The 68,116-nt window shown below is 52.5% G+C and overlaps 7 protein-coding genes across 7 annotated transcripts in view; all 7 read left to right on the top strand.

The window, feature by feature from the left end:
* Nucleotides 1–1,563, top strand: part of CTU1 (cytosolic thiouridylase subunit 1) — a 2,515-nt gene extending 952 nt beyond the window's left edge. The window contains 2 exon segments of the mRNA XM_065899527.1: nt 1,020–1,498; nt 1,501–1,563. Of these exon segments, the coding sequence (XP_065755599.1) occupies nt 1,020–1,498; nt 1,501–1,563 (542 nt within the window).
* Nucleotides 1,564–12,192: 10,629 nt separating this feature from the next.
* Nucleotides 12,193–16,673, top strand: KLK14 (kallikrein related peptidase 14). The gene is made up of 5 exons (XM_065899103.1): nt 12,193–12,232; nt 13,030–13,195; nt 14,737–14,990; nt 15,779–15,915; nt 16,518–16,673. The coding sequence occupies exons 1-5, from the start codon at nt 12,193–12,195 to the stop codon at nt 16,671–16,673; spliced, it is 753 nt and encodes a 250-aa protein (XP_065755175.1).
* A 12,920-nt stretch (nt 16,674–29,593) lies between these two features.
* On the top strand, nt 29,594–35,176 carry LOC136140370 (kallikrein-12-like). Its single transcript, XM_065898444.1, has 5 exons — nt 29,594–29,630; nt 30,117–30,276; nt 32,853–33,112; nt 33,979–34,112; nt 35,021–35,176. The coding sequence occupies exons 1-5, from the start codon at nt 29,594–29,596 to the stop codon at nt 35,174–35,176; spliced, it is 747 nt and encodes a 248-aa protein (XP_065754516.1).
* A 3,072-nt stretch (nt 35,177–38,248) lies between these two features.
* Nucleotides 38,249–40,787, top strand: KLK11 (kallikrein related peptidase 11). Its single transcript, XM_065898443.1, is given in 6 exon segments — nt 38,249–38,285; nt 38,725–38,884; nt 39,259–39,443; nt 39,446–39,523; nt 40,081–40,217; nt 40,635–40,787. Coding segments are annotated over 6 exon segments (750 nt in total).
* A 2,696-nt stretch (nt 40,788–43,483) lies between these two features.
* LOC136140667 (kallikrein-10-like) lies at nt 43,484–46,381 on the top strand. The gene is made up of 5 exons (XM_065898839.1): nt 43,484–43,574; nt 44,280–44,463; nt 45,104–45,375; nt 45,563–45,696; nt 46,229–46,381. The coding sequence occupies exons 1-5, from the start codon at nt 43,484–43,486 to the stop codon at nt 46,379–46,381; spliced, it is 834 nt and encodes a 277-aa protein (XP_065754911.1).
* A 4,757-nt stretch (nt 46,382–51,138) lies between these two features.
* On the top strand, nt 51,139–56,044 carry LOC136141557 (kallikrein-9-like). The gene is made up of 5 exons (XM_065899758.1): nt 51,139–51,181; nt 51,368–51,524; nt 53,991–54,256; nt 55,342–55,478; nt 55,892–56,044. The coding sequence occupies exons 1-5, from the start codon at nt 51,139–51,141 to the stop codon at nt 56,042–56,044; spliced, it is 756 nt and encodes a 251-aa protein (XP_065755830.1).
* An 11,966-nt stretch (nt 56,045–68,010) lies between these two features.
* The window catches only part of LOC136140976 (kallikrein-7-like), a 3,506-nt gene continuing 3,400 nt past the window's right edge, over nt 68,011–68,116 (top strand). The window contains exon 1 of the mRNA XM_065899104.1: nt 68,011–68,083. Coding sequence (XP_065755176.1) covers nt 68,011–68,083 — 73 coding nt within the window. The remainder of the gene's footprint in view (nt 68,084–68,116) is intronic.

Here is a 68,116-nt window from a genome sequence, read left to right on the forward strand (position 1 = left end):
TTGTACCAAATTGGTAATTACCAAATACCAATTATTTGTACCAAACAAATAATTGTTGGCCATTTATTGTGTGCCAGATGCAGCTATATGGCCTAGAACAAACTACCTAACCTTGGTTCCCTCTTTTATATAATGGGGATATTAATACTATCTAGGTCCTAGAGTTACTGGGAATTAGATGAATTATGGGAATTACGTACGAAGCACTTAGACAAGACACTAAGAAACAGTAAACATATAAATGTTTGCCGTTATCATGATGCACAAGACAGTCTCTGCTCCTGTCCGTTTCTCACATATGTAATTATAACCTGATTATAATTATTTCCTGTGCCACTAAGGAAAGTGACACAGGAGGACCTAGTGAAGGGAGAAACGTGGGGATTAAGGAAGTGTTTCCTGAGTGAGCGGAGACCTGAAGCCGAGTGGGTAACTAGGTGAAGGACAAAACGGGGGTGGGAGAGGTTCTGAGCAGAGGAAACAGCTTATGCAAAGGCCCTGAGGAGGCAAAGTATGGCCGCCTTGAGAAGCCCTAAGACCAGTGTTTTACTATAGACTCAAGTATAAGATGACAAGTTGCAGAATAAGTAGAGATTGAGCTTCAACTTTATGGTGACTGTTGTGTAACTATGCACTTACTTTCTCCCTGGTCCTTCTAAATACCATAATCTGCATTCCCAGAGGCACTTGTGTCAACAGCCCACTTGAGCATCTCCATCAAATGCCATTTTGATGTCTGTGCGGTCTGAAGTACACTTCACTAGACTGAAATTATATCTGTAGCCTAAAGCAGTGTTACTACCTGAAAGGGCACCGAGCACAGAGCCTGGTTTGCAATAAGAGGGGGGCAAATGAGGGCATCCCAAGTTGCTCCACGGGAGCCTGGTGTGTTCCCCTCTCCTTTCTCACGGGGTCCACCCGCAGCCTCCCGCTGACCGCCCCACGGTACCGCGGGGTCTCCTCCCGCGGACCCGCCGGCCCCAGCGCCCCCTCCTCACCGGCTCGCGTCTCTCCCCCAGGACACAACGCCGACGACATGGCGGAGACGGTGCTCATGAACTTCCTGCGGGGCGACGCGGGCCGGCTGGCGCGCGGCGGGGGCCTGGGCTCTCCGGGCGAGGGGGGCGCCCTGCCGCGCTGCCGCCCGCTGCAGCTGGCCTCGCAGAAGGAGGTGGTGCTGTACGCGCACTTCCGCCGCCTGGACTACTTCTCGGAGGAGTGCGTGTACGCGCCCGAGGCCTTCCGCGGCCACGCGCGCGACCTGCTCAAGCTGCTGGAGGCGGCGCGGCCGTCGGCGGTGCTGGACCTCGTGCACTCGGCCGAGCGCCTGGCGCTGGCCCCGGCCGCGCGGCCCCCGCCCCCCGGCGCCTGCTCCCGCTGCGGGGCGCTGGCCAGCCGCGCGCTCTGCCAGGCCTGCGCCCTCCTGGAGGGCCTGAACCGCGGCCGGCCCCGCCTGGCCATCGGCAAGGGCCGCCGGGGGCTGGACGAGGAGGGGCCGCCGGGTCGCCGCGGGAGCCATAGCCGTCCGGACCCCCGACTTCGGAGCCCATCCCCGGCTTCTAGAGACTCCAGTTCTCCGCTGGGATCCGACGACGACGTGGGAGTGCGGGGCCGCCTGTAAATGACACTGTGAAGGAACCCGAGTTACCTTAGCCCGGGCTTCGGTGTGAGGTTGGGAAGGGGTCGGAACCCCTTACCTGTGGTCCTGCAGAAGCTGGGGCTCTGGGCTCCTGGGGCTGCGGAGGACTCCTGGGTGTCTGGGGGACCCCTGCGCCTCAGAGAGGAGAGAACTGTACAACTTTCCATTCCTGAGCGAGTGGGAATTAGGGGGCCGCTTGCCTGTACCTCTGTGGGGCTCTGGGCGTGCTCAGATAGTCCTAACCCTTCTTGAGCGCCTACTGTGTGCCTGATGTTTCATGTTTGCCTGCAGTGGGATAAGCAAAACCATGTAACTTGATGGGCACGTCAGTTGCAGCAATCGTGATGCTTCTGTGTGAGCGCTGTGTACAGGGCAGGCGCTGGATCATCTCATTTCATCCTCACCACGATCTCATTGGCCGTAGCCTGAGCCCCATAACTGGCCTGAGGTCGCCTCGCTGGAGCCCCAACTGGGGGCTCACACCCAGGTCTGCCTGGTGCTCCTCAAGACGGTGTATTTAGCCCTTACCCCCCCTCTCCCCGCCCACCACCACCTGAATCTCTGTGTGATGGGTGGGGAGCCGCTGGGTGAGCTGCCCAGACCTCAGATTTCCGGAGGCAGAGCTCGGTGAACCTGGGTCAGTGGCTTAACCTCTCTGGTCTTCCATTTCCTCCTCTGAGAATGGAATCAAAGCCTCCTAGCAAAGCACTGTTGTGAGTATTTGATAAAGCACTCAATAAGTGGTGTCCAACTTCGTTGTTCACATTAAAGTTCGGCCCCCCGGGGGGCTCTGGGTTGCAGGGTTGCCTCCCTGCCGGTCCAGACAGGTGTGAGGCTCAGAAACTTCCTGCCTGACCCCTGGGGAGACTTGGTGTCCTCAGTCCCACCTCCAAGCTGTGCTGGGCTGGTTCCTTGTCAGGAGTGCCCTCCTTTCCCATCTTCCAGCTCACATCCTCCAGGGGCCTCCTGGAAGCATCCCTGATTCTCTCCTCCCACCCTGCCCAGCCCAGGACATTAGGACTCTCCCAAACCCCAGCCCTTGGGTCCTGTCCTCCAGCCATCCACACTCTTTGGGGCTCGCTTTTCCTAATTAGATTGGGCTGGAAGGCAGGGACCAGAGGCCCCACCTCCTCCGTGAGTTAATTGAGCATCAGGATAATTATTCATTCGACAAACGTTTATTGAGCACCTCTTCTGTGGCCCATGTGCCAAGTTCTAGGAATACTGCAGTGAGCAGAAGACAAAAAGCCCCTGCCCCCGTGAAGTTCACAATCTGGGAGAAACAGACAATAAGTCAATAAAAATAAAATGTCAGATAGTGATTAATGCAACAAAAATAAAGCAGGATAAAGAGGGAGGGAGACAGCAAGAGCCAGTGTCCATAGGGGTCAGGGCAAGGCCTCTCTGAGGAGGTGGCATTTGAGCCGAGACCAGAATAAAGCAAAGGAGTGAATTATAAAGCCATCTTGGGGGAGAGCTTTCCAGGCAGAGGGAACTGCCGATGCAAAAGCCCAGAGGTGGGAATAAAGTTGGTAAGTCCAGGGAACAGCAAGGAAGTGTGGTCAGGGCGTAGTGGGCAGGGAGAAGAAGAGCAAGAGTTGAGATCAGGTGGTAGCCAGGGCTGGTCCTGCACCATCTCGCAGAGGCAGGAGCCCATCTCCGTTTTCTAAAAATCCCTGCAGCTGCGGTGGAGAGAACGGGCTCTAGGGGGCGCAAGATGATCACGGTCAATTGGAATGATTCTAGCGCACCAGGCACCGCGGAACGCTCCTTCCTTGCGTTTTGATCCCCAATTTTACAAAGGGTAAATTTTTGACTCAGAGGGGTGAAGTGACTTTCCCAAGGCCACACAGCAGCAAGTCAGTGAAGGAGCTAGGGCTCTTGAACCTTTTTGCTATGCCGCCTGCTGGAAGCAAGAGGACCTGGGCCCTTGTTGCAGGTCGGCCACTGATTCACCCTGTGGTTTTGGGCAAGGGACTTTTCTGTAACCGAGTTTCTCCCGTCACACCTTCACACCAGGAGGTGGGTGGTTGGTTAGATTTCTGTTGTGGTTTAGAGTAGCACTATCCAATAGGAATATAATGCGAGCCATATGTGTAATTTCAAAATTACGAGTAGCCATATTTTTAAGGGGGGGAGGGGAAAATTTAATAATGTATTTTATTTGACCCACTATATCCAAAATATTACTATTTTAACATGTAATCAATATTTCAAAACCTTGAGGATGGGACTTCCTGGTGGCTCAGTGGTTAAGAATCCGCCTGCCAAGGCAGGGGACATGGTTTTAGCATCCCTGGTGGGAAGATCCCACGTGCCGCGGAGCAACTAAGTCTGTGTGCCACAACTACTGAGCCTGCGCTCTAGAGCCTCCGAACTACAGCTACTGAAGCCCACGCGCCTAGAACCGGTGCTCCGCAACAAGAGAAGCCACAGAAATGAGAAGCCCGCGTACCACAAGGCAGAGTAGACCAGAGAAAGCCCGCGCCTAGCAACGAAGACCCAGCACAGCCAAAAATAAATTAATTAATTAAAACCCCGAGGGTGTTTTACCTTTTTCTGGTACTAAGTTTTCAAAATCCGGTGTGTATGTTACACTTACAACCCGTCTCTATTCAGATTCAACCACGGTTCTGTGGCAAATGTGACAAGAGGGCCTCGAGTGGGAGCTGGGGAAAATGCTGTTCTCAGCTCCAACCACAAGGGGGTCACTGTGACCACACCTTGCATTGGGTGGCCATTGACGGAAGAGCAAAGTCTTTCCTTCCGCTGCCTGGCTGGGGAACTTTGCTCTCTCCTCCCACCTCCCCACCGGTCCCCCTGGCCTGAGCCAGCCTCCAAGGGCGAGAGACACAGTCTGGCAGAAACCTGAAGGTCCCCTGTGAACACTGGAAACCTTCCATGACCTCAAGATCCATGTGTACATTCATTCATTCATTCATTCTGCAACTATTTATCGAGCACCCAATTTGTGACAGCAATGAACAAAACAAAAACCTGCCCTCATGGGAGAGGCCAGAAAAGGAGGAAAATAAGTCGAGTATGTAGTGTGTCAGATGGTGATAAACTGATTAATCGGGGGATGGGAAGCATGCCACACATGTATGTAGGGTGGATACGGCAGACCTCGAGGAGAAGATGACATTTGAGCAGAGACCCACACAAGGTGAGGCAGTGGGCTCTGCAGATTTGCGGGAAGGGCGATGCTGGCCAGGGTACAGCACGTGCACATGCCAAGGGAGGCAGGCGAGTGGTGGAGCAGGTAACTGGAGGAGAGAGGTAAGAGGGGCCAGACTGCACGGGCACAGCTGTGATTTTGAGGCGGAAGCCACGGAGATTTTGGAGCAGAGGAGTGATAAAGGATCAGCCCTTTATTCACGAAGCCAACATTTGCTGGCATCTCCCAGGAGCCAGGCCCTGCATGGGGCACTGGGGAAACAGAGCTGGATGAGCCCCAGTCCCTGCCCGCAGTGGGCTCTCTGTCGGATGGGGGAGGTGGCACGGACCGACACTGGCAAATCAAGACCCAAAGGGATACGTGTCACGGCGGGGGTTAGTAAGGGCACAGGGGAGCCCAGAGGTGGGGCGACCAACTTAGCGTGGGGCGTCACAGAACGCTTTCTGAAGGAGGTAGTATTTAAACCAGGCCCGAGAAGATGAGTAAGAATGAGCACAGGGAAAAGGGTGGAGGAGGACGAGTGCACCTGCGGCCCAGAGAACAGCAGGTGGAAAGCCTGCAGGGAAGGACACACCGTGAACCGGGCGGAATGGCTGCTTCTGGTGCAGGTCGCCTGGGTAGGGGCTGGTGAGGGCGGCCAGCGTCCCCCCCCCCCACCCCCAAGAGGGTCAGAATGCCATTGCACAAGGCAGATTTCCCGCTGGGGTGACGGGGCACCAGGAACGGTTTAGAGCAGACAGGCCTCGCCCCGGGTGTCAGGAAGAGCCTTCTGGGTCTGTGTCTAGGAGGACTGTGGGGTGGGGCTGGGCGAGGGGGACTTAAAGGCCAAGAGGCTGGGGAGAAGCCAAAACCATTAGGGGGTGGGAATGGTGGGAACAGAGATGAGGGCTATTTAAGAAGTCTGGAAATCCTACTAAACTCTAGGGTGTGCTTTGTAAGTATTAAGAGCTCCTGCCTAATCCCCAAAACTGTAGATACAAGAGAAACCTCTCCTAAACAGGCTGACCAAAAATAAAGATGTTTGCCACTTAGGCGGATGGCCGTGGTGAACATGGCCGAGTCTTTCTGAGGGAGAAAGTCATGGTAAACAAGGAGGGTGGGGCACGGGTGTTGCCCAGGCAAGAAGCCTAGTCATCATGGAGCAGGGCTTTGGCTGAGGCGGAGGTCAGGAGATTTTGGGGCAGAGGAGGGATAAAGGATCATCCCTTTATTCACGAAGCCAACATTTGCTGGCACCTCCCAGGAGCCAGGCCCTGCACGGGGCACTGGGGGAACAGAGCTGGGTGAGCCCCTGTCCCTGCCCTCAGTGGTCTCTCTGTCTGGGAGCCCATGGGCCCTGGTGAATGCAGCCCTTACCTAAACACAAGGGGTCCTTTATACTTATCGAATGTCTGTGAAAGGACCAGGACTTATGAGGCTCCCCACGCCTTAAGGTACCATCCCCGGGAGTCAGAAGCACTCTTCCCTGCAAGGATTTAGAGCCCAATCTCAGAAAGATGGGCTTCCCCATCTTCCCCCTGTGTGTGCTCTCCCAGGGCTGGGTAATTAGAGATTCCTGTCAGGTCTGAAGATGTAGAGGCATTGGGTGCAGAGATTCTGGGGAGAGGAAGGCTCTCAATAACTACTCTTATTCAGCCTGTTTTCATAGAGCCCCTGCACATGCCAGGTACCAGAGTGGGCTCCAGGGATTCAGCAGTGAACACCTTAGACAATGTCCCTGCCCTCATGAAGTCTCAGTCTGAGTGAGAGAAATGTTTCTTCATTCCATAAATGTTCGCTGAGCACCTACTATGTGCCAGGGAACAGAAGCCAAGAAAGCAGGCAAAACCCCCTGCCCTGTCAGAGATGGCACTCAAGTTGTGGGAGATAGACTACACAGAAAAGGAGATAAATAAAACACGAGGGACATCCAATGGTGATAAATGCCATAGAGAAAAAACAACAACAACAATAAAAAAGGAAGCAAACACATAAAGCAATTATAGATTGAAGTGAGGCATAGGAAGGAAACCAACAAGGGGCTGAGATAGAAACTAGAAGGGAATGTCTACTCTAGAGAAGGTGATCGTGGGCAGAGGGATGGGACGCGTGTCCCGGGCAGAGGGAACAGCAAAGACAGGCCCTGAGGTGGGAAGGCACCTACCATGTCAAGAAAGTCAAGGAAGTCCAGGGGCTCTGAGGCACAGTGCGTGACGGAATGGTGAGGCTGGAGAGGAGGACATAAAGCCAGACACAGAGTGCCTTGGAGGTGTTTAGGTTTTATTACAATTGCAGTGGGAAATCACAGATGGGCTTTAAGCAGGGTTTAATATGATCCTTTTTTATATTTTAAGAACACATTGGCTGCCAAGTGGAGAATGAACTTAGTGTGGGGTAGGAGTGGGGGGAGGTGGGAACGTGAATGTGGAAGCAGGGAGACTAGCTTGGACGCTCTCGCACCTGTCCAGGTGAGATATAAGGGTAGCTTGGACAAGGGTGAGTGAGAGGAAGTAACTGGGTGGATTCAGTGTCTCTTTTGACACTAAGGTGAGGTGGATTGCCAAAGTAGGAAGTGGGCGTGAGGGAGGGATCAAGGACCACTCCCAGCTTTTGACAGAAGCAACTGGGGAGAGGACAGTGTCACCACCAACAAAGGGAAATAAGTGATTGATGATGGAGATGGAGGGAGGTGGGGCAGAGATGTTCGTTGGCTGTTGACGGGGCATTAGGGACACGCAGGTGTGTATGCAGAGGCTGCCTGGCATATAGCAGATTCAGGTGCTGACTCAAAGCCATCTAAGAGGCTACCCAGAGAGTTTGGGTGACCAAAGGGACACAGGAAATCAGCAGCAGAAGAGCATGGAGTCAGATGGACTGCGGTTCCAATCCCAGCTCCACCACTTGCTTGTTGGGCAACTGACCTCATTTCTCTCAGTTTCCGCATCTGTAGAATGGGTGTGATTGTGTGCCCCTCACAGGGCCAATGGGGGAATTAAGCAAGACGTGACACTTAGGAGGTACTAGAGAAATTGCCAACCAAGAGCTGATGGGGGACAGAAGACAAAGGTGAGGGTCCTTTTTTGTTTGTTTGTTTTGTTTTGTTTTGTTTTGGCAGCCTGTGGGATCTTAGTTCCCTGACCAGGGATCGAACCCATGCCCCCTGCAGTGGAAGGGTGGCGTCCTAGCCACTGGACCACCAGGAAATTCCCAAGGTGAGGGTCCATTTGCATATACCAGAAACACTCTTTGCGCGAACTCTCAGACGCTGGGGCTGTTCCAGGACACGAGGATCCAGCAGAGAACTCCCCGCCCTCGATGGCATGGAGACAGATTTGGAGACAGAATAGCATGGCATTTAACAGCCAGATGACCCAGCTTCCAATCCCGGCTAATGCCATTTGCACAAGTGACTTCTGCCTGAGACCCAGTTTCCTCATCTCTAACGCGGTACTAACTAGGTACTAACTAGGTACTAACTAACTAACTAACCCTAACCCTAACCTCATAAAGCTCTTGTGAGGATTAAGTGTGATAATGTATGGAAAGTCCTTGACAACCTGCCAGATTTGTATTATAAATGGAGATAGAGACAGACATTTGCTGACAGGGAGTCAGGAGCCCCCAGGAGAGAGGACCCCCTGGCTTCACAGTCCCTCAGCCTCCAGGTGGCCGGAGACCACCTCCCCCATCACCCATTCCCACAGGTACACCCTGGCTGCTACCTCCATCAGAAGAGCTCCACCTCTAAAACCACAAAACCCCACGTCCCACTCCCTGACCACAGCCTCCCATGCTTCCAGAGCTCTGCCATACCTGTTCTTCCACCGCAAAGACACCCTGACCCTCTCTGTGCATCCCTCCCTCTACCAAGGCCCTTCTTTCTGCACTCTGTTTACCCCTACATTCTGCCCCTTTACCACACCCCCTCCCACTGTCCTTTGCTGGAGGAAAACAAAACAAAATCATCCAGCTGCTCAGAGGGCGCCTCTTTAAATTCCTCATCACCACCCTCACCTGGGAACCTCCTAGCCGTCCTCCCCTCCCCAACCAGGTGCCCGCTGAGATGAGTTGGCCCGGGCCTCCTCGCCTCCCTGGCCCAGCCCTCCCTCCACGCCTGGCCACCCGACCCACACCCCACCTGCAAACTCCCCCTTCTTCCTTCCTGAGCAAGGGAAGACGCGTCTCTCCTTTGGTCTGGGGCTAATCCCACCACTCGGCTGGGCGGTTGCACCATCCACGCCTTTGTTTTCGGGCATCCCTGAGGTTGCTAAGAGCTCTTTGTCTGGGTTTGTGTCGTGGTGCCACCACTCAGCTTTGTGTAACCTTGGATGGGCGTCTCCGTTTCTCCTTCTGCACGTGGAGAATAATAAGTGGACCTTTCTCACCAGACCCTGGGAAGGGTTGGATGAGTTAACTGACGAAAAATGCGTTAAGACGGTGTTGGACACACAAATTAGCGCTCGGATGGAACTGAGGCTCAGATCACCTCGGGAGACCAGAGGGAGGATTCAGAGAGTCCAGGAGTTTGTATGCTTCCTCCTGCGCTTACCAGCTGGATAACCTTGGACAAGCCACTTCCCCCTTCCCGCAGCCTCCGTTTCTCAGACTGTAAAATGGGCCCAAGACAGTCCCTAGCCCACGGAGCCCGGACTTTCCACGACCTCACCGCCCTCCTTTACTTCTGTTTTCTCCCCTAGCTCATGCCGCGCCAGCCACACTGGCCTCCTCACTGGTCCCCAGACACATCAGACCTCCTTCCACCTCAGGGCCTTTGCACATGCTGCTCTCTGTCTGGAACAGTCTTCCCCCAGTATCCCTGACAACCTGCAGGTCTCTGCTCAAAGATCCCCTCAGTCAGGCCTTCCCCGGACACTGACCTCCTCCTTAGCACTTAGCACTCATAACTGGTCATAGTATACATTGTGTTTATTTAACTTTCTTTTGCTTGGTTGCCTTTCCTTCCACAATGGAAGCATCAGGAGGGTAGGGATCTCCGTCTATAAGGCAGTTAACTGAGCCCTATTTGTGGTTGCATCCCCAGCATTTTTCTTGCGATCCCTGGGGTTTGCCGGGGCCTTGTGCTCAAGCTAGTGTTCTTTCTAGGAAGAGGGAGATCTCAGGTTTACCTAAGCCTTCTAGCTCAGCAGAGGGTCCCCACGAGTCCCCCAGATCACAGCCTTCTGCTCAGATGGAGGGGGGGCAGGGCTTGCGCTTACCAGGAATTTGTTTTGTTGTTAATTCTTTATTTTGAAATAATGATAGACTCCCAGGAAGCTGCACAGAGAGTACAGAGTCCCGATACCCTTTCCCCGGCTTCCCCCAGGCCTGACAGCTCAGATAACTGCAGTCCAAACTCAGAGTCGGGAAATCGACGAGGGAACCACGCTATTGGCGGGACTACAGGTCTCATTCGGTGCTCATTGTCTACGTGCATCTAGTTGCCCGTGCACCTATGTGCACGTGTGTTTCTGTGTAATTTTATCCCAAGTGTAGATCCGTGTAACCACACTGGCATCAAGATGCGGACCTGAACGCTCACCGAGCAGCTGCCCGTGCCACCCCACGCCTTCAGAGGGGTTTCTGCTTGTGCATCTCGCCCTTCTGGTTTACCAGGGCCTGAGCCAAGACCTTCAGTTCAAAGCAGCGAGGCCCCTCAGCAGAGCCAGTTCACGGGAAACAGACACGCACAGGGGGCTAGGTGGGCATGTGGATTCAGAGGCACACAGGGACTCCCTAGGGGCAGAGACCAGCCCAGGGGGAAAGGGGAGGAAAGTGGTTTGGGAGCAAGCCCCGGGGTTGGTGAGGGAGGGAGGGTGCAGAGACGTGGCCTCTTGAGTCGCTGCGTGGTGGTCCGGATGGGCTGCCCAAGCCCAGAGACAGACGCAGCCATTAGGGAATTTAAGAGGCTGGGGGAGGGGCTGAGGCCAGCTAGCCCTGCCCAAAGTTAGGATGAGTCCCCCAAACCCAGGCCCTCCTCTGTCTGCCTGGAACCATTCCCCACCTGTCCCCCTCTCTCTGGGTCTCTGTTCCCCTCTCTCTGGATCCCTGTCCCCCTTCTCTGGGTCTCTGTCCCCCTCTCTCTGGGTCCCTGTATCCCACTCTCCCCTGACCTCTCTGCAGAGCCTGAGTTGGGGGGCACAAGTTCTGCCCTGAGCCCCCGCCCTCACTCCCTGCCGGGGCCCTTGCTCCCCCACCCTTCAGGACTGTGTGGCCCACAAAGTGAGAAAGCCTAGGAGACAGGACTACCTGGTACCAGTTGCCTCCAGCACCTCCAGTCTCCTGCCGGCTCCCCACCCTCACCCCCTTCTCTCTTCCCCTGCGGCTGTGTGTCCTCTGCGTCCCGCTCTCCCTCCGTCTCCCCACTGTCCCCTGCCTGGGCCTGCATCTCCGCCTCACTGTTCCTCTATCACCACTTCTTTATCTGTCATCTCTTGGCCTCCTTTCATCATCACTGCTATTATTCTGTATGAGTGTGTTTGGAGTTGGGGTACCTCTGCCTCTTTTCTCTCTCTTCATTTTTTTCTCTTTCTCTGTGCCTGTTTCTATTCTGCCTCCCCCTTCTTCCCTCTGTTTTTCTGTTTCTGTCTCTCACTTTTCCACACTCACCTCTCCATGAGTGTCTGTCCCTGTGCCCTGTCCCCATCTGTTTTGTCTCTTTCTATCTGCCTCCCTTCCGCATCTATATTCATCTGCTCTTTGTCCGTCTCCCTAAATTCTCTCTGCCTCTGACTCTTCTCTCTCTGGCCTATATTTCTCTTACTCTTTCTCTGCCTCTCCACCTTCATATGCTACTTCTCTCACATTTCCTAGATTCTCTCTCCTCCCATGGCAGCCCTTCTCTCTGTCTCTGTCCCTCCCTCTCGGACTCTCTCCCACCCCCACCCCGTCCACCCTGCCCTGGGGTCCCCCTCCCTGGATTCCTTCCAGATTGCAACACCTTCACCTACCAGGCAGGCGGGTTCTCATTAACAGTTGGGACTACTTCTCTGGTGAGAGAGGAGAGAGAAGAGATGGGGCAGCCTATCCTGGAATGGGAAGTAGGCAATAAAAAAAAAAAAAAGTCAGAAGGGTGGAGGAGAAGCACCAGCTACTCAGACCAGAGATAAAAGGCCTCCATGAGTGACAAGGAAGTAAGACATCTTCCTCACTCCTCCAGACAGGAGACATCAGGGCAGGACCTGAACCCATCTCAGCATCCTCTCTCCAGCCACCAAGGAGCCCCCAGACCCTGCCCTCCTGGTTTCTGGCCTCTATTCTGTCCCTCATCCATGTCTCTAAGGTCTTAGTCTCTGTCTAAGACGCTCTGTCTCTGACCTATAACTTCTGGGTCTCTCGCAGCCTCCTTAACCCTCACTTTCTCTCTACATCTGCCAGAATCCAACCCCCAGCCCTCAGAATGTTCTTCCTGCTGACAGCACTTCAGATCTTGGCTGTAGGTAAGACGGCAGTGGGGCCTGGACTCTGAGAAGAGATGGGGAAGTGTCCTGGGGACCCGATGTGCTCACAGATGACCTGATGAGAAGGGGCAGGGAGCAGTTTGGGGATCATGGCTGAGGAGCACGCTGGAGGGGGTGCCTAAGTTCTAAGTTGTGGAGGTATTAGGAGGTTGCAGGGTCCAGGGGGTTGTAGGAGACGGGGAGAAATAAAAGAGGAATTGAGAAAAACTATCAGGTCTTGACTGGGTCTTATTAGAAAGGACAGCAGGACACTTCTTGATTGTGTTAGGGAAGAACTAATACGGGAAAGACAACGTGTTGCCAGAAATGATGGTGGGAATGATGATGGGATGCTGAGCTCCCGGCAGGGAGAGTGGGTGTGGGGAGAGATAGTGGATCCTGGGGGGTCACATTGAGTGAGGAGTTTGGGGAAGGGACAGGGAGCTCCCTGAAGGCGTTGGAGGATTACTGGGTGGAACTGTGCTGTACTGTGAGAAGTGATGACAGAAAGTATTCATGGAAAAGCAGAGTCAAGCGTAATAGCTGTATCAGGACCCTGGATGAGGTGGCCCTGGAGGTGGGGGGGTGTCAGAAAATTCCCTGGTTATGTTGGGACAATAATGGGGGCAGTGTTGGGCATATCTCATGTAGGGTGGGGTAGATAAAGGTGGGTGGTTTAAGGATTAGGCAGAAAAGGGGGGATTTGTGGATTCCAGATATCCTAGAGAGTTGGGGGTAGATGGAGAGCATTTGTTCATCTACCTTCCCCACTCCACCTCACCCTTGCCTTCTCCTAGCCATGGCACAGAACCAAGGGGACAAGATAATCGGTGGCTCCAGTTGCATCCGGAACTCCCAACCATGGCAGGCAGCCCTACTGGCAGGTCCCCACCGTAGTTTTCTCTGTGGAGGGTCCCTGCTGTCTGACGAATGGGTCATCACTGCTGCTCACTGCGCCCATCCGTGAGTGAATCCCTCTTTATTCTCCTGCCAAGTGAATTCCAGAGTCTAGCCCTGTGTAGAACCCAGTGTAGTAGCTGGACCCTGGTTTGGGGTCTAGATAAGAGCTTAGAACAAGAGACCCGGCTCAGAACGTGGAATCCAGTCATAAATCTTGAACTCAGTTTAGATTCTAAAAGCAGATCAACCGTTTAGAACCCATACACAAGCTTAGAGTCCCACACAGAATCTAGAATCTAACACATAACCTGAGATCCATCCAGAGGCCAAGCTCTACATAGAGACTAAGATTAGGAGTCTGTTCCAGAGGAGTGGTTGAATTCTGCACACAGTCTACCTTCAGAAACTCAGGACTCCCCTCAGAACACTGCCTGGAATCTAGAGTCAGGTTCAGAACCCACAGTCCAGCCATAAGTCCAGAAACCTGCGTACAGCTCAGAGCATAAGATAAAGACAGAACCTGAAGCTTGTTCTAGATCCAACATTTAATCCAGAGTCTAGTCTACAGCTCCTCTCTGAGCAGCCTAGAACCCAGACCTCAACCCACCATCTACATCCCAGAATGGAGACCATAATCCAAAGCTTCATATTGAACCCAGAGCCCTTCTCATATTCTAGACTGAAACCTGGACCTCAGACCCCAGACTAGAAGTCAAAGTCCAGGTAAAAGCTCACCCAGTGCCCATAAACCAGATATAATGTCATAAACTAAAGTTCAGTGTAGAACCTAGGGCCCAGACCCTAGAATGGGAGCCAACATCTGGAACCTGGGATCCTGACCATAACCTGGAGCTCCATCTAGAACCCAGAGCCTGGCCTGAGGTCAAGGGCTCAGACCAGAGTCTAGAACCAAGAGCCCAGACTATCACCTGTAATTTGATCCAAGACAGAACCCAACCTAGAATCAAGAATGCAGACCAGCGTTTAGAGCCCTGAGCCCAACTGGAGCACAGAGCTCAAACCGTTGTCTACAACCCAGGTCATAAACTAGAGCTTAATCAAGAACCCAGAACTCAACCTAGAAACTGGAGCTCACACCAGTATCTAGAAAGTGTGCTATGGTCCAGATTCAATCTAGAACCCAGCTCCTGGCTTAGAGTCAAAAGTTCCGGATGTGTGGAGTCCAAAGGCCAGGCTAGAACTGGAATGGAGCCTCCCTGAAGCAATGGAGTAACTGGAACGGACACTCCAGAATATCAATTCTGATCTAGAGCCACAGCCCAGAGTCTCACTTAGAACTCAGAGTATTGATCCAGGTGCAGACCCTAGGACAGAGACAAGACCACTCAACCATCACCTGGTACCCAAGTGAGAAGGCAAAGTGCGGTCCACAGGGGGAAGGGGAGAATGGTAGGATCAGGTCCAGAGAGAAAGCCGAGGCTGGGGGAAAGTGTACAGGATGCCAGGAGGCACTCAGCCTGCAGTTAGAGGGAGGGTTAGACTGGAGGCAAACTCATCACCAGGGAAGGGAGCATCGCTGGAGGGTGGGGAGAGGCCTCCAGGTCAGATCCTGAGCGGCACTACTCTTGGGGGTCATGGGCCAGGAACCTTCGAGTTGCCCTGGGAAAGCACAACCTGAGGATTTGGGAGGTAACACAGCAGGTGCTGCGTGTGGTCCGCCAGGTGCCACACCCCCAGTACAACCCCTGGACCATCGAAAACGACCTGATGCTGCTACAGCTGGAGCGGCCCGCTCGGCTGCGGAAGGCAGTGAGGCCCATCGCCTTGGCCAGCTCCTGTGCCAGCGCAGGGACTTCCTGCCTCGTGTCGGGCTGGGGCACAATATCCAGTCCCAACGGTGAGAGTCCTGCGTCAGGAAAGAGGGGCGGGAGTCTGCGTCCTGGGGCTGAGGGGGGAGGGGCCGGGGGCCTGGATCCTGGGTCTGAGTGGGGAGGGGCTGGGGGTCTGGACTCCTGGGTCTGAGGGAGGAGGGGCTGGGGGTCTGGACTCTGGGTTTGAGGGAGGAGGGGTTGGGGGCGGGGACCCCTGGGTCTGAGGGAAGAGGGATTAGGGGCGGGGACTCCTGGGTCTGAGGGAGGAGGGGCTGGGGGCCTGGACTCTGGGTTTGAGGGAGGAGGGGTTGGGGGCTGGACATCCGGGTCCCAGGGAGGAGGGGCTGGGGGCCTGGACCCCTGGGTCTGAGGGAGGAGGGATTAGGGGCGGGGACTCCTGGGTCTGAGGGAGGAGGGGCCGGGGGTCTGGACTCCTGGGTCTGAGGGAGGAGGGGCTGGGGGTCTGGAACCCTGGGTCTGAGGGAGGAGGGGCTGAGGGCCTGTATCCTGGGTCTGAGGTGGGAGGGGCTGGGGGTCTGGACTCCTGGGTCTGAGGGAGGATGGGCCTGGGACCTGGAACCCTGGGTCTGAGGGGGGAGGGGCCGGGGGCCTGGATCCTGGGTCTGAGGGGGGAGGGGCCGGGGGTCTGGACTCCTGGGTCTGAGGGAGGAGGGGCCGGGGGTCTGGATCCTGGGTCTGAGGGGGGAGGGGCCGGGGGCCTGGATCCTGGGTCTGAGGGGGGAGGGGCTCAGGCCCTGACTCCTGGGTCTCGGTGGAGGGTAGACTCCATTGTAACCCCTCGGTGTCCCTGCAGCCAGGTTCCCCAAGTTTCTGCAATGCGTGAACATCAACATCTCCTCGGGCCAGGATTGTCAGTGGGCCTATCCTGGAGCCATCACCGCTGGCATGATCTGTGCAGGGGTCCCCCAAGGTGGGAAGAACTCTTGTCAGGTGAGGCCCAGCGAGAGCATGGACAGCGGGATTGTCTGGAGCAGGGACTTAGGTACCAAAGGACCGCAGGAACATGACGATCGGGGAGCCCACACCCCCCCAACTCCACACACACAGAGAACGAGAGAGGTTGTAATAGCCGGGCTGCCTCCACACCGTTCGCCCTTGGGTACCGGACCTCAATTTCCTCATCTGTCCCGTGGGGGTAGCAGGTCTTAGTCGGTGGAATGAGATGAGCTAGTCCATGGAGAGAGCACAGAGCTCTGATCACCACTGTCATTGCCATCATCACATACAGGTACCTGGAAAGCCGGGCTCAGGTCCTCTAGAGATCTTAATCCATCCCTGAGCAATGGCTCCAGAGACAGGGGATGCGGAAACACACACATAGTTTTCTAGAGACAGAGCTAAGATGAAGAGGGGCCCAAGGGACAGAGACAGAGTGGGAACCAGCGACCCCAACGCCCAGGGGCTGAGATCTCTAGAGCCCCTGCCCAGGGGTCTCAGCCCACCCCCATCCCATCTTTGCCTCTCGGGTTCTCCATGCCCACGGCTCTGGTCATCTGTCTGTGGATGTCTCCATCTCTGTCTCTCCCCCTCAGGGTGACTCCGGGGGGCCCTTGGTGTGCAGAGGAGAGCTCCAGGGCCTCGTGTCCTGGGGGATGGAGAACTGTGCCCAGCCTGGTTACCCCAGCGTCTATACCAACCTGTGCAAGTACCAAACCTGGATCCAGGAGACCATACAGAGCAGATCTTAGCTGGTGTTACGGAATATCACCTGCCCACATGCTCCCCAAGACCCTGCTCTTCTTTCCCAGAGCAGTTCCTTCAGGGGTTCTCTCTGCACCCCACCACATCCCCGTCATTATTCAAGGTGCCCCTGAGACACACAGAGCAGGAGTGTGAAGGCAAAGGCACTGCACTGGCGCCATATTCCGAAGAAGACAATTTTCAAAATTCTTAGTGTCTGTAAAAACCAGGGAAATACTACTAATAAAACTTTAACAATCCTAAATTCCATTCTCCATTCATTTAATCCACCCGACAGATATGCACACACAGGTCCAATCGTGCCCAGCCAGGAGCCATGTTCCAAGAGTGCGTGGTGTCCCCTGGGGGTCTGCCCCCTCACCATCCACTGTACTTGGTGTGGCAGAAGGGAGCGCCCCAGCCTTGCGCTGCGACCCTGAGCAGGGACTGCTGAGGTCCCGGACTGGGAGGGCAAAGACCTAGCTTGTTTCCTGGAAAACACTATGGAAGTGAAGAGATCCTTGTTTCCCTAATCAGATCTCAGGTGAGGAGACAGTTGAGTTAATCACACTCAGGTCCTGAGAGCTCTGCTCTCGTTTTATTTATTTCCATTTGTCATCCCCGGCTCTGGTTCCCCTCCCTCCCCAAAGGCATCAACACGGATGGCCTTGAATACCCTGCATCCTTGGAACACATGCATTGTCACATTGTGTTGCTTCTAATTTACACAAAACCATTGTGTTATGAATCTCATTCTCTTTCTTATTTTCATTCAAGAACGATTATTTATCAGACACCTACTGCGTGCAAGGCATTGGTCTACTTATTGGGCACCTACTATGCACCAGGCATTGGTCTATTTACTGGGTACCTACTATGCGCCAGGCACGGTTCTAGGTACTGGAAGTAGGGCTGAGAACGAGCCAGATAAATCTAAATGTTTCTCGTCACAGAGCTTGCATTCTAGCAGGTCACAGACAAGAAACAGTAAACATAATTTAAAAGCAAAGTAGAGGGCTTCCCCGGTGGCGCAGTGGTTGAGAGTCCGCCTGCCGATGCAGGGGACACGGGTTCGTGCCCCGGTCCGGGAAGATCCCACATGAAAGATTGCTGGGGTGAATATAGCCAATATTTTATAAAACTATAAATGGAGCATAACCTTTAAAAATTGTGAATCACTATATTGTATACCTGGAAATGATATAATATTTTACAGCAACTATACTTCAATTAAGAAAAAGAAAAAAGAGGGGAAAACACGATTGCTGGGGGGACTTCCCTGATGGCACAGTGGTTAAAAATCTGCCTGCCAATGCAGGGGACATGGGTTCGATGCCTGTTCCGGGAAGATCCTACATGCCGCAGAGCAACGAAGCCCCAGGGCCACAACTACTGAGCCTGCGCTCTAGAGCCACGATCTACAACTATCGAAGCCCACATGCCTAGAGCCCGTACTCCGCAGCAAGAGAAGCCACCGCAATGAGAAGCCCGCGCACCGCAACGAAGAGTAGCCCCCGCTCGCCGCAACTAGAGAAAGCCCGAGCGCAGCAACAAAGACACAATGCAGCATTAAAAAAACAAAAAGAAGATTGCTGGGAAGTGGGGACTGCACCTTCTGTCATGGTGATACAGACACACCTTGGCTGTCATGTGTGGCAACCACCCAAGCTCTGCGGAGGAAAGGAGTTGAAAGCAGCTGTGTACTTGAGTAGCTCTGAGCCCCCAGAGAGATGAAGACACGGACCACCCTATAATTCTTGGCCTGCATCCTACTATAAAGCTAAGTAAAAATAGTTTAGATTAAAGTAATCTTTAATCTGATTTCCAACTCATATTCCCAGCTGTGATGGTTACGTACCCTATGTTATTGCTTCTTAGATGCATATCCGTTTCCCGTTTTTACAACCTCCGTAAGCGGGAGGCATCTTATAATTAGCTGAGTGTTATGTCTTAGCATTACGCCCTCATTTCATCGATGGCTCCTTTTTCTTTCTCAGTGGTATACAAAATAATAGTGCCAATACAACGGAGGCATTTCAGATTGATGCAATAGGGTGTGAAGGCAGGTGGGTGTGGGTGAGGAGTCAGGTTTCAGTATTAAATAGGCGACCTTATTCCACCAAAGGTGATGTGACGTTATTTCACGCCAAAATACTGTGTTAACAGCCTATCCATGTTGCTGTCTGCCCATCTGGTTTATTACTGCTCACTGCCACGGTGTTGGTGTTTTCTCAACCTGTGTTGTCCAAGATGGTAGCCGCTAGCCACATGTGGTCATTTAATTTTTAAACTAAAATTATCTAGATTGAATATGCATTACAATTCCATTCCTCGGTCGAACTCGCCACATTTCTGACGCTCTATAACCGTATGTGGCTGGTGGCTGCCATATTGGACAGCACAGATAAATAGATTTCCATCATGGCAGAAAGTTCTGTTGGACAGGACTGCTTGAGTCTATACCCTTGCTCCTAGTGTGGTCCAGGGGACAGCAGTAACAGAATTATCTGGGGCTTATTAGAAGTCAGAGTCTTGGACCCCACCCCAGACCAACTGAATTTTAACAAGACCCCCAGGGGTCTCAATGCTTATTAGAGTTTGAGAAATACCACTCCGTGGTATACATCCACCATGTTTAACGACCCAGTCCGCCAGTGATGGACACCTAGTTTCCTTCTACTACCCAAGCAATACTGCACTGACCATTTGGGGGCAGGCCCCTTATATAACTAGAGAAGACTTCTCTGGAATACCATAGAAGCAGAACCACTGGGCCAAAAAGCCGTACTTTTAATCAATTTCACCAAGTACTGGCAAGTTTCTGCCCGGATAAGAAGGATTCATATCTCTCCACACCCTCAAAAATGCCTGTCGCTCATTCATTCATTCAGCAAATGTTTACTGAATCCTGTTAGGTGCCAGTTACTGCTCTAGGAACAAGGCAGATAATATTGTTGCCCTCGGGGAACTCACTTCTGGAGGTGAGGCAAACAAGGGACAAGTAAATGAGTAAAACATGAAATATTGGGAATTCCCTGGCAGTCCAGTGGTTAGGGCCCAGCACTTTCACTGCCATGGCCCAGGTTCGATCCCTGGTCGGGGAACTAAGATCCTGCAAGCCTCATGGCACTGCCAAAAAAAACCATTAAATGTTACAGATGGGAGCAAGTGCTTTGGAGAAAAGTAAAGCAGAGTAAGGGGATAGAGAATGTCAGAGGAAGGTTATAATTTTTTTTTTTTTTTTTTTTTGTGGTACGCGGGCCTCTCACTGTTGTGGCCTCTCCCGTTGTGGAGCACAGGCTCCGGACGCGCAGGCTCAGCGGCCATGGCTCACGGGCCCAGCCGCTCCGCGGCATGTGGGATCTTCCCGGACCGGGGCACGAACCCGTGTCCCCTGCATCGGCAGGCGGACTCTCAACCACCGCGCCACCAGGGAAGCCCGGAAGGTTATAATTTTAAGTGGGTTATGCAGTGTGTGGTTAACTCAGCAGGGCTATGTTGTCCAAACCCTGCATATTACAGAAAAAAGTTAGGCCCTTGCCTAGCATCTGGGAGATAACCTCTAAGCCTTTGTAATATTCTACCTAATAACAGTGTCTTTCTGTACCTGGGGGCCTTGGGCCGTGCCAGATAGTCTATCCTAATAGGATGATTTGTGATGGAGGTCTTGGGGCATATTTGACCTGAGAAGGAGCTGGACACTAAGGTCAGCCATGCAGGCAGACAGCCATGTGCCTATGTGGCTGACCCCCAATAAAAAACATAGACACCAAGGCTCAGGTGGACTTTCCTGGTGGGCAATCCTCTGTACGTGTTGTCGCACGTTGTTGCTGGGCAAAGTAAGTGCTGTCTATACGACTCCTCTGGGAGAGGTCAACTGGATGTTCGTGCCTGGTCTCTCCTGGACTTGGCCCCATGTGTCTTTTTATTTTGCTGTAATAAACCAAAATCATGAGTGCAGGAGTTTTCCGAGTTCTGTGAGTCCTTCTAGTAATTCCCTGAACCCACCTCAGGGATCTCCAACTACAGTGGTCAAGGAAGTCTTCATGGAGAGGATGACAAGAATGGAAGAAACCAGGCAGACATCTGGTTTGGAAGAGGGGTCCAGGAGTGGGAATCAAAGTACTAAAGTTCTGAGACGGGATTGTGCCTGACATGAGAGGGGCAGGAGAAGAGGAAGCGGTAGGTGACATCAGAGGACCACTGGGGCCAGATGGTCTGGAGCCTTGTTGGCCACCATAAGGAAACCTGACTTTCACTCTGAGGGAGGTGGGAGGCACTGTGGGCTTTCCAGAAGAGGCGTGGCCTGCCCTGACTTACATTTTATAATAAAACGTCACTCTGGCAGCTCTGTGTAAACAGTGTAGGCGGACAAGGACAAAAAGAGGGAGACCAGATAAGAAGCTTGCGATAATCCAGATAAGAGATCATGGCGGCTGGGAGGGACCAGGGTGGCGAGGATGGAAGATGTTGAGAAATGGTCCGATTCTGGATCTATCTTGAAGGCAGCGCTGGCAGGGTTCGGTAACACAATGGATGTGTGGTGTGTGAGAAAAGGAATTCAAGGGCGAGACTGAGGTTTGGGCTGAGGAATGAAAGGACGAAGAAACTATTTACTGAGACGATCAAGACTGTAGGAGGAGCCCATTTGGAACATGAGAGGGGTGAAGGACAAGAGTCTGGTTTTGAACGTGAATCTATTGAGTAGGAGGTTGGATGTCAAGGTGAGAGTTTAAGAGCAAGGTCTGGCTGGAGACATAACATCTGGGAGCCATCAGCACGTAGATGGTATCTAAAGCCACAGGAGCAGATGAGATCACCGAGGGAGTGAGCATAGACAGAGCAAAAGACCAAGTCTGATTTCTCCCCAGGCGTCTCTCTTTCTACCTCTTCCATCGTCTTGCCTTTGTCTCTCCCTGCATTTCCTCTGCTCTCTCCCATCCACCTTGTTTTTCTCTCTCTGTGTATTTATCCCTTTGGGTCTCTCTTAGCCTCCCCATCCCTTCGCGTTTGCATCAGGGCCTCTGCTCTGGGCATGGGTGTAGGGCCAACTTTCTCATCCCAGCCAGCACTTCCAACCGGAACTTCCAGTTCCTGCTTGACAAAGAACCTCATCTTGAAGCCAAGCTATAGGGTGGGGGCCCCCGGGAACCTCAGGCTGCCTCCATCTCCAGCTTTACTTATTTAACAAGCATGTTTGTGGCCTCTGGTTTGTGTCAAACTCTTCTCTAAGCACCTTCAAATATGAACTCATTTAACCCTGCTCTGTGAGGCAGGTGCTATGGTTAGTGCCATTTTACGGAGGCACAGAGTGGCCGTGTCACTTGAACTCAGCTCTGAACCACTAGGAACACTGTCTCTTTTTCTAGTCCTTTTTCTTTCTTGCTCTAGCCCTTCTCTCTGAGGGCGACAGACCCTGATCTATGCGACAGTACCCCTGGATTTGGTCTAACTGGCATGTGACTTTCAGCTACTCACTGAACTCCGTGGGCTCCAGTTGCCTTATTGATCAAGTGAGGGGCTAGAATACCCCCAACTCTTGGTGGGTCCATGACCTCACTTCAACAAGAGCCAGCCAATCATTAGCCCTACTGTCAGTGTTGACCTGGTACTCACCCCTCAACAAATACCCAAGACAGCCACCCCACTGCAAGTTCCAGCCGTTCCCAAGGGAGAAAGGCTTTTTCTGGAAGTGTGGACCTAGGCCACAAAGGAGCACAGGTTCCCCGACTTCCCACACAAACCTGTCACCTCACTTAACCCGCATCCTCCCTCCTGCCACTCAGCCTGAACCCAACTCAACTCAGAAAGAGTGAACTCGGTCCCTACTCTGGGTCCAGTCCTGGGAAGTGGGGTAATTCCAAGGTGGGGAAGGACAGTGGCCTTTCTGTCACCTTGAGAGGCACTCACAGCTATGACCCAGCACACTCCTACCAAAACCCTACCCTGACGCAGATACCGGACCTCACATCTAGCGCTCATTAACAATGTCAACGTACAACACCAACTCAACTGTATTTCAACACCTCCCCACCCAAATACTCAATCTTGGCCTCATCTCCAGCCCCAACCCAACTGGACTCTGTCAACAACATTATCCCCAGATCCCTCCCATCTACAGCTTAATTCTATCCCCAAAACCAACTCCAACCCCATCCTCACCCCAGGTCCATTCTCTTCCCCAAACTCACCTGCGTTCCCAGTGTAGTCATCAGAGCCCCTCCCCCCACACCAACCACCATCTTAAACCCGACCACAAACTTTTCTTCCTAGTGTAGGGAAAAACTGTGAAAGACTTTAAGATGGACCCAACAGATGTCATCAATGGAAAACGAGGTGGGTTATCTGATTCTATGGGGTCTCAGCTTCTTTTACCGTCTTTGAGCTACTTCACAACTCTGTAAATGATAAATAGTGGATAGTAGGGCAAATAATTCTCGTCCATAACCGTGCAAGTGAGTTTTGTCAGGTGGGAGTACAATTCTCTCCCCTCCATACAGAATAAGCCCGTTTAGTTCATTTTAGCGCTTCTTATGGCCCGCGCACCGCAATGAAGAGCAGCCCCCGCTCACCGCAACTAGAGAAAGCCCGCGCGCGGCAACAAAGACCCAGGGCAGCCAAAAATAAATAATTAAAGAAAAAAAAAGAAGGGCCTTGTGCTAATGATAAGGTGCCAGCAACGAATTCGGTTCCCTCCATCTGAGGATTAAGGAGTCTCTCAGTAAATGAATAAACTTAAACAAAATAGAACCTACTTCAGCGGGTTCTTGGGAGGACTGAGTTAGTATGTGAGAGCGCTCACTAAGGAGAACGCCCGGTACTGAGCGAACGCTTGCTAAGTGGTTGCTCTCATTAGTATTATTGCTGTTCTTATTATTGATGTCACTGCTATGCTTCCTTCCAAGGCCCCAGTGCCGGAGCAAGACACCTTGGGTGGCAGCTGTGTATTTGAGAGAATGAGAGGTAGCCGCCCAAATCCTTCCTGTGGAACAGGAAATAATGACATAACTGAGATGGAGATTCTGACTGCCAACAAGACCTTAATTCAAGAAGGCCAGCCAGGTGGCAGGCTTCTCAGACCACCCTCCTCCCTGCCGTCTCCAGGGACTTTGCAGCCACACGTCCTCTCCTCCCTGTTTTTACCCAGGGGAGTTTTAAAATCCTGGGCAGGAAGGAATTTGGAGGCTGGTGGAGGGAGAGAGGAGGTGAAAAGACTGGGGAAGAGAACAAAGCAGAGAGAGGAGAGTCAAAGAGATAACAATACTTCCTGTCTTTGGTCCAGCAGATAAAGCCCTTTCATGTCATTTCCCCAAGGCCCCGGTTGGGGAAATGTCGGCTCCCCATTTTACAGAAGCGTAGACCTAGACTAAGGAAAATCCACCAGTGAGTTGAATCCATCCAGGCTGACGGAGACACATTCCTGCATTTCTCTTCTGAGACCCTCCTCAGGGGCATCCCCCTCAAGTCTGGAAGGAGGGTCCAGACCATGCTGAGCCACTGCCCGATTTGGGAGGCCTTGTTTAAGGGACGAGGCTGGACTTACCAGGCAAACGGGAACGATATGCATGTAAGCCCGCAGTTCCATTCTAACAAATTCAATGCTAAGATGAAAGAAGCAGACAGGCTGTGAGAGGGTTGGAGAGGCCGGAGACCCAGGTCAGGTTTTTTTGGAGGAAGGGATAATGAAGGATAATGTAGCCATCCCACAGAAATAGGATGGACTCCGCCATCCAAGAATTGGTTCAGATGTCATGATTCGTGATACCCCACATGGGGACTCCCCTGGCGGTCCAGTAGTCGGGACTCCATGCTTTCACTGCAGGAGGGTGCAGGTTTGATCCCTGATCAGGGAATCAAGATCTCACATGCTGCACGGTGCGTGCCCCCCGGCCCCCCACCCAAAAGAATCAAACAAAATAACGCCACAGCTGCAGCAAAGGGTCCTTTCTGTCCCTGTGGGGTGACCACAGTTGGCACTGTGAGTGGGGGTCTAGATGGGACCACCACCTTGTCCACTGAATAAAAAACGCACAACCTAAAAGGTGGGAATTATGTTTTATTCAGCAGACATGCTGAGGACTTAAGCCCGGGAGAGAGCTCTGAGGGACAGCTTCAAAGATAAGGGAGGAACCAGGATATATACTGGAGCTTTAGCAACAAAAGCCAGATAGTCGGGAACATCAAGAGATTACCGTTCATTAAAGAAAGTCAACAAACAAGCATCTCCAGTGAATGAATTTCATGCTTTTCTATGTATGGGAAGATGCCAGAGTCTGGACTCATTGAAATCATTCCTTTGATGTACACCTCAGCTGTGCAGGGCCGGTATCCTGTTTTTCTCCATCCTGAATCCCGGCAGGGCGCACAGTCCTCGGTGGCTGAAGTGGCTGTCGATGGCTCGATGGCTGCAACGTCCTTTGTTTACTGGTATGGCAGGTGACACTTTTTGCCCACGACCTCCGAGGTCTTTCTCATCTTGCTGTCCGGCTCACTGGCCCCGCGGCCATGCATTTTGACCTGTGCTGCCTGCTGCTATATTTGCTGAGACCTAAGGAGACTCTGTTGTAGATTTAACAGACCTAAGTCAGAAGTTTCCATAGTTGGTGTTCAGGAACGGGGTATGGGGCCCTCCTTCAAGTGGCCCTGGGTTGTGCATCTCCAGCCGGGACCTTTGTGCCTCTCTCCTGCCCTGAGGTCGGAAGGTGGGACTCTGAGTTCCAACCCCTCCAATCAATTGGTTGGTTCCCCTACCAGCCAGCCCCCATTTCCTCCCCCATCCTGTCACTTCATTAACATAAACTCACATAGGGTTACTGGGATTTATTATGAAAAGCAAAAGAGGCTCATCTTTCCCCTACCACTTGGGAAATTCCAAGAGTTGGGTTTTTTAAAATAAATTAATTTATTTTATTTTTGGCTGTGTTGGGTCTTCGTTGCTACGCGTGGGCTTTCTCTAGTTGCGGTGAGCGGGGGCGGGCTTCTCACTGCGTTGGCTTCTCTTGTTGTGGAGTACAGGCTCTAGGCACGCAGGCTTCAGTAGTTGTGGCACGTGGGCTCAGTAGTTGTGGCACGTGGGCTCAGTAGTTGTGGCGCACGGGCGTAGTTTCTCCGCGGCATGTGAGATCTTCCCAGATCAGGGATCGAACCCGTGTCCCCTGCATTGGCAGGCAGATTCTTAACCACTGCACCGCCAGGGAAGCCCCCAAGAGTTCTTTTTGTTTTGTTTTGTTTTGTTTTGCAGTACGCGGGCCTCTTACTGCTGTGGCCTCTCCCGTTGCGGAGCACAGCCTCCGGAGGCACAGGCTCAGTGGCCATGGCTCACTGGCCCAGCTGCTCTGCGGCATGTGGGATCCTCCCGGACCAGGGCACGAACCCACGTCCCCTGCATCGGCAGGCAGACTCTCAACCACTGCGCCACAAGGGAAGGCACCCCAAGAGTTTTTAAAAGCTCTGTGACCAGGACAGGTTGGTGGGGACAGATGGTGAGGTAGGTTTATATTGTCCAGGAGGCTGTTGGATGCACAGGAATGAAGCTGGGGAGAGACCTGAGAACCAACCTGCCCCAGATGACAGGAGAAACTGTCAGGGGTATACAATCAGTGCAGAGGACAAGGCTTAGGACAGAGCCCTGGGAACACCCTTGTTTGTACAGACACCAATGGAGGGGAAGAAAAAAAAAGGCCTATTAATGAAGGAGACTGGGAAGGAGAGTCAGGAGAAGGAGGAAAACCAGAAATGCATGGTGTCCCAGAAGGAAACCCAGAGAAGGGGGGCCGGCCATGTTGAGTGCTGCCCAAAGGTTGAGTAAGACGGAGACAGGCAGGTGACTGTTGGATTGTTCAACATGGAAGTCTCTGGAGACCCAAAAAGACTGTGGCGTGGCTATGGGGTGCAAGCAGTGAGTAGATCTCCAGGGAGAAGTGTTGCTGGGAAGGATGGTAGGAAAACAAGGCAGTAACTGAGAGGGGGTGTGGACTGTGGGTTGTGATTCAATTCTGTGGCCCCAGCATCTCCCGGCAGATTATCAGGCCCACACAGCAAAATGTTTGCAGAGTGAATGAATGAATGAATGAATGAAACAGAAATAGAGTGAGAGAGAGGTGTAAAGGTAAACTGAAGACTACAGAAAAAAAGATTCTGTCATCCAAGTCAGCTTTGATAATTCCTTCTTTTTTTTTTCTGCAGTACGCGGGTCTCTCATTGTTGTGGCCTCTCCCGTTGTGGAGCACAGGCTCCGGACACGTAACCTCAGCGGCCATGGCTCACGGGCCCAGCCGCTCCGCGGCATGTGGGATCTTCCCAGACCGGGGCACGAACACGCGTCCCCTGCATCGGCAGGAGGACTCTCAACCACTGCGCCACCAGGGAAGTCCCCCATCCATCTTTTGTTGCCTTGTTCGAGGACCCCAAGAGGAAGTGGTAGGTAGACATTTAGCTTCCTCCCAGCCCCACTTTTTAAAACATTTATTTTATTTATTTATTTTTGTCTGTGTTGGGTCTTCTTCGCTGTGCGCGGGCTTTCTCTAGTTGCGGTGAGCGGGGGCTACTCTTGGTTACGGTGCCCAGGCTTCTCATTGCGGTAGCTTCTCTTGTTGTGGAGCACGGGCTCTAGGCGTGTGGGCTTCATTAGTTGTGGCACGTGGGCTCAGTAGTTGTGGCACGTGGGCTCAGTAGTTGTGGCGCACGGGCTTAGTTGCTCCGCAGCACGTGGGATCTTCCCGGACCAGGGCTCGAACCCGTGTCTCCTGCATTGGCAGGCGGATTCTTAACCACTGTGCTGCCAGGGAAGCCCTCAGTTAGTCATTCTTTTGCTCATTCACATATTTGGATAATGATTAACAATACAAGTCCTGGAGCCAGTCTGCCTCAGTTCAAACTCCAGTTCTGCCTCTTACCAGCTGTGTGACTTTGGGCAAGTGGCTCCATCTAGCTGTGTCTCAGTTTCCACACCTATGATGGTATCCATGCCCTGAGACATCACCCCATGTGTTGGGATGCCTGAGTTGTCTTTAGGGAATGGGCTTCATGGTGACGCCCAAGAGGAAAGCATGAGATACAGGGACTTGAGCGCTCCAGGGGCTCCCTGGATGAGGTGGCAAAGGTGCTCAGAGCTTTTTCGGAAAGCAGGAGGTCTGTCCTCTTTGAGTCTCCAGCTACAAAAAGGGATTGACTTTATCCAGAAGCCACAAGCCGCAAGTCTGTGTGTCAAAAGAGAACCGCTATCCCTGCCGCCCCGGGCAACCACTAACCTGCTTTCTGTCTCCACCAAGTGGCCTTTTCCGGATATTTCATATAAATGGGATCATACGGTTTGTGGGCCTTTATGACGGGCTTCTTTCACTCCACATAGTGTTCTCAAGGTTCGTCCACGTGTAGCACACATCAGTACTTTGTTCTTTTTGTAGCTGAATAATACTCCATAGCATGGACAGACCACCTTTTATTTGTCCATCCATCATCTGATACACATCAGTTTAAAGGCTATGGGGTCTCCTTTGGGGGTGACGAACGTGGTCTGGAATTAGTCGGTGGTGATGGTAGCATACCACTGTGAGTGCAGTGGAACTCACGGCGTTGTAGACTTTAAAATGGTTCGAAGGCTGGATTTTATGTTATGTAAATTTTACTTCCAAAAAAAAAAATAAAAAGATAAGAGGAGAAAGAGAGGGATTCTGTCCTGAGTCTCTTTCACTCTCCCTCTCTCTGTTTCCTGTCCCCTGTCTCTCTTTCTCAGTGGATGTCCCTATGCAAAAAACTTTCATGGAGTTAGATAAATCGACCTCCTAAGACCTGTGCTCTGAATTTCAAAACTTCAATTAGAACCAAGCTTCCTTGGATCCCAGTTTGGAAACTCCTCTGTCTCCCCTATTTTGTTTTTGGTTTTTTATTTTGTGGTGCACAGGCCGCTCACCGTTGTGGCCTCTCCCGTTGCGGAGCACAGGCTCCGGACGCGCAGGCTCAGCGGCCATGGCTCACGGGCCCAGCTGCTCCGCGGCATGTGGGATCCTCCCGGACCGGGGCACGAACCCACGCCCCCTGCATCGGCAGGCGGACTCTCAACCACTGCGCCACCAGGGCAGCCCTGTCTCCCCTATTTTGAAACCTCTTCCCTTTCCTCCTCTTCTGTCTTAGTCTCTCTGCCCTTGGTTTCCTTGACTCTCACTTCCACCCTGTTGCCCCTTCCATGAAACACTCAGGGAGGAGTCCAGGTATCTACCTGCCCCACTCTCCCTGAGGCTTCATTACAGGAGTTGGAAAGATCCCAGATCACCTTGCGTCATTGGCCTCAGGGCTGCTGGCTAGTTTGCAGAGGAGGGGAGAAGGAGAGGGCCTGGGTCTTCCCTCCAGAGCCATACTGAGGCCCCTGCCCCCCTCCATTTAACTGTAAATCTCACTAATTGTCATTAGCCAAGAAGAGTTTCTACCTGATTAGAGGGTGTCCCGCCCCATGTCTACCTTGTCTCCTTCCCTCAACCCGTAAATCGCACGAGCTGGGACAGAGTTAAAAGCTGTATCAGCTGCTGGTCTGGGACAGACAGACGGAAGGAAGAAGACGGGTGGTGCAGCGTGACAGGTGGCTGAGAGGCCAGGTGAACAGAGCTGCCTGACAGGCTGGCAGATGAGAACACAAGCAGGCAGGTGGCCAGACAGATAGCAGAGAGACCGACAGGCTGAGATCGCAACAGTCACATGGAGGAACCGGCAGGCGGAGAAGCAAGGTGAGCAGGGCGCAGGCCAACACCAGTGAGGGGGGTAACGCTCGGGGGATGGGTAGAGAGAGGAATGAGCCTGTGGACCATCCCCTCCTCGTGGAATTGCTGGTGGAAGGGGAGGAGAAAGGGAGGGTCCACTTGACAGGGAAAAGGAGGGTCCAGTTGCCATCTCTGAGATGCCTCACCTTTTCCCCAGAACCTGGAAGTGGACCACCATGGTGTCCAGCACCTTTTTTCTCCTGTGTTTGATTGGTGAGTTCCCCAGAAGGCAAGGAACCCTCGTGAGGATGCCTGGCACTAAGGAGGGGAGGGAGGCTGGCTGACTCTATGCCTCCATTCACCTCCATCTCCAGGGGTCCTATGCACCTCACTCTCCCTGTATCTTCCGATCCATCTCCCCTCTGTCTCTCTCTGTCACTATGTTTCTGTCCTTTCTCTCTCTGAATCTCTGTTTTGCTTATCTTTAAGCATCTCTCTCTCTTCCTCTTTGTGTCCTTTGGGTATTTCACTGTATCTTTATATATCACTGGGTCTGTGTCTCCCTGCCTGTGACTCACTCTCTCTCTCTCTCTCTCTCTCTCTCTCTCTCTCTCTCTCTCTCGCTCGCTCTCTCTCTCTCCCCCTCTCTTGGTTTCTTTCTCTTGCCTCTTTCTTGTTCTTTCTGTATCTCTCTTTCTATCTGATCCACAGTCTCTAGGTTCCTGACTCTGTCTCTCTGGCCCATGCCATTGTCCTCAGGGCTCAGCCACGAGGGCACACAGAAGGTTTTTAAAGGCACGGAGTGTATCCCTCACTCCCAGCCTTGGCAGGTGGGGCTGTTTGAAGGTACACAGCTGCGCTGTGGGGGAGTCCTCATCGACCGCCGGTGGGTTCTCACAGCTGCTCACTGCAGCAACAGGTAAGCCCCCCACTTGGGTCCCTGCCTACTCAGGGTGGGAAGGGAGGGTGATGGGGAGGCTAGCGCTGGGGGGAGGGGGCTCACAGGAGTAAGGAGATGGTCCTGCAACAAGAAGGTCTGAGGTTAGACAAGAAATAGGACTTCTTCACAATGGGCCTGGGGTAGACCTGGGTGGGGATCGGTGGGGTGGAGGTCAAGGGAGGGTCCTGGAATCTGTCTACCCACCCCCAAAGTTCCCTCATGTCCCCCTTCCTTCCCATATGGAGTCATCAGTTCAGCATCTCCTGACCCAGTCTGAGCTGGGGACCCATGTCTGACCCAAACTCTTTGTGCAGCTTCAGAGGTTACCTCTGGCGCCTCTCCGGGCCTCAGTGGTCCCATCTGTAAAATGAGGTCAGAGGTTACCTCTGGCGCCTCTCTGGGCCTCAGTGGTCCCATCTGTAAAATGAGGTCAGAGGTTACCTCTGGCGCCTCTCCGGGCCTCAGTGGTCCCATCTGTAAAATGAGGTCAGAGGTTACATCTGGTACCTCTCCGGGCCTCAGTGGTCCCATCTGTAAAATGAGGTCAGAGGTTACCTCTGGCGCCTCTCCGGGCCTCAGTGGTCCCATCTGTAAAATGAGGTCAGAGGTTACATCTGGTGCCTCTCCGGGCCTCAGTGGTCCCATCTGTAAAATGAGGTCAGAGGTTACCTCTGGCGCCTCTCTGGGCCTCAGTGGTCCCATCTGTAAAATGAGGTCAGAGGTTACCTCTGGCGCCTCTCCGGGCCTCAGTGGTCCCATCTGTAAAATGAGGTCAGAGGTTACATCTGGTGCCTCTCCGGGCCTCAGTGGTCCCATCTGTAAAATGAGGTCAGAGGTTACCTCTGGCGCCTCTCCGGGCCTCAGTGGTCCCATCTGTAAAATGAGGTCAGAGGTTACCTCTGGCGCCTCTCCGGGCCTCAGTGGTCCCATCTGTAAAATGAGGTCAGAGGTTACCTCTGGCGCCTCTCCGGGCCTCAGTGGTCCCATCTGTAAAATGAGGTCAGAGGTTACCTCTGGCGCCTCTCCGGGCCTCAGTGGTCCCATCTGTAAAATGAGGTCAGAGGTTACATCTGGTACCTCTCCGGGCCTCAGTGGTCCCATCTGTAAAATGAGGTCAGAGGTTACCTCTGGCGCCTCTCCGGGCCTCAGTGGTCCCATCTGTAAAATGAGGTCAGAGGTTACCTCTGGCGCCTCTCCGGGCCTCAGTGGTCCCATCTGTAAAATGAGGTCAGAGGTTACCTCTGGCGCCTCTCCGGGCCTCAGTGGTCCCATCTGTAAAATGAGGTCAGAGGTTACCTCTGGCGCCTCTCCGGGCCTCAGTGGTCCCATCTGTAAAATGAGGTCAGAGGTTACCTCTGGCGCCTCTCCGGGCCTCAGTGGTCCCATCTGTAAAATGAGGTCAGAGGTTACCTCTGGCGCCTCTCCGGGCCTCAGTGGTCCCATCTGTAAAATGAGGTCAGAGGTTACCTCTGGCGCCTCTCCGGGCCTCAGTGGTCCCATCTGTAAAATGAGGTCAGAGGTTACCTCTGGCGCCTCTCCGGGCCTCAGTGGTCCCATCTGTAAAATGAGGTCAGAGGTTACCTCTGGCGCCTCTCCGGGCCTCAGTGGTCCCATCTGTAAAATGAGGTCAGAGGTTACCTCTGGCGCCTCTCCGGGCCTCAGTGGTCCCATCTGTAAAATGAGGTCAGAGGTTACCTCTGGCGCCTCTCCGGGCCTCAGTGGTCCCATCTGTAAAATGAGGTCAGAGGTTACCTCTGGCGCCTCTCCGGGCCTCAGTGGTCCCATCTGTAAAATGAGGTCAGAGGTTACCTCTGGCGCCTCTCCGGGCCTCAGTGGTCCCATCTGTAAAATGAGGTCAGAGGTTACCTCTGGCGCCTCTCCGGGCCTCAGTGGTCCCATCTGTAAAATGAGGTCAGAGGTTACCTCTGGCGCCTCTCTGGGCCTCAGTGGTCCCATCTGTAAAATGAGGTCAGAGGTTACATCTGGTACCTCTCCGGGCCTCAGTGGTCCCATCTATAAAATGAGGTCAGAGGTTACCTCTGGTGCCTCTCTGGGCCTCAGTGGTCCCATCTGTAAAATGAGGGGATTGGGATTTGTAGGTCTGATGCTCTGGATTCATTTTCTTTTTCCAAAAGGGAAGTTTCAGACATGGAGAGACAGAGATATTTGGGGACAGGGAGGGACACCAGCAGGACAGAGTCCACTCATTATTCCCCCATTCATTTAGTTGACAGTGTTGATGGCCCAGGCCACCTGCTGGGTGGTGGGAACAGGGCAGTGAATAGGACTAATGGATGTCCCTGCCCCCATGGCCATCACCAGCTAAGAGAATCAGAAAGTGACACAGATGCGGTAGCATGGAGAGGAGAAATAGGACCAACACTAGAAATGGAAAGATGGCAATGGAAATAGAGAGCAAGAGGTGGGAAGAGACAGAGAGAATGAGAGCAAGGGAATGAACAACCATCAAGGTGCAGAGCAGCAGAGAGAGGCAGGCGGGTCTGGGAGCCCCAGGCCAGCCCACCCTGCCCCTGCTGAGCCTCTGTGACCCCCAGCAGGTACTGGCTGAGCCTGGGGGAACACAGCCTCAGCCAGATGGACTGGACCAAACAGATCCGGCACAGTGGCCTCTCCGTGACCCACCCTGGCTACCAGGCAGCCCTGCGGAACCAAGACAATGACCTCCGGCTTCTGCAACTGGGCATCCCTGTTCTCTTGACCCGCAGCATCCAGCCCCTGCCCCTGCCCACGACCTGTGCAGTGGCTGGCACCAAGTGCCACATCTCGGGCTGGGGCACCACCAACCACACAAGGCGTAAGGGGGTCCTGGGGTCAGGGGTCACGATTGGCAAAAGTTTGCGGCATAGGGAGTCATGCCATCTCAGAGGAAGGGTGGGTAAAGTGTCACACGTCAGGATTCATGCTTTAGGGTCTGAGATCATGGTGTGTAGGGGTCTTGGGAGTTAAAGAGGTTAAGTGGTTGTGTATGGAGTTAGGAGTCATGGGTCAGAGATGTGGTTAGAGGTCAGAGTGATGTTATCAGACTGGATGGAGCAAAAGACATATGTAAATAGGATCTTGGGGTCATGGGTCAGGTACTCTGATGTTAGTCATTGTAGAGTTGAGGTCATGGGATCCAGATGTTGGCCACAATCCGAGGATGGAAATCGGGATTCGATCAAGGATCACCGGTCTGGGACTGGAAGCCACAGGGCTTGGTGTGTGGAGGTAGAGGTTAGGGGTCATGGAGTCTGGAGTCAAATAAACTAGGATCAGAAGTCACTTTGGAGGATTCAGAGCTGAGGTTGGAGGTTAAGGTGAAGACAAGGAACATGGGGCCAAGAGACAGAGAGAACACATGAGGACAAGTTGGGATCAAAGGGCAATAAGATCGAAGGTCAAAGGTCACAGTAGCTGGGACTGAAGGAGAAAGCCAGGTCTGGATTCACTGTATCTGAGTCGTAGGCTAAAGGTCAGGGAGACGGGGCCAATGAATTGAAATCAAGGGCTACTGTGTAATCAAGTCATAATCTGAAATAGCTTGGAGGATTGTAGTGGAGGTCATAGGGAGGGGGTGGGGTATAGACTTGTACTGGGTTTCCTTGAGAAGAGGGATGTGCCCTTTTTGGGGAGATGAGGGAAGCTTTGGGGGATCCTGCAGCATCCATCTTCCATCCCCAGACCAGTTGTCAGACCGACTCCAATGCCTTAACCTCTCTATCGTCTCTAACGCCACCTGCCGGGCAGCGTTCCCCGGGAGAATCACGGACAACATGGTGTGTGCTGGCGGCATCGCTGGGGAGGATGCCTGCCAGGTGAGCGACTGCAGGCAACATTCGGGACAGAAAGTAGGGGAGGGAGAATTGGAGAGGTGGGGAAGGGGGAGAAGGTAAGTCAGGGAAAGGAGATGGGGAGAGAGATAAGGTCAGAAATAATGGGAGGTACAGGATGCGGGAGGGAGAGCCAGGGAGTGGAGGACAGAGAGAGGGAGGGCAGAAACAGAGAAGGAAAGATGGGTGGGGCACAGAGGGAGGGAGAGGAAGAGACAAAGACGATGGGGGAGGGAAAGAGGCAGCCGGCATTTGGAGCTCAGGCAGGTAGCCAGCCGGCTGTCTCTCCAGTTCTGAGTCTTCCCCATACCATCCAGTTGGTGCTGGCCCAAGTAAGACTGAGAGATTCCAGGATGGAGGAGGAAAGGGGGCTGGAGGACTCTCTCCCCCTGTAATTCTGCTACCTTATCCTCTCGGTCCTTCACAGAGGAGGCTGCCCCTCCCTACTGGCCAGGGCCCCAGCCACAGTCTTGGAAAGAACTCTTAAGGAGTCCCGCCCTCCTTCTCTAGAATTGGTCACTGGTACCGGTGCTCTCCTCCCTCATTGGTCAGGGTCCCAGCCATTTTCCTTGACACGGAGTCCCGTCCTCCTTCGCTCTCTTCCCCCATTGGTCAGGGCCCACCCATTGTCCTTGAGGGAACCCTCTACCCAGCATAGAGCCCCGCCCTCCTTCCCTGGCGTTGGCCCCTAGGGACAGTGTGTTCTTCTCTATTAGTTAGTCATTGCTGTTGTCCTCTGGGAACTTGTGTGTTCTTTTTTCTCTGCTGACGAGGCTTGGAGCCACGGTCCTCAAGGCCCAGGAATGGGTGAGGGGGCAGGAGGCTGTGGAGAGGAAAACTGGAAAAGGATTTCTCCCATATTCAGACCATGCTTCTTCTCCTCTGCCTTCCAGAGTGACTCTGGGGGTCCCCTAGTATGCGGAGGAGTCCTTCAGGGTCTGGTGTCCTGGGGATCCGTGGATCCTTGTGGGCAAGAAGGAATCCCAGGGGTCTACACCAATATTTGCAAATACGTGGACTGGATCCGGATGGTCATGAGGAACAACTGACCTGCTCCCTCCACCTTCATGCCTCAGCTTGGGGGCCACTCTGACCCTCAGAGCGCCAATACCTCCTCCATCATCACCCCCAGCTCCCACTCTTCTTGGACTGGGGATCTTCTTCCTGGAACTCCAACTCCAGCCAGCCCTTCTGAGACCCATGGTTGGGGGAGGAGGGAGTATACAACTCTCTGGAATAAATATAACTGGAGATGGGGCAGTGTCTGTCTGTTTGATTCCCCCTGCTGGTTGAGATTGGAGGGAGAGTTACCCATCAGTTACCCTACCCACAGGTGTAGAAATAGAGATCAGAGAGGGTGAGGGTTTTCCCTCAGGGGCCACACAGGAATGGACTAGAGAAAGTTACTTATAACAGTAAAAAATTAAGGCCATTTTTCTCCATCTGCCGCAACAGGAACACTGCCTAGAGCTTATAAGCTGAAATGGGGGAGGGGTGTGTGTGGACAGGATTGTTGGCTGCAAAATACCAAATGAAAACTGCAAAATCAAAATCCACTACCATTTAATTGTGTCTATAAAACGTAACAGTCTTCCAGCTAGCCAACTGCAATTTGGCTCAGCTGGAGTTGAGCACGTATTATACTTAATGTGGGGTGTGGGTTTGCTTTAATACATCTGCAATGATGGAGGGTGGGGTGCAGCCTTGGAAAGCAAGAGGACCCAGCCTAGGTCTAAAAATAGTTCTGCCCACCTCTCAGCTTCTGTCTTCACAGCCTCTCCAGGAGTTGGAAAGAGAATTTCTTCTCCGCAATGAATGGAAGGGAAATTTGAGGTGGGAGAGGGTGAGGGGTGACTGTGGCAGCTGTGGGAGCATTTGCTGACTGCCTATTGTACTTGGCTCTCCTGGAGTCATCATCCCAACCCCCTGAGGCAGGGCTGTCACCCCCATCTCACAGATGAAGAAACTGAGCCTCGCCGGGGTGGAGTCTCTCGTCCCACATCACTGTGGTAGGAAGAGGCAGTGCCGGGGTCTGGGGCCAGGGATGGCTGCTGTGAGAACCCAGGCCTACCCCGTAGTCTTTTTTTTTTTTTTATGCGGTACGTGGGCCTCTCACTCTTGTGCCCTCTCCCGTTGCGGAGCACAGGCTCCGGACGCTCAGGCTCAGCGGCCATGGCTCACGGTCCCAGCCGCTCCGCGGCACGTGGGATCCTCCCGGACCGGGGCACGAACCCGTGTCCCCTGCATCGGCAGGCGGACTCTCAACCACTGCGCCACCAGGGAAGTCCCTACCCCGTAGTCTTGCTTCACATCTCGTTAGGGGAGAGAGGAGGGTAAGACAGAGGGAGAACTAACTGATAACAAACAAGCTGGGAGAAGTAGGGATCCTCACTTGAGTTCTGCAGATGAGGAAATTGAGTTGGCTCAGATCTGGGAAGTCATCGGACCTACGTCACACAGCAAGTAAGTGCCACAGTGGGATTCTGAGGACCCTGGGGTCCTGGCAGCCTAAGAGGCTGGCAGAAGGCAGTGGAGGGAAGGGTCGCCAGAGAGGTAAAGTCCCAGAGGAGCTCTGAGGGTTGTGGTACCTGCCCAGGGCTGACTTCCCTTTCCTGGGCCTTGAATCCCACAGGCCCCAACCTGCCTTCCCCACCCTCCTGCCTGCCCCTTCGGCTGGCAGCAGCCCCACCTGTGTGACGTCCCAGTCCCCCCACCCCGCTGCTTGGAATGATGAAGGGAGGGGCCAGAAGGGGCCAGGGTCCCACCTGGGCTCGGGCTGTGGGGAGGGAGGGGCTGGGAGATGAGGATGGAGAGGGATTTAGACACAGAAGTGGAGGGAGGGAGAGAAAGAGACAGGGATGGAGGCAGGCAGAGACAGAGACACAAAGAAAGATATAAAGCATTAGAGGAGATGTGCAGAGAGACACTGGGAGAGAAGAACAGAGTTAGACAAAGAGAAAAAGGCCCAGAGATACATAGGAACAGAAAGAAAAATGACACACACACACATACACACCAAGAAGTATAGAAATGTGGGAGAGGTAAAGAGAGACAGGGAAGGATGCAGACAGACGGACGGACACAGAGGTGTGGGGAAACAGAGAAGCAGAGAGAAGAGGCGTTTGGGGAGGTGACAGTGACAGGTGGGCAGCACCTCCAAGGCCCAGGGCTGGCCTGGGGAGGGCTCCTACACACCCCGCCCCCAGGGCAGTAAGGCAGGGTTGGGAAGCCCAGTCATCCTGGGCCTGCGGGGGAGGGGGTGTGTGGTGAGGGGGCACCCCTGCCTGCTCGCCTTCCTGGTGCCTCCCGCTCCGAGACCCGGCCTGTCGCGTCTGCCACCACTGCCAGGCCCCCAGAGCTCCAGCCCCAGAGCCCGTGAGTCCAGAAGGGGAGGGAGGGCTCCCCTCCAGGCACCTGCCCTGCCGAGTGTGCCAGGCCTCTGCCCCAGCATCATTTCTCCTTCTGCTCTGTACTCCTTGGGGTGGGGGGATTGTGTCTCTCTGCCTTGATCTGCATCTCCAGCAGCTGCCTCCCAACCTCAGTGTCCTGCAACCCCACCTTCGGTCACTGAGTCCAACCCTCCAGCCCCACTCCCGCTGGCCAGGGCAGCTAAGGACACTGGCCCTTCCAGTGATCAGCCCTTCTCTGCCTCACTGTTCTTCAAAGGGGCAGGGGTTCAGCAGGGTGGGGGCCAGAATGATGTCCCAGGCTGAGCCCCCTACTGTACCCCAGGTAGCCTTCAAAGGGCTCATATCACCCTGGCGTGGTTACTGAATGGAGCCTGGTTCCCTTTAGCCTCCCACCCCAAGTTGCTGGGCCCCAGGTCTCACGTGGGCAATGCCTTCCCAGCAACTTGGGTATGAGAGGCTCTAACTGGGATTAGGCCCCTGCAAGGCCACCCTCCATACCAAAGATTTATTTTAAAAGTTTGGAGGTTGGGATGCTGTGTAGCCAAGGGATTCCTCACACCTGGTTGTTTCTCCCTGGGGGGAGCCGGAGCAGGCATGGGGGAGAGAGAGGGCGTGAACCAGCCCTAAATCTCCCCATGGAGTGATTTGGCCCCTTGTCCCTCCTTGTTCCCAGAAGAACCTGGGGCCTGCCCTGCCCCCCTCCAGGCCGTGATGATTCTGCGATTAATCATGTTTGCTCTGGTGACAGGTACGGTGGAGATGGGGATGGGCAGGGGTCTCCCTCTCAAATCTCTAGGATTCCCAACCCTCTATGTCTAGACGATGACGGGGCTGATATTAAAAATATAGAACAACCATAGGGCATCTGAATGGACATATGAGCCACAACAAGGTCCTGGATGCCCCTTGCCTTCTAAAGGTGTAATCTCTTTAGAGCTAGAATGGGGAGAGGTCCAAGAGGGTCCCAGAGGAGGGACCGGGGCAGCTGGGGTGGTGTGGGAGACATTCAAAGAGCTCAGGAAAGTGGCTACTGACCGACGGGTGTGGAAGGATTTCGATCATTTAATACCCAGCCTGTCCATTCAGTGCGTCCCCACAGGACACCAGGCTATGGTCCTCCCCCCGCCGCCCCATTTCTGGGAGTCGTCTCATGGCCGAGCCACCTCTTTTGCCCTCACCCTCTCTAGGACATGTAGGGGGAGAGACCAGGATCAATAAAGGATACGAGTGCTCTCCTCATTCCCAGCCGCCCTGGCAGGCGGCTTTGTTCCAGAAGACACAGCTGCTCTGTGCAGCAACCCTCATCGCCCTCCAATGTCTACTGACAGCAGCCCACTGCCACAAGCCATGAGTGCGGGGGGCAGGGGCGGGGCTGGGAGGGGGCTGGAGATGGAGAGGTGGATAGAGAAGGGCTGGGGGATGGGGAGAATGTGTATGGGGTGGGGAAAGTGGGGTCAGAGATGGGCACTGATGATGGGATTGGGTTGGGATTGAAGATGGAAGGATGAATGATGTTGGAACTGGCACGGTGTTGGGAGTGGGGTTGGATGCTGGGCTGGCGATAAGGTTTTGTTGGGAGACGGGGATGAGTTTGGAAGTGGAGCTATGTTTCTACATTCTCTTCATCTCGCCCCTTCCCCCCCCCCCCCCCCACAATGTCACTCTCCATTTCCTGTCTCTCCTTCCCCTTCCGTCTCTGACCACCATCTCTCTCACTTCAACTGATATGTAGCTCATCTGGGAGAACACAACCTCCAGTGACGGGATGGCTGTGAGTGCACCCAAGCAGCCACTGAGTCCTTCCCCCACCCAGACTTCAACAGTAGCCTGCCCAACAAAGCCCACCGCGATGACATCACGCTGCCAAGTACGGTGGCCCCGGCCTTCGTCATCTGGGCCGTGCGACCCACAGGGTGTCATCACACTGTGTCACTGCTGGCACCCGCTGCCTCATTTCCGACTGGGGCACCACGTCCAGCCCCCAGCGTAGGGGCTCCAGAGAGGAGCATGATGGGGTGTGGGGTGGGGGAAGGTGTTTATGATTGTGGAAGGAAATAGGGAACCAGAGGAACCTTTCAAAGATGAGATTCATAGTGATACAAGAGGGTGCTACCTGGAGGTGTCAATAGTGGGATAAGTTGAAAGGAAGAGTGGAAAAGTAAGGGCTGGGGAGGGCGGAGACAGAAGTTTGGGCCTTGGATTGAGGCAGACATGATGTGCACTTTCAGGTCCACAGGTAGGTCCTTAGGCAAGTCTCTGAACCTTGGTTTTCTTCTCTATAAATTGAGAATAATCACATCCACCTACTAGAGCTGGATTAGACATAATGTTTATAGAGCAACTGGCGTAAAGAATTCTACTTGATAGTGTTACTGTTGCTATGGTTACAAGCAGAGAGGCGGGTTGACTGCAAGCGAGAAGGACAGGAACTGGATTCAGAGCAAGGTCCCTGGTTCTCTGCTGGGTTCAGAGCAAGCCCTGCAGTGTGGGGAAGGGGAACAAAGGGATCTAATTTTCTGTACCCCCTCATGTCATTTCTACAGTGCACCTTCCCCATACCTGGCGATGTGCCAACATCACCGTCTTCGAGCACAAGGAGTGTGAGGACGCCTACCCTGGGAACATCGCAGACACCATGGGATGTGCCAGCATTCGAGAAGAGGGCAAGGACTCCTGCCAGGTCAGAGGGCAGGGCTTGGGTCTCCAATCACATTTCCATTCCCGTCTCCAACCTCAACCGTGTCTTCATCTACATCCACAATCTCATCCCCAACCTCAACGCCACTTCCCCCTGCAACCCCAAATCCATCTCCACTCCCAGGTCCCATTTCTAACATAAACACAATTCCCAGCTCCATCCCCAGTCCCACCCCTATTTCCAACCCTAACCATCCCCAAATCAATTTTCGACCCTAACCCCATCTTTGTTCTCACCCATAACTCTAACCTCATCCTCAATCCCATCGCCAACCCCATTTCAACCTCCACCTCACTTTCAACACAATTCCCCCCTCCTCCCTAACACCATGTCCAACCCTTTCCCCTCTCCCGAGGCCTCCCCTCCTCTCTGACTGGTTCTCTTCCTCCCCATCTCCAGGGTGATTCTGGGGGCCCACTGCTCTATAATGGGTCTCTTCAAGGCATCGTCTCCTGGGGCCACGATCCATGTGCCGTCAGCAGAAAGCCCAGGGTTTACACAAAGGTCTGCAAATATGTGGACCGGATCCAGAAGACTATAGAGAACAATTAGCCAGGACCAGCTCATCACGGCCCAATCACCTGATCCCTACTTGGTACCTGTTCATTCTGTTAATAATGAAGCCTGAGCCAAGACCCCTTTATATACTTTTCTGGGGGACTTCTTGACTATGAGAGATGCTGTACCTTAATAATTAATTTGGAGTTTGGAGTTAGGAGACCTGGGTTCTCCTCCTGCCTCATACTAACTTGTGACTCTGGGAGTGAAAATAGTTGTTTGGTTCACTGTTGTACCTCCAGTCTCAAACACAATTCCTGGCACACACCAAGGTTTCAGTAAATATTTACTAAACAAATGAATCTTTTGAATGCTTACTATGTGTCAGACCCTGGTCCAAGGGCTTTTAAGTGTATCAACTGACGTAATCTTCACAAAACCCTACAAGGTTGGTGCTATTATTATTATACCCATTTTGCAGCTGAGGAAACTGAGGCACAGAGAAACGAAGTCACCCGTTCACGATCACAGAGCCAGCAAGTAGAAGAGCAAGGAATCTGAAGCAAGGTGGTTTCTTAACTGACAAGCAATACTACCTCGATGAAGGCTCCCTTCCTTGGGACTTCCCTGGTGGCGCAGTGGTTAAGAATCTGTCTGCCAATGCAGGGGGTATGGGTTCAAGCCTGGGTTCGAGCCCTGGTGTAATGAAGACCCAATGCAGCCAAAAATAAATAATTTTTTTTTAAAAAAGACTCCTCTCCTTATCTGTAAAATCGCGCATGCAAAATACGATAGTACACAAAGTCAGTCAGCCTGCACACAGCTAAGACCCAATAAAAGGGAGCTATCATTGTTTTCTTTCCAACCTCTGCAATAGGTAATAGGTAGTTCATCAAGACCTGAGCAGGTCAGTACAGTAGCCACTAACCATACATGGCTATTTAAATTAAAAGTGCCTAAAATCAGAAATGCAATTCTTCATCTAGAGGGGTGGTATAGGGAGGGTGGGAGGGAGACGCAAGAGGGGATGGACACGGGGATATATGTATATGTATAGCCGATTCACTTTGTTATACAGTAGAAACTAACACACCATTGCAAAGTAACTAAACTCCAATAACGACGTTAAAAATATATTAAAAAAATTTTTAATCAGAAAAAATAAATGTAATTCCTCAGTTGCACTCACCACATATCAAAAGCTCTATAGCCACATGTGGCTGGTGGCTACCGCGTTGGATAGCGCAAACGGAGCATTTCCATCACGGCGGAAAGTTCAACCGAACGGCACTGTGCTGTACAACCTCCAGAGTTAACTGACTCCTCGCTGGAGAAGATGCTTCACAAATAGTCCAGAACTCGGGGTCTCTTCTGATGTTCTGCTCACCTTGCAGGGGAGGTGGTGGGCATGAGCAGTTAAGAGCCCAGAGCTGGAACTGGGCCTCTGGGTTGTTAAATGGACTTGCTGTGTGACCTCCTGTCAGTCACTGCCCTCTCTGAGCCTCCCATTCCTCACCTGAAATGAGGGAGCTGGCTGAAGTGACACTGATGCCCCTTGTAGCTTTTGGCCTCCTGTGATTCACGGGCCTGTGTGTTCCCTGGAGACATGAAGAGGGCAGGAAGTATGTGAAGTGACCACACATGGGCTAGTTGCTGGGACACACGACGCTGCTCTGGCCGTGGATGAGGGCTCAAGCACAGAGCATCCCTCTGGGTCTGCATCTTCCTCTTCCCTCTCTGTGTTTTCTTTCCCTTCTTTGTGTGCATCTCTTGTTCCTACTCTTTCCTTCGATCTATCTTATCTCTCTGCCTCCCTCTTTCAGGGTCAGCATTCTGGCTTTTCTCATTATGCCACTCTAGGTGTGCACATCCCTGTTTATTTATTTTCCTCTCTCTCGCTTACAATCATCGGTCTCCGACACTATCCCCGCGACCCCCACGGCCCCTGGCAATGTGGCACCCTCTTTCCCCATCTGCGAAGACTTCTTGGAACAGGGACCTGGGGAATCTCCATGAAATCCATCTCTAAAAAGGGTGTTTCGGGCACTGGGAGAAGCCTGTATTCCCGGGCCCCTCCCAGAGCAGGAATCTGGGGCCCAGGTTGGGTGCCAGCCTCACCCAGGGTGTAATTAGGGAGAGGGAAAGGGAGGAGGTAAATCCCTGGGGGGAGGGTGGGGAAAAGGGCTCTTCGGGGTTAAAAGGGAGGGCCTGAAAGGGGTCCCTGGGCAGAGGATTCCGGTGGCCCACACGGCAGGACTGAGGCACTTCCCCTCCACGACTCCCAGGTGAGCGGCATGCACCTCACCTTGGTTGGGGTGGGTCGCGAGAGCACAGGTGGGGACTCTCACAGGTGGGGTAGCGGGCAGGAGACTTGTTCCAGCCTTAGTTTCCTTATCTACGGGACGCACTTCGGAGCCTCGAATCCCCAGCCCACCTGTGAAGGCAGGCGAAACCCGAAGCGCTGAGAGGCTGGCAGCCGGGACAGCCCCGGCCAGGAGAGCGCTCCCCTCGGTCGTAGGGAGAGCAGGACGCCAGAGCGGCGTCATTAGGGTATTTGCGCCCATTACGCCTGTTCAGGCCCCGATCGCCCGTCTGCCCACCCCTGCGTTGGTCGGCCGCAAGTTAAACGGGTCCCGCGGGCTGGGGTGGCCCAGGATGGGCGGACGGGCGTGGCAGGCTGGGGTCTCTGACCCGGCAAGTGTTTTGAACCGTCCCCCGCCCACCCCCAGCCCCCAGCCTAGGTCCTGGCCATGAGACCCTCACACCTCCACCTCTCCGCCGCCTCCGGCCCTTGGGGCCTCGAGAACCTTCTGCTGGCGCTACTGATGGCGCAACTCTGGGGTGAGGCCGGGGACAGGGCTCGGCGGGAGGCGCCGGACACCGGGGGCGATGGCAGAGTGGGCTCTTATCACCAAGCCCCGCACACTGCTCCTCCCCTTGGGACCCCAGCGCTCACCCACAGATCCGGAGAAGTCCCGCCCCAAGTCAGACCCGCCCCTCTTCTAGCTCCGCCCTAGGTATCCCGCCCCCTTCACTCTTCCGAGATCCGTACTCCCCCTTTCTCCTCGCCGCGTCCTTTCCCCGCCCCTTCTTACTTCGCCCGATTTTACCCCAAGTCTTGTCTTAAGAGCCCGCTGCCCTCACCCCTTCTTCCGGCGAGTTGCGTTATTCCCGCCACTACTTTCACCCACCAGGAGCTGCTTTCTATCCCCGCCCCTTTCCGCCCCGCCCACCTTAGCCCCGCCCCTTCTGCCCCGCCTTGTTGCGTTCCTGACCTCTTCGAGCTCTCTGCAGCGTCCCTGCTCCTCCAGACGCAACCTGTTAGGTCTCCTTACTCCATTCTTAACCCCGCCTCCTTGCCCTTTCACGCCGTTCTTCTCCGCCCACTTCCATTCAGTTCCTTCAGGATCCCCAGTTTCCACATACACTCTCGGGTTCAGGCTGTGCCCGCCCGAAGCCCCGTCCCATGGCCCCACTCGGATCCCACACCCAGTGCTTGCCCTGCTGTCCTGCCTGCTCTGATCTCCACCTCCTTCCTTTCTCCAGTCGCGGAGGCTCTGCTGCTCCCCGGAAACGACACGCACCCGCGCTCCGTGGCCTCCGGCGCCCCTTGCCCTTACAGGTCGCAGCCCTGGCAGGTGTCCCTCTTCAATGGCTTCTGGTTCCACTGCGCCGGCGTCCTGGTGGACAGGAGTTGGGTGCTCACGGCTGCGCACTGCGGGAACAATAAGTAGGGAGAGCTGCTTAGGGACGCTACAGAGGGGCTGTGGAGGCAGGCCCCGGGGAGAGGGCGGGAAGGGCTGGGGTACTTGAGGGTATGGAACTAACAGCTCGATGTGGGGTCGGTCCTGGAGGGCTTCCTGTAGGAGGAGAGGTGGGCTTGTGCTGTGGCCACGAGGGGGCAGTGTGGTCTTTCTCAGAGTTTCTGGGCCCATCCAGAGCCACTGAGCAGCTGATTCTGCTAGGGTTCCATTTAGGTGTAGATAGTTGTTTGCAGCAGACAGAAGCCAGGATCTGGTGTGGTTAGGACTTCAGAACTGAAAGAAATTGTTCATCTCATGAGTCCCCACTGAGGGAGGAAGAAAAGGGTAGGTTTACCAAGGTAGACCCTCTGCCTTCAATTCCTGCAGAACTTAGGGACCCAAACACCTGATCGTGGTTCCCCATGTCCCCCCAGATCAGGTCTCCAGCTCCCTTCTCCCCTACCCACTCCTCCCTCAGACCCAGGAGTCCCAGCCCCCAGGCCCCTCCCCTGCCAGGACCCAAGTGTCTATCCCCACCCCACTGCCTGTACCCTCCTTCCCAGGGACTCAGGCTTCAGTCTCAGTCCCAGTGAAGGCTTTGCATCCATAAGACTCTTCCCTCCCCAGGCCTCTGTGGGCTCGAGTTGGGGATGACCACCTGCTGCTTCCCCAGGGAGAGCAGATCCGCAGGACGTCTCTTCCTATTATCCACCCCAAGTACAAGGGCTCGGGCCCCAACCTGCCCAGGCGAACAGATGAGCATGACCTCATGCTGCTGCATCTGGCCTGGCCCGTTGTGCTGGGGCCTCAAGTCCGTCCTCTACGCCTGCCCTATCGCTGTGCCCAGCCCGGAGACCAGTGCCAGGTCGCCGGCTGGGGCACCACAGTCTCCCGAAGAGGCAAGAGCTGGGGACCCTGGGGCCTGTATCTTGGGGAAGGAGGACGAGGGGCCTGGACTCCTGGGCCTGAGGGAGGGGCATTTGGGAGCCTGAGGCCTGAGTTGGGAACAGTCTGGGTATCTGGGCTCCTGGATCCCGGAGGACTGGGGGCCGGACCCCAGGATTACCTGATGTTTTCTCCCATCAGTGAAGTACAACAGGCGCCTGAGTTGCTCCCGTGTCTCTATCCTGAGCCCTGAAGAGTGTGACACCTTCTATCCTGGCGTGGTCACCAACAACATGATATGTGCAGGACTCAGCAAGGGTCAGGACCCCTGCCTGGTAGGAACTGGCCAGAGAGGGTCTCTGACTCATGGGAGCAGCAAAGGGAGGTTATGGGAAAACAGACATCCCCAACCCCATAGCCACTCCCAGCCCAATTTCATCCCCACGTCCAGCATTATCCCATCCCTACCCCAGCATCAACCCCATGTCCAACTCTACCTCCTTGGGTCCACCTTCTCATGCCCAACCCTGTCCCCAAGTCTACTTTCAAGCCAATCCCCAGCCCTAACCCCCTTCCCACCCCATGCTCAAGCCTTGCCTAAGCCCCTACCTCAGCCCTATCTCTAGATCCAGCTCCATCCCTCACCTACCAAGAACTACAATCCCAGCTCCATCGACTCTCCATTCTCATCCCCCACCCAATGCCCCCAAACCCCAAGTCCAACTCCATCACAACCCCACCCCACCCCCAACCCCAACCCAGCTCCAACCCTACCCAACACCTCCCTTCCCCATCGCTACCCCAGCCCCCAAGTGGCAGCCTTTCCACTGGTGTATTTATTTGATCTCTCCTTCCTCCCACCCCCAGAGTGACTCAGGTGGCCCTCTGGTCTGTGACGAGACCCTTCAGGGCATCCTTTCATGGGGCGTTTACCCCTGCGGCTCTGCTCAGCATCCAGCTGTCTACACTGAGATCTGCAAATACCGCGACTGGATAGAGAAAACCATCGGCTCCAAGTGACACAAAGGCCCTGCAACTGCTTCGCCATCTGCCCTCTTCCTCCTTCCTCCCCTCCTTCCCCCGCAGAAAGCTGGACTCTCCCCCTGCCCCACTCAAACTTCTGTCGCCCATCCACACCCATTAACATCTCTTGTCTTCCCTCATGCCTCCTGCCCACTGCTGCTCTCTGCCCGCGTTGAAGCCAAGATGCAGAACATGGTGGCGAAGTTTTGTTCGTGAGAAACGAGGAAGCCGGTGGTCACTAGTCTCTGAGAGAAGTTATCAATCACCCAACCTGGCTTCCTCCACCGCTCCCTGATGTGTGACCTTGGGCAAGCCAAGCATCTTCTCTGAGCCTCAGTTTCCTCACCTGGAAAATGGGAACAATGAAGTGTGTACCTCATAAACGTGTTATGAAGAGACTATAACGTGTGTAGATTGTTATGGTAATTGTCATGCAAAGTACTAACACAGTGGGTAGTGAGTTCTGATTCAATGGCAACAGGTCCTGGTGGGAATGTGTGGATTTTGTGTCCTGGGGAGAAAAGCACAGGGGTACCCTACCATCCCAACCCCCCATACCATCCCCATCCCCATCCCTCAGGGCTGACGGGAGAATTACATTCCTCACCCTCCTGTCAAGTTCCATGAAGCACCTCTTAACCACTTCCTTCTTCCCTCCCACTGTTTCCCATGTCTGAGTCTACCCAACACCTGTTCCTCCCGTCCCAGGAGGAACTGGGCTGTCTCTGAGTCATCTGGTACCTTCTGTGCCTTCCTGGGGCCACTGGAACACAAGGAACCTCACCCTGCATCCATCTCAGCCTCTAAGACCAGAGGACCTCACCCCACTTCAGTTGCTAAGGTTATGCAAAGAAGCCCTCTGAAATTTAGAGGAAATTTTTTGGTTTCTTGGTTAGATCCGTCCATGGCCATCCCCTCACCTACTACCGGCTCCAATTCCAGCTCTACCACGTCTCCATTCTCATTCCCTGATCCAACACCCAGACACCCTAAGTCCAACTCCATCCCCACCCCCATCCCAAATTGGCTTTGAAATTTTGTCCTGAAAATTGGGAGGAGGGCTTCTTTCCTGTCCCTGAAACTGTCCCTGTGTAAATATTCCCATGCTAGGGGCTATTATACACAAAATCCAGGCAAAGCTAACAGAAGTTTCAGTGTCTCCACTTAGCCCAGACTTTGGAGTGGTAACATAAGCAGAACACAGGCACAGTAGAAATTTTCCATCCAGCGCAGGTTGTTTTGTCCGCTTGCACACCCCTTCCCCCCCCCTTTTTTTTTTGGCGAGACTTGTGGGATTTTAGTTCCCCGACCAGGGATCAAACCCCGGGCCCTTGGCAGTGAGAGCACGGAGTCCTAACTACTTCCCTGTTTCCCCTCTCAGACACCAATTTATTTATTTATTTATTTTAAAATACAGTATTTCAGTTTCATTTTATTTTTTTTATTTTTAAATATTTAAATATTTATTTATGGCTGTGTTGGGTCTTCAGTTGCTGTGAGCAGGGGGTGCTCTTCGTTGCACGGGCTTCTCATTCCAGTGGCTTCTCTTGTTGCGGAGCACGGGCTCTAGGCGTGCGGGCTTCAGTAGTTGTGGCTCGTGGGCTCAGTAGTTGTGGCACGTAGGCTTTAGAGTGCAGGCTCAGTAGTTGTGGCGCACGGGCGTAGTTGCTCTGTGGCATGTGGGATCTTCCCAGACCAAGGCTCAAACCCATGTCCCCTGCACTGGCAGGTGGATTCTTAACCATTGGGCCACCAGGGAAGCCCACACCAATTTATTGAGCACCTGTTGTATGGCAGTCCCGGTGCTGGGCGCTGGGAACACAGTGGTGACCGCAAGGTCCCTGCCCCACAGAGCCCACAGGAGATCGGGGCACAGGCTTTGAGCAGAGACTACACAGCTCTCTTCCACTGACCATCCCCCCACTCCTATTAGCACACCCAGGAAACATCAGTCAGGCTTATCAGCTGAGTTCATTATGCAAGAATCAGAAGCGAAGTAGGTGGGAACTCAAAAACTCGATTCATTTTTAAAGGTAATTCACCCATTCCTTTAGTCACATCATAAATGTTTACTGAGCCATGTCCTATGCCAGGTCTTAGAGATGAATCAGAGTGAGCCCTACCTTCAAGAAGCTGCTAGTCAGATCAGGAAGCCTTACATTCTTGTCATTTGGGTCTCCATTTAAAGGTCACTTCTTCAAGGAGGCCTTCCAGGATTGCCCTGGCTAAAGGGGTGTCCCCCTGTACTCCTCCTCCCTGGCCACTAATCCATTGCTCTGTTTATTTCTTTTGCAGCACATGTTATAGCAAAAATGATCTCATTTATCTGTTTACTCCATAATGGTCTGTCCCCTACTTCCCCTCACCCAGTCAATGTGGGCAGGGACTCTGATTTATTCACTGTGGTTTTCTAAGCACCTGGTCTGATGCTTGACACACAGAAGGCATTTAACACATTTTTGAATTAACAAATAACACAAATTGTCAGTGCTGTAACAGAAGGAGGCATAGGGTGCCCCAAGAGGGCCTAAGGACTCCTCCTGAAGGAATCGGGGAAGGCTTCTCAGGTGAGGGGATATATGCATGGGGTTTTAAAGGATCAGTAGGAGTTCACCAGGAAGAAAACATATTTCTGTAACTCACTGTGTGACTTGAGCAAAAAACTTGAATGCTCTCTCTACCACAGTTATCCCCACTATGAAATAGAGATTGGTTAGACTCTTGTGAGAATTAAATGAGAAAGCATACATGAAATGTTTAGCCAACTGCCTGGCACAGAGTAAACAGTCAATAAAGTTAGCAATCAAAATGTTCTATAGGGCTTCCCTGGTGGCGCAGTGGTTGAGAGTCCGCCTGCCGATGCAGGGGACATGGGTTCGTGCCCCGGTCTGGGAAGATCCCACATGCCGTGGAGCGGCTAGGCCTATGAGCCATGGCCACTGAGCCTGCGCGTCTGGAGCCTGTGCTCTGCAACGGGAGAGGCCACAACAGTGAGAGTCCCATGTATCTCAAAAAAAAAAAAAAAAAAAGTTCTATAAAGCAGTTAGTATGGCACTTAGCACATAGTGGGTATTTAGTCCCTGGTCTCGAGGACTTCTCAGTCTGCAGAGGGTATAAGGCAACTGCAGCCATGGATAATATGTATTATGATGGTGGCAGTGCAGGGCTCTATAGGTGAGGGACAAACATATTTATTGAATGCCTACCACAGTTGTAAGTGCTTCATATGTGTTAATTCACATAATCCTCCCACAACCCCAGTTATTATTGCTACTTAATAGATGGAGCAACTGAGAGAGGTCCAGTGACTTGCCCAAGGTCACACACTTAATAATTACCAGCATTGAGGTTTGGACCCACATGGTCCAGTTCCACAGTCCATGCTCCAAACCACTAAATCATGGTGAGTTGTACACATTCAAGGGGAGCCCAGACCCAGCCTGATAACCAGGCTTACAGCAACAGAAAGTGGAAGAAGCGTGGAAGTGCCCAGGCTGGAAAAGATGGACTCTGCCTGGAGAAATCAGAGAAGGCTTCCTGGAGGAAGGGGCATTTAGGTTGGATCTTGAAGAATGAGTTGGAGTTCACTGGAAAAAGAAAGATGTGGAGAAAGACATTCACTCATTCAACTAACATGTCCTGACACCCGCCCCCACCCCCCGCCCCCATGATCCCAGCCCTGAACAGGATGAGGTGAGGGACACAGAGATGAGTCAGATCTGGGCTTGGCCCTCCAAGGGCTGCCCATCTGGTGAGAAGGAGGGATGGGGGGAGAGGCAGGAAAGATGAGGTGATGGGAAGGACAGTGGAGGGGAGGAGATGGGTGGAAAAAAACAAGACCATGTTCTCAGGACTTAGCCAAGATATGGTGGCATTAAGAGAATGGGAAAAGTGCTTAGTTCCACCTAGGTTGGGCACCTGGATCCTTGGAGTGGTGAGGATTTGAAAAAGGAAGTAGGTTATGACAAGAATGAGTTAACCCAGCTGGAACCATGCTAGGAGGGGCCTCTGTCCTCACGGAAAGGGGCCCAAACCCCCAGTGCAGGGAGGGTTCTGGGGTGGGTACACATGTGCAGCTCTCTTTGTAGTCTCTGCCACTCCAGACAGTGTTTCTGTCTCTCTTTCCTTATCTCATCCTGCATCCTTCAATGTCTTTATCTCTCTGTTTTGTTTTGTTTTTCTTTCTCCCTCTTTCCCTGCCTCCCCCCATCCTGCCTTCTTGCTTGCCTTTTTGCTCTGAGTCCTGACTCTTTCTCCCACTCCTTGCCTGATTTCTGGGAGGTCCTTCTATGTAAACCTCTAGCCTGCCCAGTGCCTTGGTCCCAGCCCACTGCAGCTACGTTCAAGATAAACTTGCTTCCACCCCAGGACTCCACTTTAGGGATCTTCCTCCTTTCCCTCTTCCTCCTCCAGGCCACAGAATATCCCGTATGTAGATGCTGTAACCAGAAGTCAGGGTTACTTTGGGCTCCTCCCTCTGGTGGACCCCAGAAGGACTATACAACCCAGAGCCCCTCCTCCATTTAGCGGGATTCCCTGATGCTGCAGGCCACCAGCTCATCCTGACAAGTGGTCTCTCTGTGCTGTCTTCCTTCCCAAGGCCCCCAGGGAGGAGGCTTCCCCCTCCCCCTGGAGTACTTCCCAGCCCAGATTAATCACCGGGGCGGCCCCAGGGAGGAGGAATATAGTATGATTTACCGTAAAGAAGCACGGACTTGGAGAGCAGGCTCGAGGACCAAAGCACCCTGGAGGTCATGAGGCTGGGATTCATCTGTGCTCTGCTTTCTCTCCTGGAAGGTGAAGTTCCTGCCGTCCTGCCATCATGCTGCCCCTCCATGGCCCCTCGGCGCCCCTCTACCATGCTCTTTGTCGCCCAGGCGCCCACTCCTGCCCTCTAGGCATCCCATAGGCATCCCAGCATCTGTCCCCAGCCCGCCCAACCTGGCTCTTCACCAACCCTTCTGCCTCTCACCCCCACCCCAGGGCAAAGCTGGGCAGACACCCGAGCCATCGGGGGCAAGGAATGCCGCCCCAACTCGCAGCCCTGGCAGGTCGGGCTCTTCTTCCTCACCCGACTCTTCTGCGGGGCGACCCTCATCAGTGACCGCTGGCTGCTGACAGCTGCCCACTGCCGCAAGCCGTGAGTGACCTGGGCGGGCCACTCTGGTGCGGGGGCTGGAGGTCAGGAAAGGGAGAGAGGGCAGGGAGCCTCGTAGAGGAGGGAGGGAGCTGTGGGCAGGAAGAGCTGAGCCTCCATTTCTGTTCCCCAAAGTTCAACTCTTTAGAATGACAAAATGCCCACTCTCCAAATTCTAGCGTCCAAAAGAATCTGTTGCTAAGAGTGTAAGATTTGCAACGTAGACTCTTAGAAGCCTAGACTCTGACCCAGAAAAATCCAGAGTTGTAGAATCCTAAAATCTTGGATCCAGGAGCTGTTACATTAGCTTCACTAAATTGTAGAATCCTGGATTCAGAGACTGGTAGACTCTGAGAAGCCTGGAGCAGCGCTGTCCAAAGGAAATATAGCCCCAATCACAGAGGAAAGTTTTAAGTTTTCTAGTAGACACATTAAAAAAGGTAAAAAAGAAACGAGTAAAATTAATTTTAATAATAGATTTAACTTGCCATCTCAAAATATTATTTCAACATGTAATCATCAATTTTTAAATATTTATGAATGACACAGTTTCGTCTTTTTTTTTTTACACTAAGCCTTGGAAATCAGACATGTATTTTACAAGTATGGCATAGCTCAGTTTGGACTAGCCACATTTCAAGTGCTCAAGAGTTGTGCTGGATAGCGCAACCCTAGAATCTTAGATTCAAACTGTTCTAGCTAGGTTCACTGAGCACAGAAGCTCATAGTCTTAGAATCTCTGAATTACAGTACCCTAGAATACTGTGATCCGTAGAATTCTAGAATCTTGAACCAAGAGAATTCTAGAAGCTTATATTCATACATGTCTAGAATCTGGTGGATTTAGTATCCCAGCATGCTATCATTCAAGATTTCTAAAATCCCCAAAGTTTTAACCAAGAGAATTCAAGAGTTTCAAACTATTCGAATCCTAATCCTTACATTTCTAAAATCAAAGATTTCTAGAATTCTAGAATGATGAAATGCTTGCCTTATTATCCCAGGATATTAGAATTCTAGGTTCTTTGTTTCCTAGATTTCATTCAGATAATTTAAAAATCCTAGACATTTACTTATTTAATTTTGGCTGAGCCAGGTCTTGGTTGAGGTATGCGGGATCTTCGTTGCACCATGAGGGATCTTTTTTTTTTTTTTTTAGTTGCAGCATGCAAACTCTTAGCTGTGGCATGCACGTGGGATCTAGTTCCCTGACCAGGGATCAAACCTGGGACCCCTGCACCGTGAGCATGGCGTCTTAGCCACTGGACCATCAGGGAAGTCCCCCAAATCCTAGACTTTTTGATCCAGAGAAATCGAAAACATTAGAATCTCGAATTCATAAGATTCTAGAACTTGAGCCTCATAGAATTCTGAAATCATGGATTTCTAAGGTGTTAGAATCTTAGAATTCTAGAATCTTAGATTCTGGGCATTCTAACAGAATTCTGGAATCTACTTGATGCAGAAATCCTTTTTATATTATCTGGGGAAAGGAGCCATCCCTCCTGTTTGAAGTTCTTCCCTCTAGGAATGAAGCACAGAGGCTATGCAGGATGCTGTGTGAGAATTTCCCATCATGCATCACTCCTTGCTGGAGCCTCTTTTAGCTCAGGCCTGTACATCAGGCTAGGAAAACAATGTTCAGGTTTCAGCCCCAAAGACAAAGAAAGGGAGAGGCAGAAATATGGAGGTACAAGAGATTCAGGAACAGGGACAAGTTGGGGCTGGGAGGTGGGGTTGGGACTGGTTTCCCAGACACAGAACCAAGGCAACAAGGTGACAGAGAGGGAAAAGGTAGAAATAACACCTCATACTCCTCAAACCCTGAGTTCTCAGTCATTAGTCTCGTCCCTAATGTCAGAGTCAGAGTCTGGGGGATGGACATATAGACCCCTTGAGGGTCCCCAGCTATCCAGGGCATGAACCCGGAGCAGAACAAGTGGAGTTGGACTGGGACTGCAGTGAGAGGGCTTGAGGCCAGACCTCAGGAAGAAAGGCATTGAGAGATGAGGGATTCGGCAGACAGGGAAAGCCTGAGCCTACAGATGACCCCCAACGTGAGGATTTTCCACATCCCACCCCTTCCATACACACACACCAAAACACAGAAAGCCACTCCCTATGGAAACCACCAGACCTGTGAGGGCAGGGGCGGGGGTCTGTGTTTGGGTGGTAGGTGGAGCCTCCACCTGTCTCCATGGTTCCAGGGGACTCAGGTCACCACTAAGGCTCCAGGTGGGGCAGAGAGGAAGGTGGTTTACTTGACATGGGGCTAGGAAGAGGTGTGAGCTTTTGGGGAGAGGTACAAAGTTAGAGGCAGACAAAGAGCTGGAGTAGGAAGCAGGGGCCCAGAGAGGGTGTGTGGCTTGTGGAGAGTCACACAGCATCCCGGTGGACAGAAGAGAGAGGACAGGGGCTGAGAAGACACCTCACCTTATCCCACCTTGACCTCTGGGACCTGTCCAACAGGTTTCTGTGGGTCCGACTCGGGGAGCACCACCTCTGGAAATGGGAGGGTACGGAGCAGCTGTTCCGGGCCACAGACTTCTTCCCTCATCCTGGGTTCAACCAGGACCTCAGTGCCCACGACCACAATGATGACATCATGCTGATTCGTCTGCCCAGGAAGGCATTACTGGGACCTGCCGTGCAGCCCCTCAAACTCAGCCGGACCTGCGTCTCCCCAGGCACCCAGTGCCTAATCTCAGGCTGGGGGGCCACATCCAGTCCTAAGGGTACAGCCTTGTCCACCACACACACCCTATGTTTCATGCCAGGGCTCTGAATCCCCTCTCTTTTTCTGTCTCTGCTTTTTCATCTCTATGTTCTATCTATCTATCCATATATTTCATCAGATCTAAATGCTATAAATTATAAGATGCATCATTATTCTCCAACCCGCTAAAAACGAGAAAAGGAAAAAAGGTCCCATCTATCCTTGTATGACATCATTTACTGGAAGGCACATCGTGATTTCAGAGATGTTTAAATGTGAAAATATATGCATCTTAGGATTGAAATAAGGTCTACGTCACTCAGAATCACAAATCAGCAAATCCGTTAGTCAAACTTGGCCTCCCACGGCAGTACTGGTTTTCAAAATGTCTTGAAAAAAAAAAAGAAAACCCTTAGTTTGCTGCTGCCAACATTTAAAACCTGAGAGATTTTACATCAAAGCCAAGTTTCCGGATTCGCTTGAAAAATTCAAGACTGGCAATGCTGGGTTCATATTTCTAAAATAATGACCATTGTTGGGCAGAATCAGTGGAGGCTGCCCCCTTCAAACAAGATACAGGTTCTGTGGTCCACTGCAGTTCACCCCCAAGGGCTGCTGTTTCCCTACAAGGCCCCCTCCCCCCACTTTCCCTCTATTTCTATCTAGTCTCTCTAAATCTGTAGCTCTGTCTCTGTCAGTGACCATCTCCCTATAAATGTCTCCTCCCCTTTATCTCACTGCTTTCTCCCTGGATATCTCTGGGTCTGTTTCTCCCTATTTCTTCATTTCCTCCTCTGAGAATCTCTTTCCCCTTAAGAGGTCTCTATCTCCTGCCAAGGTCCCTCTTTTTCTCTGGGTGAGTTATATACGTATCTCTCCTTGTCTCTTGACTCTCTGCGTCTCTCTCTCTCTCTTTGGCCCTCTCCCCATCGTATCCATCTGTTTCTCTTCCATGCTGTCATTCTGTTGCTTTGTCACTTTCTCTTGTTTTTGTCTTGGAGTCTTATGCTGTGGCTCTGTGGGTCCATCTTAGGGAAGTGGGGGGGGGGTGCTGAGTGTGATGGAAACAGCTGTTGATCTTTTATGGACCTCCTTCCCCAACAGTGCAGTACCCACTCACGCTACAGTGTGCCACCATTAGCATCCTGGAGCCCAAAGTCTGCCAACGGGCATATCCAGGCCACATCTTCTACCGCATGCTCTGTGCCGGCCTTTGGGAGGGCGGCCGGGGCCCCTGCCAGGTGAGACCTCCTCTGGGAAGGAGAGGGATGGGTATCCTACGGGGATTCCAGGGTCCTGGGGGAGAAGGGAGTTGGGGCCCCAGACTTCCTGGATCAGAGCAAGGAAGGAGCTGGGAAACCTGGGTCGTGGGAGGGGGTGGGACCAGGGCCAGGATTCCTGGATCTAAAGGAGGAGGGGACTGGGGGTTGGACTCTATGTCCTGGGGAAAGAGCTGTCCACAATGCTAGGTCCTAGGGGGAGGTGGGGGCTATGAGCTTTTACTCCTGGGTCTGAGGGAGGAGGGACTGGAGACCTGGACTCCTGGGTATTGTAGGAGGAGGGAAGTGGGAGCTTCCTGAGAGGGAGAAAGTGCCTTGTGTCATGTCCTGAGTAGACTGGCCTAACAGTTTCTCTGCTCTTCTTCTGCGCACAGGGTGACTCTGGGGGCCCCCTGGTTTGCAATGGGGCCCTGGCGGGTGTGGTGTCTGGGGGCTCAGAGCCCTGCTCCAGACCCCAGCACCCTGCTGTCTATACTAGTGTGTGCCACTACCTGGACTGGATTCGAAAAACCATGGAGGACAACTGAGACCTCGCATCTTAGAGGAAAGGAGGGTGGGCGCAGGGTGGGAGGGTTTGCAAGACTCCAGCCTCAATGGTCTCCGCCTTTGGCTTCGGCTGGTCTGGAGACGCCTTCTGGGTATTCAAGTTCCCAGCTTCTGGATATTCAGACCCTGGCCCCCGCGAACTATAGAGCCGCGCCCCCTTGAGAGGAGAGACACCTTCGCCCCTCTTGGCCCCATATCTATGACGTCACCAGAACTGCCACAGCCCCCATGGAACGGCATCACCTTTGGCTCTACCGCAGTAAAGACATCCACTGAATAGCTCCTCCCTTCCGAGCTTTGGCCAATGAGATTTCCCCTCTGGACGCTACCCCTTGTGGCCACGCCTCCTTCGTCATAGATCCAGCCTCGTGACTTCACGGGAGGGTAGCTTCCCCCACGTGGAACTCAGGCAGTGTATCTCTGGCCAGCTCTGGCCCGTTCTAGGCGTGTCCAGGGTTTGAACCCGTTCTAGGAGTGTCCAGGGTTTGAATCCTGGCGGGGGCCTGACCGGGAGACGTTGGGAGAGATTCTCTGTCCCCTCCGATCCAAGGGACAGAGAATTTTACATTAAACGTGACGAGCCGCGCCTTCCTACTGCCTGTTTTGTGAGCTAAAGGATGGGGAACGGGTGGGTGGTGGAGGGCGGAGAGGGAACCACCACCGCGTTGCAATTCCCCATAAGCCCCGAGTAGGTCCTGCCTAGGTCTGTCTCCGTCAGCCCTATTGCAGCAAGGCTCCTGGGTTCTGCTTGGGCTGGTCCCATCGCCCCCAGGGGAAGGGGAAACCAGGTCACGGCGCCTCCCAAACCTGCCTTTCCGGAATCTGCCAATCCGCCCTCAGAAGTCAGGACCAAGAAGACTGGCTTGTCTTCCATTCCAGGTTACTGACAGGCCCCTCCTCCCACAAAAACCCAGGCTCCAAATTACTCCTTCCAAAAAGACTTAAGAATACAGCTGCCAGCCCCTCCTCCCTCAGACCTCAAATCCGGGCCTCCATCCCCCTCCTCCCTCAGACCCAGAAGTCCCGGGCCCCAGCCCCCTCCCCGCTCAGAGCCAGGAGTCCAGGACCCCAGTCCCATCCTCCCTCAGCTCCAGGAGTCAGGGGCCCTCACCCCCTCTTTGCTCGGACCAGGATGTCTGGGCCCCCCAGCCATTTCTGTTTCAGACCCAGAAGTAAGCCCCTTCACTCCCAGACCTCAAGAGTTAGAGATTCCATAGTGGCTGTATCAATTTACAAGTATGGACACCAAGGGGGGAAGAGGGGAGGGTGGTGGGATGAACTGGAAGGTTGGGATTGACATATATATGCTAATATGTATAAAATAGATAACCAATGAGAACCTGCTATATAGCACAGGGAACTCTACTTCACTTCGTTGTACAGTAGAAATTAACACAATATTGTAAAACAACTATACCCCAATTAAAAAAGAAAAGGTTAGAGATTCCAACCCCTCCTCCCTCAAGAGTCTCCGTTCAGTCCCTGAGCCTCTCCTCACTCATAACCGGCGTTCCAGTTCCCTGCTGCTCCGCCAGCCCTCAAGTGGGAGGAGTTGGATTAGGAGGCTGGTGGTCCCAGTTAGGAGGCTCCAGAATCTTGTACCAGGCAGGCAGAGCTGAAGTACGGGGTGCTCTTCCTCTGGATCCGAATCAGTAGGTAACCCCGCCCCCTGAGTTCTGTAAGGTGAGAGGCCAAAGCTCTCAGACACAGGCACCAGGCCCCTGAGCCCCCTCCTCCAGGGCCCAGGACCTCCGCCTCAGATCCCTTCCTCCTTTGAGGCCCAGGAATCCGCACCCCAGCCCCTGCTCTCCAAGACTGAGGAGTCCCAGCTCCCAGTTCCCTTTCCCTTCAGACCCGGGCGTCTGGGGATTCCTTGGAATGTAGGAATCCAGCCCCTGAGCTCCCAGCTCCTCTGATTCAGGAATCTGGGGCCCCATCCCGTTCTTCAGAGCCAAGGATCGGGGTCCCCAGCCCCTTCCTCCAGCGGGACCCAGAAGAACTGCTCCAGAAGCTCTGCTTCCTCCCCAATCCCAAGATCTCTAGGATCTCAGCCCTGTCCTCTCTGTCTCCCGGACCCCACCGTGGGACATCCCACAGCTGCTGCAGTCTGGATCTAGATGTTCCCTCTCTTGCTGTCGGAATCCCGGGCAGGTGGGGTGCGGAGGGGGGGGCCCGGAAGTCATCCGTGGAGCACCTGAGCCCGTGGGAATTCCATGGTGGTGACTAAGAGGATGCGTGTGGTGGCACGTGGGGAGATGGGAAGCACACGATTACGTGTGGGAGCTTCTGAGGCGTGGCTGGAGGCATGGGGCACGCGGCAGCAGGTAGGAACGTCTTGAGTTCTGCTGGTATCGCGCGTGCACTAAGCCAGCAGGACTGCCTGCTTAGGGGCACAGATACACACAGGAGTATACGGGGCACGTGGACACATGCTCAGGTGTGTGACTGTGTGTGATGACTCATGGGCTTCCATGAGTGTACACGTGTATCTGTGTAGCAAGCCGGGAGGCAAACACCGGAGGGTGTGTGTGTGTGTATGTGTGTGTGTATCTGTCTGAAACCACAGTGGTTTTCCTGGCCCCTGCGCCCACCCAGTGGATGATGATCCAACCCTCTCTCTCCTGCTGCAGGACACTTGAGAGCACAGGAGACTGAGGTGCTGGAGGGCCAGGAGTGCAGGCCCCATTACCAGCCCTGGCAGACGGCCTTTTTCCAGGGTGTCCAGCTAATATGTGGGGATGTTCTCATAGATGACAACTGTGTCCTCACAGCAGCCCACTGTAAAAGACTGTGAGTGGATTCCGGGGGCAGAGGTGGGCTGGAGCCTGGGGCAAGAGGGGGCTGGGGCTTCGCCTCAGGAGGCGAGAGCTGGGGACTGGGTCTCCTAGGACGGAGGTCTGAGAGAAGAGGGGACCTGGACTCCTGGGTCTTAGAGAGGAGGGGGCTGGGAGCCCTTATCCCTGCCTGGCTCCTGAACTACCCCCATCATTACAGGAAGTACACAGTCCGCCTGGGAGATCACGGTCTGCAGAATAAGGATGGGTCAGAACAAGAAACAGCTGTGGCTCAGTCCATCCCACACCCCTGCTACAACAGCGGCAACAAGGACCACAACCATGATCTGATGCTCATTTGACCATGTGAACGGGCATCTCTGGGGCCCAAAGGGAAGCCCATCAACCTGGCAGATCACTGCCCTCAAGTTGGCCAGAAGTGCACCATCTCAAGCTGGAGCTCTGTCACCAGCCCCCAAGGTAGTGGGAGGGAGAGGAGAAGCTGGGTGGCCCAGTGGACCCCAAGCCATTGGCAAAGCTTTGCCTGTAGAGTAGATAAAGAAAGGGAAGTGATTGTGATGTTGAAGTTCACGAGTGGTCCACGTTAGAAACCTTAAAGACCAGAATATTAACAGGAGTGGTGGGAGAAAGGAAACAAATGAACAGATTACTAACAGGGCTCAAAGAAGTGGATGGATGAATGAATGAGTGGATGGATGAAAGCATCCCTCCTATAAGGTGGAGAGTTATGAGACCTTTTACGGGTACAGGATTTTACGTAGTCTTCACAACAGACTTAGGACACGTGGGCTCCTCGGTGGCCCAGGAAAACAGGCTCCCTCTTCTCCCTCCTGAACCCAAGATTCCTCGCCCCAGATCCCCTCACACCCAGGAGTCCAGGCCTTTCCTCCTCCAGGACTCACAGTCTAGGTCCCCAGCTCCCTCCTCGCTCTGGACCCACAAGTCTGGACCTCCATGGACGTCCTCCCTCTGGGGCTTCAGAGTTCGGGGAGCCCCTTGCTCTGCTTCACAGTGAAAAAACCGGGGCTCAGCTGCAAGAGGTGATGTGGTTCGTCAGGAAAGCAGAGTCATGATTCAGGTCCCTGCCTGTCTGACTCCTAAGAAGACAATGGGATGCTGTGGAAACCTAGCTGCTCATGAATCAGGCAGGTCATTTCAAACCATGGCTCTGCCCCTTTTCTCTGGGCAAGTCCCTTCCCACCTCTTGTCCTCACTTTCCTCCTCTACAAAACTGGGATAATAGACTTTTAAGCTCCATGAGGGCTCAGGTTATATCTATTTGCTTCATTGTGTGTTCCTAGTGCCCAGGGTGGTGACTGGTATATGGTATGTGTTCAATAAACATTTGTTGAAAGCATGCATGGATGAAAGAATGAAAGCATTCCTCCTTCAAAGAGCTGTCGTGAGGGTTAAATGAGATTGTGGGCCCACACCTTCTGGCACGTAGAGGTACCAGATCGAATTTTTTCCCTCTCAAGTCTATTCTTCAAAGGTTAATAAGAAAGATTAATTCCACCGTCAATCACCAATTCAACACTTATTTTGTGAGCATCTGATATGCCCCCAGGTACTGTAGTGTACAAAGCCTTATGGAGTTGCATGCTAGGTGGGGAAATAGACAATAAACAAATACACATAAAATGAAATATTAGGTACAGTCAGGTGCTATAATGGAATAGCATGGGGGGAAGAGAATAGGGAGTGATGGAGATGTGGTGTTTTGGGGTTTTTTAAGATTTTTTTTTTTTGATATGGACCATTTTTTCGAAAGTCTTTATTGAAGTTGTTACTTTATGTTTTGTTTTTTTTTGGCCCTGAGGCATGCGGGATCTGAGCTCCCCGACCAGGGATCAAACCCACACCCTCTGCACTGGAAGAAGTCTTAACTACCGGACTGCCAGGGAAGTCCCGAGATGTGTTGTTTTCATTAGAATACTCAGGGAAGGCTGTGATATTTTGGAAGAAGTAGGATTTAGCTGAGATTGAAGACCTGGTGGTCTGGGAATGGAAAGATTAGAAAGGGTCAGAGGTGTCCCAAGGGGACACCTTAATTTGAAAATAGGGCAAGAAACGAAAGGTAAGGGCCAGAGGTCCTGCTTTAGGTGGAGAAAAAGAAACAGCAGGGGCCATGGCTTTGTTTCATGTGGTGAGAAGTGATGTGCCCTGTGAAATGTGTCAGAAAACCCTGTGCAGCTGTGGATACACAGAAGGGAGGTTAGCTACAGGCAGGGATGGAGGGGAAAGTGTTGCTGTCTCTGGGAACTTGCAGCCTCTGCCCCCTCAGAGAATTTTCCTGACACCCTCAACTACACAGAAGTAGAAATGATTCCTCAGAAGCGGTGTGAAGATGTCTACCCTGGGCAAGTCACAGACAGTATGGTCCGTGCAAATGAAAGCAGTGGGGCTGATACATGCCGGGTGAGTGACTTCTGAAACTCTCTTCTTCCCTCATTCGCCCTGTAGAGACTGGAGGCTTGGCAGTGGGGTGATCCCCAAGAGTCAGCACCCCTACCTCTACAGAGTGGGGAGCAGGTTCAGAGAAGGCACACTCTCCCTGCAGGTTACACAGCACAGGGATCAGAATAATTGAGCTGTCCTTGTTGTTTTCTTGGAAACGCTTGTCTGCAGGGTGGGGTGCAGGGACAAGGTGGGGATTAAAGGGAGTGAGAGGATAAGCCCATGAAGGAAAGAGTCTGAGTCTAGAGGGTGCGCAAGCTCCCTGCCCTATTTCTCAGTGTCAGTGCCTGGAATTTGTGCTGACTTTACCGATGATCAGGTAGTCAGCTATTTTTCTTCGAGTCCTGACTGGGTGCCCTAGCACGATTGCTTTCTCCTATGATCGGTTCCTTGGGGAGCAGTGCCGTCTTCCCAGCTGGCCACGGAATGGCGCCATTGACTTCAATGCTCCCTCAGTGAGCTCCCCAACCCCAAGGTGACACATCTTGAGATATGCCATAGATATAACACTCTCTTTCCTATTGGCTGCAACTTCAGTCCTCACGGCTCCCCTTGGATTTGTCCCCTTCATGGAAGCCCCACCCCCTTTGCTTAGAGTAAGGGACAGCCGCTGCAGGGCAGCAAGATACCAGCTCTCAGGTGTGATCATGAGCTGGAAGATGAGTCATCTGGCAAAGGATCAGGACATAAGTCCGTGTGCAAAGGAAGTATGAAGCTGGGTGTCTGGGTGGGACTTAGGAACGGGACCAAACCCAAAGGGCACGAGAGGACTGGGGATTTGGGGCTCTCGTCAACGTGGGGGCATGCATCATTAATAACAAGCCTATGGGGTTCCGAGTTCATTTTTAACCAAAAGAGATTCTGAGCATATGTGACAGTGTCCCAGGGAAACTTCCTTCTCAGATGGTGGGTTTGTACAATGGTTAGACTATGGGCGATCTCAGCATTCGAATCCTGACCCTTCTGCCTCCTTGGCTGTTGATTTTGCACTAGGGTTCTAACTTCTTTTAAACTTCCCTTTTTTCATCTATAAAATGGGGAAGACAGTCCTCGCTTGGTCCCATGAGACGAATAGAGATGTGGTTTGCAGAGTATCCGACACACCACATAGTAGATGCGTAAGAAATGGAAGCTGCCTCATTCCTGGTAGGATGAGGTAAGGCAGCCAATGTTATTTAATTCTTTCACTTGCCCTGAGAAGTAGATTTTGCTTTCCTCCACTTTAGAGAGGGGCAAAGTGAGGCTTGGAAAAATTAAATCACTTACCTGAGATCACGAGGAGGGCACCTAGGGTTGGTCAAACCTGGGTTTGTCTGACTTGTGAAGTCAAGTTCTTCCCATCACGCCCTGTGGCTGAATGGCTCAGGGAACAAGGAATGACCGGGTTGTTGACTGATCTGTGGATGACAGTGGTTTGCAAAGTAGTATTTATTTAAGTACCTCCTACACTCCCTGGTTTGGGCTGGGTGCTGATAAAAACACCTTTGAACACCAGACACATCTCCTCTGCTTGTGAAGACAAGTGTTTAGCAACAAAGTCAGATTAGATAGTCAAGAACACGGAAGGACAGGGACTTCCCTGGTGGTGCAATGGTTTAGACTCCACACTCCCGAGGCAGGGGGCCCAGGCTTGATCCCTGGCCCGGGAACTAGACCCCACATGCATGGCACAACTAAGGAGCCTGCCTGCTGCAACTGAGACCCAACACGACCAAAAAAACCCCACAACAACAGAAAGACAGATATGCCAGGCTTCCCTGGTGGCGCAGTGGATAAGAATCCGCCTGCCAACGCAGGGGACACGGGTTCGAGCCCTGGTCCAGGAAGATCCCACATGCCGCGGAGCAACTAGGCCCGTGAGCCACAACTACCGAGCCTGCGCGTCTGGAGCTCGTGCTCCGCAACAAGAGAGGCCGCGATAGTGAGAGGCCCGCGCACTGCGATGAAGAGTGGCCCCCCCACTTGCCTCAACTAGAGAAAGACCTCGCACAGAAAGGAAGACCCAACACAGCCATAAGTAAATTAATTAATTAATTTTAAAAAATTAAATCTTAAAAAAAAAAAGACACATATGCCAAGCACAGCAGAAGAGACATTCTGGTGATTTAGGAGTGGATAGCAGGGCTCTGGAGTAGTGTAGCTGCTTTCCTCTTTTTAACAGTGTGCTGAGGAGGCAGAGGGCCGAAGAGAGAGTCCAGGAATGAAGATTTGGACAACAGATAACAGATTGGAAGTCTTGCCGAAATTCCTCTCTTTGGGAAGCCAGGAGGGAAAGATACAGATTGCTGGCTCACGGTGCTGTGAGGTCTGGCCTAGCATCTGCCCCTACTTGATTTGGGAGCCCAAGTCGAGAGGGTTGACACACCTCATGGCCGGGGTCCCAGTGTGGAATTAGTGGGGGTCGGGATCCGAATTCTGGGGTCTGATTTGGGATTTGATGAGAGTAGGTGTCTCCGAAGTTTTGGGGACTTCACTTGAGTTTAGTCAGTGTGGGGTCAACTGTAGGGTGTTAAGTGGTGAACTTTATTTTAGTGTGTGAAAGGAAGTACGGAGTCGGGTGGCGCATGGAGTTGGAAAAGTGAAGGTGGGGTGAGGGAAAGAGTTTGGCATGGAAATGGGATGGGATTTCATGTAGAAATCGGGCTGTAGGTGAGCGTAGGGCCGGGACTGGAGTCAGAGTGTTGAGACTGGTGTGATTGGCGCATGTGGTCAGGTTTGGGACAGAGGCTATGGTGACATTCAGTGTTTGGGTCAAGGTTGAGTTTGGGTTATGGTTAGGGATCCAGGGTTTGAGTCAAGAGTCAGGGTTAAGGTTGATGGAGGGGTGGAATCTAGCCTGAGTTGATATTTGGAGGCAGAAACTTGGTAGGAACTAGATTCCAAGTTGACGTAAAAGTTTAGAATTGGTCAAGGTTATAGCAGAATTCAGGGTTAGGATTGGGTACGACTTAAGGTTTCGGGTTAAAACTCATGCTTGCGTCAATATTGGTGTTGAGCCTTTAGTATATGTGTCTTCTACCATCAGATACCAAGCTTGGTCAGAATTCAAAGTGAAACCTACGTGTTACCTTTTTAAATTTCTATAATTGGACTGTATCCTTTACCAACGTTAGTGGTGGATGAGAAGATAGACTACCATCTTTCAATATGCTTATTTATTCTGTTTCCCATACAACATTGTTTAGTTTTGGAATATGTGTCATGTGATATTCAGGCTTATAATAAAATAACTGTATTATTAAAAAAAAAGATTGGTGTTGAGAATTGTGTCAAAGTAAGGATTGGAGTTAGAATTATGCATGAAGTCCCTGGATTCTCTCTTCAGCCCCTGCCTCCTCAGCATTCTGTTAAAAGAGTGAGGTCTTTTTCACTCTCTGATAAGCACTTGATCATATCCAGCCGTGTCTTCTCAATGAATGGTACCACCATCCATCAAGCAAGAGACCTTGAAGCCTTAACATCTGTCTCCCTCACCACAACTTCCGTTCAATCCATCACCAAGCCCTGTAGATTATCCTAAACGCATCTTGAATCCATCCACTTATTACCATCTCCACCTCCCCAATGGCTTTATCCAAGTCATCATCTCTCATCCGAACAAGAGCAATAGTTTCCTCACGTCTCCACATCCCCTTAAAATCCCCTTAGTATAGCAGCTAGAAAACACAAATCTTGTTCTTCTCTCCCCAGTCCCAGGAAGGCTTCCACCATTCCAGAGTTTACATCCAGAAGGGACACCATCTTGAAGAAGAAGAAAAGAGAATTCTTCCGGCGTCTCGTTTTGGAAATAAGAAAGCCTTTCCGAGAAGTGCCCCAGTGGTCTTCCCCTCATTCCTCATCGGACAGAACTGCGTCACATGTCCGTTTCTAAACCAATCGCTGGCAGGCAGAAACGGCTTTTCTGCTTGGTGCAGTAAAGTTTGCAATCATGATGAGGGTAAAAGATTATCCAAACAAAATCGGGGCTCTGGTAGAAAGACAGAAGGAAAGAATGTTTGAGTAGGCAGCAATAATGTCTATTATGGGCCAAACTATGGGACAAAAATAGAATTGGGGTAGGGGTCAGGATTGAGGTAAGATTTGGGCTCAGGGCTGAGGAACAAATCACACTTTGGGGGTCTGATTTAGAAGTTGGGGTCAATTCCGCTTTTAGGAACTTGCCTTCAAGTATAACGGTTCCCATCTCACTCAAGGTAAACACCAAAGTCCTACACTGATCTTTAAGGTCCTATGTCATCCTAGTCCTATTATCTCCCCGACCTCATTACCTGCCCTTGTCCCCCTGCTCATTCAGCTCCAGTCAAAAGGGTTCCCCTGCTAGAACATTCTAAGCATGCCCCTTGCCTAACTGACCTGCCCATTTGCTCTGCCTAGGACTCACTACCTCCAAGTAGCTACATGGATCAATCCACCATCTCCTTTAGGATTTTGTTCAAATGTCATGTTCACGTGGAATCTTCCTAATAGTATGACCCCCGGGGTCCCTGAGAGTGGAGGAAACCAGTAACTCCCTATCCCTCTTCCCTGCTCTTTTTTAAAATTTTATTTAAATCTTTTTATAAATTTTATTTATTTATTATTTAAATTTTTTAAAGTTTATTTTATTCATTTTAAATATTTATTTTATCTGAAGGTACACTATGACTCAGACAATCCCCACGATATTCTTTCTTGTTCCCAGGTTCTCCACATGACGTTTCTGCTTTTGTCCTTTTCAATGTACATTTCTCTCGGTCTTGTATTTTTAACGCAGAGCTTTTGCTTTGAAAAAGCGCAAAGTGCGACAAAGCGAGTCAATACCGCCTAAAATATTAGATGTGAAAAATAATCATGGGTGACTGCTTGGTTTACCTTGAAAATATACTGAGGATAGAGTTCTACTTTCTGTTCATTATTACTTGCAAGGTGACTCTTAAATAAATACAGGTCTGTTACTTTCTCGTACAGTCTGGTGGTTTAACAAAGACGTTTTTTGACCTTCTGAGGCATAATAGTAAGTTGCGGGCACATAGGAATTATAAAATATATTTATTAAATGATTGTTAAATGGCTGAATGGTGGCATTGATATAAATACCCTCTTCCCTGCTTTTATTTTTCTCTGTAGTACTTACCAACATCTAACAAACTATATATTTTATATATTTATTTTTGTATTCACAGTCTCCACCCACTAGAACAAGAGGCTGTATGAAGAAATTTTTGTTTGCTTTGCTGAGCATGGTGTCCCCAGGAACCAGAATAACTGCTGGCACAGGGTATACGCTCAGTAAATACTGCTTGAGTGAACACAGTCAGTGAAGGTGAATGTACAAGGAAGCTCAACCCAGCATTATTATAATTAAAACTATCCCAAAATACTCCAATTTGAAACAGACTACATAAGTCAGGGTACAACTATAGTATGGAATGTTATGCAACCATTAAGAAGGAAGGAGGCCCATTTAAACACACTAAGAGGAGGGACTTCCCTGGTGGCTACTCTGAGCTTCCAATGTAGGGGGCCCGGGTTTGATCCCTGGTCAGGGAACTAGATCCCACACGCATGCCGCAACTAAAAGTTCACATGCCGCAACTAAGGAGCCTGCCTGCCGCAACTAAGACCCAGCACAACCAAATAAATAAATGTTTCCAAATTTTTTTTAAATAGATAAATATACTAGGAGGAAAAATTGTTCAAGGTAATTTATAAAGAAAAAGTTTATATTAGATAATGTTTAGTACGGACGTTTTTGTTATAAATACATAATATGTATAGAAATCTCTGTATCACAGGAGAACAGAGACTATATTGATAAACGTAAGCATTTATCAGGGTGGAGTTAGGGAAAGCGTTTTCTTTTTCATTCATACCCTATATTACGTTCAAAAGACATGACTGGGTTCCAGCCTGAACAAATTATCACAAGCTCGTCAGAATTACGGTATGGGCTCTAGGTTATCCCTGAGAGGGGATTGGGGCAAGGAAGTGGCCCCAAAGGAGGACCCAAGTCACAGCGCATTTCCTGAGCTCAGCCACTCCTTGAATCTGCCCCTCGAAGCCAGAGCACCTGCGGCTCCCGCCTCCGTAGCGGCCACCGGGGATGCTGGGCCCGGAATGCGCAGGGGCCTGCGGGAGGCTGGAAAAAGTAGAGTCCTGCCAAGTGAATTAGCTGCCTCGGGGGTTCGAGATAACCAGATGCACAGGAAGAGGGTGTCTCTGAGCCTTTCCCACCTGCATCCCGGGGCGCTGAGGGCGGGGGCGGGGGCGGGGGCTGGATGTGGTATAAGACTGCCGCCCTGGGCAGGTCTGGAGACACTTGACTCCCAACCGAGTCTGCGCCCCACGTCGGATCAGGCCCTCCGGAGGTGAGAAGGGGCCTCATTTGGGGGGAGGGGCGATGAGGCTGGCTGGACAGCTGACTCCTGTTCCTGAGGGGAGGGGGCAGTGGGAAGCCTGGATGCCCGGCTCTGACAGATGAGGGGCTGGAGGTCTGGAATTTTTGGTCTCTTAGGGGAAAAGGAACTAGGGATACAGACTTATGGATGGCGAGAGATGGGAGCCCAGATTCCTGGGTCCCAAGGGGAAGGGCTCCTGGGTCTGAAGGAGGAGGGGGCTGGGGGCCGGGACTCCTGCTTCCTGAACTCTGTCCTTCTCCGCAGCAAAAGAGACCCGTCCTCTACCTGGCAGCCGCTGAGAGACTCAGAGAAGCCACCATGGCAGGGTTCCTTCTTCCACCCCTGCTGACCCTACTGCTGTCCTTAGCCTTGGGATCTGCTGCCCAGGAAGGTGAGGGCCAGTCTGGGAGGGCTGCCCTAACCC

This window comes from Phocoena phocoena, chromosome 20 (genome assembly GCF_963924675.1).
Source record: "Phocoena phocoena chromosome 20, mPhoPho1.1, whole genome shotgun sequence".
Lineage (NCBI taxonomy): Eukaryota > Metazoa > Chordata > Mammalia > Artiodactyla > Phocoenidae > Phocoena > Phocoena phocoena.

What these genes read in the sequence shown, in the direction of transcription:
- LOC136140667 (XM_065898839.1), top strand. Translation starts at nt 43,484, where the DNA reads ATGAGACCCTCACACCTCCACCTCTCCGCCGCCTCCGGCCCTTGGGGC. An exon ending in ACTGATGGCGCAACTCTGGG is followed by an intron (nt 43,575 to 44,279) that starts GTGAGGCCGGGG and finishes TCCTTTCTCCAG; the next exon opens with TCGCGGAGGCTCTGCTGCTC. An exon ending in AGGGTCAGGACCCCTGCCTG is followed by an intron (nt 45,697 to 46,228) that starts GTAGGAACTGGC and finishes TCCCACCCCCAG; the next exon opens with AGTGACTCAGGTGGCCCTCT.
- KLK14 (XM_065899103.1), top strand. Translation starts at nt 12,193, where the DNA reads ATGTTCTTCCTGCTGACAGCACTTCAGATCTTGGCTGTAG. An exon ending in ACTTCAGATCTTGGCTGTAG is followed by an intron (nt 12,233 to 13,029) that starts GTAAGACGGCAG and finishes GCCTTCTCCTAG; the next exon opens with CCATGGCACAGAACCAAGGG. An exon ending in GCTGCTCACTGCGCCCATCC is followed by an intron (nt 13,196 to 14,736) that starts GTGAGTGAATCC and finishes GTCATGGGCCAG; the next exon opens with GAACCTTCGAGTTGCCCTGG.
- LOC136141557 (XM_065899758.1), top strand. Translation starts at nt 51,139, where the DNA reads ATGAGGCTGGGATTCATCTGTGCTCTGCTTTCTCTCCTGGAAG. An exon ending in TCTGCTTTCTCTCCTGGAAG is followed by an intron (nt 51,182 to 51,367) that starts GTGAAGTTCCTG and finishes CCCCCACCCCAG; the next exon opens with GGCAAAGCTGGGCAGACACC. An exon ending in GGCCACATCCAGTCCTAAGG is followed by an intron (nt 54,257 to 55,341) that starts GTACAGCCTTGT and finishes CTTCCCCAACAG; the next exon opens with TGCAGTACCCACTCACGCTA.
- LOC136140370 (XM_065898444.1), top strand. Translation starts at nt 29,594, where the DNA reads ATGGTGTCCAGCACCTTTTTTCTCCTGTGTTTGATTG. An exon ending in TTTTCTCCTGTGTTTGATTG is followed by an intron (nt 29,631 to 30,116) that starts GTGAGTTCCCCA and finishes CATTGTCCTCAG; the next exon opens with GGCTCAGCCACGAGGGCACA. An exon ending in CACCACCAACCACACAAGGC is followed by an intron (nt 33,113 to 33,978) that starts GTAAGGGGGTCC and finishes TTCCATCCCCAG; the next exon opens with ACCAGTTGTCAGACCGACTC.